This window comes from Quercus lobata, chromosome 3 (genome assembly GCF_001633185.2).
Source record: "Quercus lobata isolate SW786 chromosome 3, ValleyOak3.0 Primary Assembly, whole genome shotgun sequence".
In the NCBI taxonomy this organism is placed as follows: domain Eukaryota; kingdom Viridiplantae; phylum Streptophyta; class Magnoliopsida; order Fagales; family Fagaceae; genus Quercus; species Quercus lobata.
The window spans coordinates 37,945,684-38,017,772 of record NC_044906.1 but is presented as its reverse complement, the minus strand read 5'-3'; the positions used below and the strand labels follow the sequence as shown (position 1 = coordinate 38,017,772).

Here is a 72,089-nt window from a genome sequence, read left to right as displayed (position 1 = left end):
GCAGGCAACATCTATTACATAAAGAATTTTGGTGTTATTCCTTACCAGAATGATTACAAAATAGTCACCAATGAACATATGATCAAGTTCTATGCAACAACAATAGTTAAACCAGCAGGATCAGACCATCCTTCAATCCCAAAATATAAATTTGAATTTGTTCCATTTGAACATTTGAGTGGTCGGTGTGACAAAAGTGTCCACTTAACAGGTATTGATGATTATAAATTTTGTTATATTAACTCTATATTCATATAATCGAAAGGCTTGATTAAAGGAAAAAAATCAAGTTGTATGTCCTTGATATATTTGATCATGTAAATTATGTAGATGTTATTGAAGAATGTCAACCATTTCCCGTGTATGAGAATGACAAAAATGGAAAGCCATCGAAGAGAAGGATCATTAAGATTGAAGACAAAAGGTTCGTTTGACTCAAATGATTTTTTAATACTAATAATAGGAAATTTATCAAAAAATGAAAAAAGGCTTAAAATAACCAAAAATGCAGGAAACGTAAAATTCAGATTACATTGTGGGGAGACCTTGCAGAAAGTATCACAGAAGATGTATGCATATATGGATAGATCAAAATCAACTATTTTGATAATTACTTCAACAACTGTGAAAGCATTCATGAGTAAGAATATGTGTGTCATAATTTAGTTCGTTATGCTATTTTTTATGGTTCGGTTAATTGCTATGCTGACTTTTAACTTTTCTTTTATGTAATAAGGCCAACTTTCATTGTCTTCCACCTATGCAACAAAGGTTTACATCAACTTGGATTATCAGCAGGATTACATCCACTGGGATTCCGAAGAAGTGGAAAAAATAAGAGGTCAATATGCGAAATTATAAAATTTCTTGAGCAATCAAAATCTCAGGTAAGTTAAAACTCTAAATAAGTATTTGATTAATAAAAAAGTTACATGTATTATATACTAATAAAAAAAATTACTATAGGCCCGCCGATTTTCTATTGTATGGCTGTTGTGAAAAAAGTAAATGCTGAAAATGGATGGCATTATATTTCATGCACTGATTGTCATAAAAAGGCTAAAACAATTGGATCTACATTTTGGTGTGAAGGTTGCAAGAAAGGATTTTCTTCTCCAACAATAAGGTTAGTTCTAGTTTATGAAAAAGATTAAATATATTACATATAAAATATATATTGTGGAAACTAACACATTTGCCAAAAACTTCAGGTACAGATTAGAATTACATGTCAAGGATGAAAGTGGCAGCACAATATTTGTGGTATTTGACAAGGAAGCAGAGAAAATTGTTCGTATTCCTGCTACACAAGTCTATACTACAGAAATAAAGGTATAATATTTATAGCTTTGTAAAACTTCTTGAAGTTATGAACTTATCATGATTTTTAAGATTTCCATACATCTTTCAAATATTTGGTATTGCAAATGAATCTTTTGTGTGTGTGTGTGTGTATATAAACCCCTATGACAGGATGAGGATGATGATGAGGATGTTGTTCCAAAGCCAATAAAGAATTTACTTGGAAAAACATACATGTTCCAGATAAAAATCAATCCAAAAAACAATTTCACTACAAAACAAAATTTCACGGCCATTCATGTGTTTGAAGATCATGAGTATAAGCAGTTGCAACATGAATAGGTATACTATGTTGTGGAGCCAGAGAATTTGTGATCCCGGTCCACTTTACATTAGGGCCCAAGGCCCGACCCGAGGAAAGACGTTGCCGAGGACGTGCAACGAAAGTCCAAATGCACATCCCAAAACTTAGAAGGAAAGAATGGCACGCCATCAAAGGCAGCCCCCAAAGCGCTCCCAAAAGAAAGGACGAGTACAGTGTAGGAGCGGTTCAAGGGAAAGACTGCCAATACTGCAATTAAGTACTCTGCACCTAACAGGGCCATGCTCTTTAGCTTTTAAAATCACCCCCAACCACTTTGAGTATGGGCTAACAAGTCAAGTATCAGCTCTAAAAAGTGGAACCTACACATGGACGTTTAAGAGAGGGGAAAAGCTAGTATAAAAGGAGGAGGAAGCAGCCAAAAGAAGGGGGGCAGATTGTCTCCAGGGCCATTGAACCCTAACGTAAAAAGAATAATAAGAACATTAAGCTCCTCGGACGAGGTTCAAGAACCGGAGCCACTCAGGCCGTGCCGAGGAGAAAGTCTTCTTAGATACGCTAGGTTCACCTCTATGCGATCATCACGAACACCATGACTAACGGCTGTCCGTTCACCAAGGCCTAGCCTTTTAGCCCACTCTCTACAAATTTTATTGTTTGGGCCTTTAACGTTCGAACCTAATACACCAATTTGGGGTCGTTACAAATTGAGTCCTTACATATGTCAATAACAACTATTAATTATTGGATTTGTTTACAAGGTTATCCATTTAAATGATCATAACTACATATATTCATGTAGGAGGAGAAAAATCAGATTCTTCCCCTGAAATGAGCCATTGATGTGGATGTTGAGATTGAAAGAGAAGTTCCTAAAGCTAAAAGAAATGGAAAGTAAGTATAATTGAAAATTTTTTTGAACACATTTTTTGAAAAAAAAAAAAAAAAAACCCTAATATGATGCGAATTTGAATTTACCTAACCATCCATATCTTTTAGAGCTATGGTGGTAGTTGATATTGTGGGAGCAACTTTCCATACTAATAAGAAATGAACAGGGACGGAACCACATACAGGCAGAGGGGGGCTGTGCGCCCCCACCCCCCCCCCCCAAATTTTTTTAAAATATTAAATAGTAGGTATATATTTAAGATTTTAAAAAATAAGCCCAAGAAAAATTATATTTGCCTCCCTTGACTTCGAATCCTAGTTCCGTCCCTTATGACAATGTCGTCAGATTTTGGCAACCCCAAAGTAGACATGACAATGAAGGTTAATAAGTGCACAGAGAAAGAGGGGGAGGCTAAAATGTAGAAAGATAGTTTAGTTGAAAAAATAATGATAAGAGTGCAATGACAGAATCAATGTCTTCTCTTTTGGGAGGAAGGTATAGGAAATCATGAGTAACGCTAAGAGCAATTGGAGAACTTTGTAGATATTGTAGATTGTAGAACCTATAACAATTTCTTGTATATATTGTTTAAAAAAAATTTGACAAGAAGTTGCATGGCAACTTCCTTTTTTTGTTTTTTCCTTTTGCAAAGTTACTATAAGTGATAGTGAAGATTTGTACCCAAGATTTTCTGGCAGAGAAAACGGAATAATTCCATTGAATTATAAAGCTCAGTGCAACTTCTTAACAATTAGTATAAAGCTTCTATTTTATTTTGACAAATTAATTGGAACTTTCATAGAATTTACAAGATTACGCGGTGTAACTCTTTATTATTCATTAATAAAAAAGTAATAACTTACTTAATATTATTGCCTTTTATGTTTTGGTAATACACATAAATATATTCTAAATTGAAACTTTTGTTTTGGAATACCAGCAATCCAGCATCGTTCTTTTCTAAGTTTTGTGTGAAACCTTTAACACGTATGGGGAAGTTATAACACACCACCTTTTATTTTATTTATTTTATTTTTTATGTTGATTCGCCCTTATACTTATGTTATACTACTCCTTTTGTTTTTAGAAATAAACACACACACATAAAAGGGACAAGGAAATTGGTTTTAATACAAGCACACCACAAACTTCCCTTACATGATGCTTATTTTCCCAAAATATAGATCAAATTTTAATGGATGATTAGTAACTCATTTGATTATGAATTGTTGAATTTATCCTTTTCGAGTTTCACTCAATTCATATAATTCTATTTTTTTCAATCCAAATAATAATAATAATAATAATAGATTTATTTTTGAGAATTCTTTTCTCATTTTTTTTAGAAATATAATGACTTTGATGACCCATTTTTTTTGGTTTCTTTTGCTACATTTAGAATACTACCTAGTTCTTCAAATTCGAACATGTCTTGATATAAATTAATTTTGAACTTGAATTAAATTTGTCTAATGAGATCCAACCTAATTTATTGGCATTAAACTATTAGCTCTTGTCAATTTAAATAGACAAAATTTAACACCATTTGTAATTCTAAAAACCACACACCCATACACATATAAACGTGGAAATATATGAAATTTAAAAAGATTATGTGGTCAAAACAGGGGATATGTTCTCTTCTTCCTTTGGTCATTTAGTTAAGGATACTTTAGTGTAACTCACTTAGGTGTTTTTCTTTCTCTCACATTGTTAAGCAAGACAATGCCGTGGCACATGCCTTAACTTAGAGAGCTCTTTTTTTCTTTTTCTTTTTTTTTTCTTTTTTCCTTTACTAGCTTGAATGGAGGATGTTCCGTCTGAAATAGACTCTCTTATTCTTGCAGATTATTCAGGTTCTTAATAAAGTTTTTGCAGGCTTGGTGTTGATTCTCACAAAAAAAAAAAAAAAAAAATCCTAATGGAGTTAGTGTGCTAATTTTTATAGATTTATGGCGTGGTCCTACTTTGAGAAATTTCAATTTTCTTTTTATTAATTTATTAATGTTTTTTTTCTTATTTATTGTTAATTTTGATGTGCAATGAAAATTCCTAAGTTGTTTCCCGTCCATATGCGTCATCCAAAGGAAAGACAAGAAGGGAAATCCTTGCCAAGCTCCTCGTCCGTCTATCCTTAAAAGACAGATGAGCTTACTATCGTCCGTCTGTCCTTGAAGGACAGACGAGCTTTCTACCGTTCGTCCATCCGTAAAGGACGGACGAGCTTTCTACCGTTCGTCCATCCGTAAAGGACGGACGAGTTTACTACCGTCCCTTCGTCCTTAAAGGACGAAGGAGGCTACTACACCATGTCTCCACCTAGTGAAAGAATGTACCGTCGCTAGTCAAGTCCAACCGTTGTGAAGTACAGACTTCTAGAATAATCTAACTTCTACGTCAGTTATGGAAGTTACCTCCAAGCCTTTTGGATTCCCCAACAGTAGGAACGGTTACCAAACAGGTAACCGCTCCCCGCATACTATATAAACACACACCAATGAAAGAGTAGGGGATTCTGTTTTTCTGAGACTTTCAATTTACGAAGTCATACAAAAGGCTAACTTCGCCATCGGAGGATTCTTGGCCGGCTTCCACCGGTCTCCTCTGAGTTTTCTGTTTGTTTTCTTAGGATTCAGTCACAAATTCATCAAGGCCCGGCACGTTCAGTCCACTGATATCACAGAATTCATCAAATTTAATGTTAAAAACGTCTTAGAGTACCTTGGAGAGAGTACAGAAAAATGAACACTCAATTAGGAATGGCAATTTGCCCTGCCCCGTTTAACCTGCCCCTCCTCACTTCGCCCTGCACGGGTTTTCCCTGCCCTGCAAAGGTGGTGAGGCAGGAATGGGGCAAAATTTTAGACTCGCACCATGGGGCAGGGCAAGGATGGGATGGGTTTATACTTTTTAGACCCGCCCCGCCCGCCCCACATTGCTAAGGGTTATAATTGTAAATTTTTCATAACCTAAAGCCCTACTATTTTTACAAACGTATCAATATTAACTTATTTTATTCTACCTAATGTGATTCTCTTCCTTTATTTTGTTATAGTTATACTATGAGATTTTTTTTTTTTTTTTGGGTGATTGTCTTGTTAAATGCTTTGATATGTTATTCAATTTTTTCTAAAAATTGATTTGATTTGATGGGATAAATTTAGTTAAAATTTCAAGTATATTTTTATTAATGAAATAGGTTTCATTAAAAAAATTGTACTAGTTGTAGGGCAAATTAACAAAAAGTAAAGTATTACTGGGTAAGGTGGGGCTTCGCGGGGCCCCAAGGGTGGGAATGGGGTGAAAAAATTTTCCACGTCATGCGGGGCAGGGTGGTGATGGGGCAAGATTAAACCATACGGGGCGAGGACGAAGACCCCATCCTTCGGCCCCGTTCCACCCCATTGCCATCCCTACACCCAATAATCCTATTCCAATGATATATAGATATATATATATATATATATATTATGTATTATATATCTATATTTTAAGTAAGAAATGATATAAATATATTATAATAAGGTGCTACCCCATTAATGGGATAAAGTATCATTAATTTTTATATAGGATCCGGAATTATTGTTGAAAATATAAATTTGATGCTTCTTTCACATACAAGATACATATTGGATAATTTTCAATTTACTAGTGTTTTTTTTTTTTTTTTTTTTTTTTTGTGAATGTTCAATTTACTAGTTTTGATTCCATAATTTGTTTTTTGCGGATATATGAGATATAAATCTGATCTTATTATATTTATTTATATAAATGGAAACTAAAAAACTACCCCCTCATCGTCAATTTATTAGATTAATTTCATTATTATTTTTTCTCCACATGAATAAGATGTAAAACTAATCTTATTATATTTATGGAATAAAAATAATATTATAATATTTATTGTATATATAAATGTAAACTAATCCCTCATTTTCTTTTTTTTCTTTTATGTCCCCTTATTTTCAATTAAATAGATTACTTCCATTTTTTTTTTTAATATGAATGAGTAGTAAATTTAATCTTATTATATTTATTTTATATAAATGTAAACTAACCCTCAAAATTAAATAAGATTTTTTTCCTTTAGTATAATAGGAAAAAAAAATGCTATCGTTTGTCCACTATGTGCCAAAGATAATCGAAATTGCGTTATTTTACTTAATGTTAATATTCCATCCTAATATTAGTCATTTCGGGAAGAAAAAAAAAAGTCTAAATATCAGTCTTTTTGTCTTTTTTTAATATTAACTTATAATTTTGTTTCATATAAACTATACTCTTTTCTTTTTTTTGTTAATAATTAGATAATTATAATGGGAAGGAGAAATTTGAATCTTAAATGTTATGAATATACCAAAAAATGTCAACCAGTTTAATATTATATATATATATATATATTTTAAAATTTTTCATGTAGGGTAAACACAACACGTTATTAAAGTAAATTATTAAGGTAATTTACTTCACATGGACCTCTATTATATTGCTAATTTTTTAAATAAATTTTAAAAAAAATTCCTACATGAGACTCTATTATTAAAACTTTCACAAAATTTAATAGAAAGTTTCATTATTTTATTTTTAAAATATTTTTTTCGCTTTTTACTTTTGAAAATAATAACATATTATTCTTTCCTCATATGACTCTAGTAAAGTGTTTGAGATCCAACTTCGATGAATATTTGAAGAAGTTGAGAAGACTTTATGAGGAAGAAAAGCAGAATGATGTTTAGCATGTACGCAACACAGCTCACCAAACTACATAAGTCAAGATATCCCACGAGTGTCACTCCATTGGTCACCTTGTGTAACTCTGTAAAAAAGATTTTTTCTGTTCTGCAAGACTGCTGCAACTGTGTGGCCGTGTGAGAGAGACAAAATTTCAGATTTTCAATTTTTTTGCCGTGTACAAGTAAGCTCTAGATGTATTGGGATGAAAATTAGAATTTTTTTTTTCTCTTTTTTTTGTTGAGATAATTGTTAAAATACCTTCATTTTAAAGATGCTAAATGTGTAATTATTGTAATTTATTGACATGTATTTGTAGATTGTATTTTATTTAAATAAAAGTTGTATTTATTTTTAGACTTTATATAGTTATATTATCAGGGATGGGGGGGCCAAAATTGCAAGATTATTAAAGAATCTTCAAATTATTTAAGATATTTTTTAAAAAAATTATAAAATTTTTCAAAAAATTTGGGGGGGCCAAGGCCCCCCTCGGTCCTCAAGTGGCTCAGCCACTGATTGGTGATACAAATACAGTCCCCAAAATCCACAGTGAGAGTTATTACCTTCTTTTTCATTCTAGTTCTTTATCAGTCATGGTACCCAAATAATCCATTTTCAATATGTACTCCTAAGCCTTTCAAGTATGATGACTTGCATAATGTCCCATGGATTTTCAAAATATATATAGTTATATTAGATTCTTTAGTGGAGTTATAGTCATCAGTTATAATCAAATTTGTTGCTAAATTATGTCAATTTTTAAGATGTGTATTTGAAATTGGTTTTTCTAAAAGAGTTTGAGTGATGTATTTGAAAAGAATACTAACTACAATTTAATTAAAATTTTTTTTTTCAAATAAAATTTGACTCAAAAAAATTAGGTCATTTTTTCGTGTTGGAAAAGCAAAACATGTAAAGCTAATATTTCTCCAAATTGATTTGAAGGCTAGAAATTAAAGGAGGGGTTTCTAATTATAACAATTTTAATTGACAACTAAGTTGAAATTCCATAATTAACCTAATTTAGAAAAGTGTGTGGAAGTTGATATATATATATATATATATATACAACAAGTCTCCCCATATTCTCAATAATTCATTTGTCAATTTAAAGATGAATAGTGAACACTAATAGAGATTTTAATTTTAAATTTGGATAGACAATCTCAAGAATATGGTTAGTTCGTACAGTTTGATCCAAGAGAGTGGATGAATTTAGAGTAGGTCTTGGTTAAAGATTTGTTAAAATTGTCAAGCATATAGTTCGTCGAGAATTCTATAAGTAATGAGCAAAATTTTATGGTGTTTCATGACTATGGTTTGAACTTAAATTAATTGATTGTCGAGCAGTAATATGACGTTATTTGTAGTGTTTATGTATGTGATTCTAACCTCACATCTCTCCTCCCCCAATATCTACCAATTAAATAATAAATAAATAAAATGGTGAACTTCATAGCAGTTGCCATGTACGTGTTTCACAAAAAAGAGTTAAGGAAAGAATCAATTTTGTTGCAAGGAAAAGCATTTTATGCAAAAGCTTATGATTCCTAACGTCTTGATCAGATGGAATTAATATCTCAATTTTCCATGGTTAAAGAAATAGATTCCATATTTTATAGGTAAAGATGTAGAATGGATTAGAATAAGTAGTGAATAACTATTTGATTCAAATGGTATCAATTAAATAAACAAAATGTGCTTGGAATCAATTTTTTGTGTTTCATGCTCCCTTACAAAATTAAAAACATTCTTTATAGTTAATTCCTAAGTGTAATGCATAATGTCTTTTTACTGCCAGTGGAGAGTGATGCATGAATCACAAATTATGCATCACATTTCCTGCAATAGCATGGTTTTGGCAAGATGAAGTAACTTGCTTGAGAAAGGTAATTGCGCGGGATCTTTTATGGTCAAGTCTATGACTCTATGACTATGAGTGTCTTGCACGAGATATGGAATTTTTCTTTTCATTTTTTTTTTTTTTTTTTGGTGCTTTTTCCTTCTTTGGAGAAGTTACAAGTTATGGTACGTGCATGTAAAGTTATTCCTAGTTAGAGCCAATGAAAAAAGCATGGTTATTCACTTTGTAATTGAGTTTGGAGGAAAAGAAATGTCTTTGCTACCTTTAGGTTTGTAAACGTAACTAGTCTAGATGAGTACAAAGGTGCTTAATTAAGTTTGGTTATTCACCTTTCTAAAAAAAAAAAAAAAAAGTTTGGTTATTCACTATTTTATTGAGTTTGAGTCAAATTTGAGCTAAAGACCGGAACTCAAATTTTATGCATGCCTTTCCTTAATTTTTCAAGTGATCTTTAACTTCTTTCTCAAAAAATAAATAAAAATAACAACAACAACAACAATAATAATAATAATAAAGATGGTGATTTCTAACTTGTTCATCATTTTTGTTGAGTCAGTTAATTACATTGCTTAATACAAATTTGACTTAAGAAACCCATCTTTGTTATATTTTTCTTTATTCTTTTCTTTTTTTAATAAAAAAATTGGTACAGTTTCAGCCTTTTAACGAGACTATTTTACTATTTGTGTGGGAGGGTAGTCTCATATGATATCACCTCACCCAAAAAACAACTTCGAAACACCATAAATCAATAGTGTAATAGATTGAACATAAAACTTCGAAGTTTACGCTACATCCTAAACTAATGAACTGGCTACCCAAATATTCCTTGGGGGTTGAGAAACCCATCTTTGTAAAAAAAAAAAATCTATCATCAAGCTATATTCTACAGATTTTTTAATTAATTTATACTTTAATAGTTATGATTTTTATTAAAAAAAAAAAAAATTAAATAAATTGCATTAACGGAAACAATAATTTCCTTAAACATGTTTCTCCGTATCATACAAGCACAGACGAAACAATAATAATGCTCTCTCCGTATGCTGATTACTTTAAAAGGACTTGCAATCTATTGTTGTTGGAAAGCTGGTAATGGTAATGCTTACTATAAAATTATATGATGTGACCAGTTTTTTAAAGGAAAAAAAAAATACATGTTTTCTATGATTTTGAATTCCTTTGTACCAAATCTTATGTTTCGTCAAGGGATTCGATTTCTACTGGACTTTATTTTTGTTGAGAATCGATAGACTATTATTTCATTGAGACTCTCAATAATTAATCAAGCATATCTAGTCTAGAATTTGTAATTTAGGTGAACTGTCAAATGATGTGTTAATAGAGATAATTTTTTCTGTGTCAAAATAGTATTTGTTTTAGCACAACTAATACCGGTGCTCTAATTAATTCATACTTTAATAGTTATGGTTTTTATAAATAACTAATAAAATGCATTAACGGAAACAATAATTTTTCTTAACCATGTTTCTCCGCGTCTCACAAGCACAGACCTAACAATAATAATGCGCTCTCCGTATGCTGCTTAGTGCTTACTTTAAAAAGACTTACATTCTATAGTTGTTGAAGCTGGTACAGGTAGTGCTTACTATAAAGGATTTTACTAATGTGTGCCCTAAGGGCACACATTAGTTTCCACTTTTGCAAAAAAATTTCTCGAAAATTGAAAAAGTAATGACAGCTTTTTCAATTCTCAAAAAAATGTTTCTAAAAATAGAAAACTTAATGTGTGCCCGTAGGGCACACATTACTATAAAATAATATGATGTGACCACATTCTAAAAGGAAAAAGATATACATGTTTTCTATGATTTCACATTCCTTTATACCAAATCTTATGTTTCATCGTTGGGTTCGAATTCTACGAACGACCAATGAGATATCTTTCTTTCCCCCTAAAACAATTTTTTTTATTTTTTTGGAGAATCAATAGACTATTATTTCATTGAGAGTTCAGAAATTAATCTGGCATATCTAGTGTCTGTTTGAGATCTGCTTATTTCGCTGAAACTAAAAAACTTTTTGTTGAAAGTTGAAAGCTCGAATTTGTGTGAAAACACAAGAGCTGTTTAGACCCCCAAATTAAAAACTACAGTTTGGTTGATTTTACTCTAACTTAAAGTAAGTGCAGAATAGAGTAAATGCGAGCGAACAAACAATATAACTACTCTAAGCCATATTCATCAAATATTAACAATGAAATGAAAGTTAAAAGAGTAGGGAAGAAGAATACAAAGACAAGATAACACCCCAATGTGTTATCGAAGAGGAAACCAAAGAATCCGGCGAAAAACCTCTTCGCCGCCCTCCAAGCGGTAAATCGATCCACTAAAAAATGAGTTAGAGTACACGAATAATAAAAGACCCTCCAAACCTAGTCTACCCCATGTATTTGAGCCCTCCAAACTCCTGCTACCAACTGACTTGATGAAACCTTGTCTTCTCTAGCTCTCCAAATCACGCAATTCAACCCGATTGCATCCACCAAACAAATGACTTCTTTCAATACTTCCCAACAGCACCAAAACCCCACTTTACACTCAGGATGGGTATGGTAAGTGTTTGGGTTATCAACCTCTCAAGGGTTTGGATATGGAGAGGTAGAAGTTAAGGAAAATCACAATGGATTATGTAGAGGATTGTAGGTATGACAATCTCTAACTCTCAAGGGTTATGGCTAGGGTTTTCTCTCTAAAAAGTACTCCTCACAATATGTGAGTAATGATGGTATATATAGTGTGGGTGAAGACATAATGGAGCAGATATGCTAAAATAGCAAAACAAAATGTTTTGGAGGTATCTCGCAAAAAGACCTTACCCACGAAATACTTGCGAAAACCAGTTGTCATGACTCTTTGCATTCCTATCATGTGCTGAGCACATGGCTTCACTTTGCGGGAAGTTATCTCGCAAGCTACTCACGAAAACTCCTTTGATCTTCAATGTAGTCTTGAGTCTTCACACTCTCTCTCACACACAACCCATACAATGAAATCCACATAAAATACAGGGTACATAAGATTGAACAAAATTACAATCAAATTTGCCACGGAATTAAAGCCAACACAAAATAGTTGTAAATAACAACTTTACAATCTCCCCCTTTGGCTATTTCGTGACAAAACCCCTACAACAGACTCTAGACTTAAACGCGAGTTTAGGAACACTGGAAAAATTCACTCACACCTAATCTAGAAGCTGTGAATCACTTGCACGTATACACCTGTATCCTGAAACACTCGCACACAAACAAAACTTTCATTAAGCTTATGACAAGTTGAATATACAGTACGTATATGAGCAAGTAAAATGTGATCAAGATAATAAACAATATATAAACAATTAAGTATAACTTGATCAAACAAGACCAATCATTAAAGAATGACTACAATGATCATTTAACTAGTAAATGATCATCCAGACACGCAACGCAACTAAGACCAATGCAAAGATCAATTGCATGTCCAACACATAACCAATGCGAAACACAAGAAGTATTTTCATCAAGGATACAAAATCCAACAATGGCACAAGTGTGTAGTACTAAAGATAATGCAACAAAATCTAAAAGTACTTAAAAACGCTACAAAGCGAGGATACAAAAACAAAGTACTAAAATAAAGTGAAGTTTTAAACTAGAGTACTTTAAAAGCTTAAAAAGAAAGCAATGTAAATATCCAAGAGTTATAAAAACTATAAAGGAAAACTAACAAACTGTAAACTGGACAGTAAACTAATAAGCTGTAAACTAGACTAACCAAACAATGGTTAGACTATCCAAAAGTGTGTGTCAGATTTCTCCTTTTGAGCACACAAAACTCCCCCTTTCAATATGCATACTTCCTTTCTTGTGATGCTCTCCCCCTTTCCAAACTACATAGTTAGTTGCTCTCCCCCTTTTTGGCACGAATAGCTAAAGGCTCTCCTCTAGCTTACGTTGAATCTCATCTAACTATGTCTCAATAGTTGTTAGACGCATCTGAACCTGGTTATTGGTGGAGTAGATAGCATTAGCAAGGCCTAAAATATGCTGATGCAAACCCTTAACCAAGATAGTCAACCTATCGAAATGAGAGCTAGATGGTCTTGATTGAATGCTAGTAGACTACCGCTCAAGAGTGTGAGGAGATGTAGTCTCGGGATGCCCGGGGGTAGTGTGAACAGCTGAGTAATGACCAGAAGGAGTGGCATGTGGGAAAGATTCACTCTTTGGTGTTTTGTAGGGACTTTGCTTTTCCCGTTCAGCAAAAGAGTGACTTTGCCTCATTTGGAGAGACACCAAGGATATTGGGCGTTGACGAAGTAGGATAGTTCCATCTTTTGGTGGATGAACACCTTTAAGTACCATGATTTTCATGATAAGACTGCAGAAAAGAAGACACATTCGTGCCGCTGTCCGTCCTGCTGTTTTCCCCATAGTTTGGAAAATGTGAGTGCAAATATCAATCGGAGTTCCTGTGATGAGATCACATAAAAATTGTGCTCTTCCAAGAATGATGAATCCAGTGTTGGTCAGTGGATAAAGGTTGGAGAACATGATCAATGTGAGAATTTTCAGTTTTGGTCCAAACTTCGCAGTTCCAATGGACGTGCCTTTGGTTGAGACCTCATGATGAACTCCTAGAATGTGAAGAATATCTGTCACTGGAGGAAGTCTATCATCACATAAAGAGATGTCCACATTTGTCGGTCAATTGATGCGAAGGATCTTTGCAAGATAGTTCAAAGTGATGATAAAATCCTTTCCTCGAACCCAATACTTCAGTTCAGCTCTGGTGAACCTAGCATTCAAGTAGAACTCCTTAACCAATTCATCAACCGGATCCTCAAAGTTTCCAAATAGGTTTTCCCAATCTTTATCCGCAAAAATCTTAGGAATAAAAGTGGATCCTAGAGTGTCAAACCTTACAATCCGTTCCACTACAGTAGGTGCATTCTTAAAAATGCTAGAGAAAGTCTAAGAATCCAAGGGAATCTTGAATCTCTCACTATTGGAGTCATTGGACAAATGTTGGGTCCTCTTTGATATAGGGGATGACATAAGGTCAATCACATGGTCTTTACCGTGAGAGGAACGACGATACATCTGCAAAAGAACAATCACACAGTAAAGAAGCAAGAGCAACAACACAAAGACAAGAACACAAACTTGATTAGTACCAAGTTAGTCCATAAAATAAACACAAAAGTCCTAAAAGGAACATAAATAACGTCACAAAATCATGTTGTATGAGCTAAACATGTAAGAACATAAATCTAGCATGATTGAAATGCAAAAACATGACAAGTGAATAAGTGTGTGCATCAAGTGTGCATGTGGTGTGCATATGTGATGCATGTGCAAGGCATGACTAAGCACATTTGGGTCAAAGTGTGTAAAACACACACCCAATGATCAAAATATGATAAACATATATAATCATGGTAATCCCCAAATTTGGTACTTATTGGAGTCCAAAACAACACCAAAATGCATTTGGGCATTTTATCAAACACTTGGTGTGCACCAACACAGCTAGCATGTAAACAATGCATGAACATGTGTGCATCTTGCCTAAATACATGTTAAAAAGCCACAAGGGGCCAACACACACACAAAAAGGGACAAAAGCCCAATCAAGAAATTGAAAAAAAAAATTACAAAATTTAAAGTTTCCAACCGTTTTTCAAAAATGAACCCAACTCAAGCAAAACATAGAATTTTCCGCATAATCTAAGGAAATAAAGAAAAAAGATTGAATAAACATACCTTAGATATAATTTTGAAATGATTGCACTTGAGATTTAGTTGGGTTTTTAAGTGAAAATAGGTTTTAGATAGAGAAGGGCTCGAGGGAGGCAAAGTGAGGGAAAAACAATTGTGTTTGAAAAACTATCTACATCAGCCCTTTAAAATTGAAAACACACGTTTTTCATGGGTTAGCTTCTCATGAAGTTACTTGCGAAAAATGCCTCTGAAGCACAAAAATTTTCGCAGGTAGTCTTTACTCGCGAAATAGTCGCGAGAGTTTTTGTCTGAAATTTTGTGTTTTCATTTTTGCCTAATCCATTTTCGCGGGAAGAGCTTAGTCACGAGCTTCTCGCGAAAATGCCTCTAAGGGATTTTTTGATGAAAAACATGAGTAAATGCAATTTGAACAGAAACTCAAAACACGAAAGCATAAAAACACTTTCAAAAACATTAAAAAAAAAAAATTTTAAAACTCAAAAATCTTTTTGGGTTTGATCGACAAGAAATTGAGTATACACATCATATTTGAACATGTACAATCACACAAATAAAATAAGCATTCATTAAACAAAAGTCTTGTGTGTTGTGTGTGTATCAAATGTGGAATAGTCTTTAGTCTAAAGTGAAACTTCAATGATCAATTCAATCAAGTCATACACAATTAGAACTAAGTCAAGTGGTCTATCTCAATTATAGAAATGAACATATATGACCTCTCACAAGAAAATGATTACATATCTTGGACGCTTTACTTTTGGCTTCTTTCAACTCATAACTTTTTGATCATTTATGAACAATACATCTCATTTTGAGATCGATACCTGAAATTTTTGATATTTCAATTTTGAGAGTAGGCCTTTGGCTTTTTGGGCACCATACATTTCAATACAATTCACTTTCCTTTTTTCCTAGTCAAATACTAGTATATGCGACAGCTTTTGCAACTCATTATCTTTTTTCGAGATTTGACATTTGTTGAATTATAAAGCAAAAACATAAAGGAGTGGGAAGATATATAGGCACAATTCTATACATGTATCAAAACCATCAAGACCACTGATTAATCATACATGACAAGCTTGAAGATTGATTTACAACATTCACACATAGATGTCAAGATTTTTCTCACAAAGATAGATGTGCATACATGACAAGCTTAGCTCGAAAATGCATTACGCCATTAGTACAAAGGTACTAGGCCAAACTCACATGTGATAAACACAATACAAGCAATCAAACCTTTTAGAGATTTTTCAATTTTTATGGATTTTTGATTTTTTCAACACTCTCAAAAACAAAATATGAAAAGTAAGATCAACAAAAATAACAAGTACAAAACAAACTTGAAAAGAAACATGCTAAAATGAGAAACATAAGCAAATAACCAACCAAAGTCACATCATATAAGAAGAATTGATGCATGGACATGGTTTAATGTTTATGCATGTGTACCCTTCTTCACCCACACGGCACGTGCATTTGGGGTGATATCCCTATAGGATTGGGTACTAGAGTTGTGATTCTCAAACCTTTGGCTGAAGCTTGCCAAACAAGAAGTGATGGTATCTATTATCTTCATCATATCACTAGAACCAGAATCAGTTTCTCGCCCTTTTGATTGCTTGGCGTTCCAATTCCCCTTTCCTTATTCTCTTAGCCTTTGAGAATCCGCTTTCTTCAATGCATGAAGTTTATAGTAGTTAGGTCTTGTGTGTCCTTGAACTCCACAATGGTGGTAGAAGTGTTGAACATGAGGACCTCTTTGAGGCTTTGGGAAAGATTTCCCTTTAGCCTTGGATTTGGCCATAAATGGATTTTGAGGTTTTGTTAAAACCTTTTGAGCAATTCTGTTAGGTTCTAAGACTTTAGGAATTAATGTATTAGAACTTCACTTTGTATATGTTGGCAAACCATAATCAAAACACTTAGTCTAGGTTTAGACTTGCTCAAAGTTTGGTTAAATTAAGTTTGGAATCAAGTAATTGCAAAAAATTACTATTCAATTTTTGCAAGGCTCGATCAATCGAAAATTTGATTCAATCAATCAAAAGTCACATATCAACAAAAATTAGCAAACGTAAAAAGGCCACAACTTATCCGTTTGAAGCCCAAATCGCGATCCCTTTTTTTCTAGTATTTAAAGGACATCATAAGCTAACCCTAGGTAAGGTTTTCAAGGCTTTTCAGAGAGAGAAGAGTGTGCCCCTTTTGTATTTAGGGTTTTGTACCCAAAAAGTTCTCTCATATCTTCTACCAATGCTATTTCTTGAAGAATTTCAAGATCCGATGTTGTAAAAGTTGCTGCCTTCTCTAGTCATCAAAGGTGCTGATGATCTAAACCTTTAAGGGTGGTCTTGGAGTCACAAACAGGAGAGTTTGTACTTTTTATCACAAGTGTAGGTGCTTGTGTTGCAAAGGCCAAGGAAAGAAGTAGTCCATGGACTCAGAGCTATCATGGGGTCGTGGTAGTAAGTTTTCTACTTGAGGTAGCAATATGATGTTAGTGGTCTAAGTCTTATTGTACAAACTTCAATTCTTTCATAGTGGTTTTGCTTTTTACCTTAAGGATAGCTAGGTTAAATTCTCCCCAGGTTTTTTACCGGTTTGGTTTTCCTAGGTCATCATATCATTGTGTTCTTTATTTTTCCACTGCTTTACATGATATGATTGTTTTGTTTTAACCTAGATCTGAATAATAAACCTAAGTATTCACTTGATTAATTAATTAGGTTCAACAATCTAGTTTATAGGGATCTGAAAACGTACAAGTTCCATTTGGCTTCTTCTCCACTATTACATTCTCAACACTTGGAGTTGCTATCATTGGTTCCTTAGTTTTAACAAATTTCATCTCCTTGGACACATTGGCACTTGAACTACTCTCTCCGGAATATCCTAAGCTGCTTTTGTCAGAAAAAGACTTTTGATGTGCAAGCACTTCGTCAAGTTTCTTGGAGGCAACGCGCTCCACTTTAGCATTAGCTTGAATCACTTCAAGCTCAAGAAACTTGATCTTGGAGTAGGCCTCGGTTAGTTCTCCATTCAATGCCTTAACTTGACACTTCGTTTCTTTGTACCACACGAGTATACTCTTATAGTCTTGTTAAGCTTTCTTCATTTTTCTGATGGCTACCTTAGCCACTCTAGCATACTCTCTGGTTTTCTCAAGAAGAGAATTATAGGATTCTTGCAATTCCTTAGTTCCTTCATCTTCATCATCGGATTCTTCCCCAATTCCCATAGACTCTACTTCGGTGTGCTCACCGAGTTCTTCCACTAGAAGGCTTAAATCTTCTTATGAGTCCACGAGTGCAATGGCCATAAATGCGGAGTAATTTCCTTCTTTGTTACAACTTTCTTCCAAATCAGAATTGGAACCATTTGAGTCACTCAGGGTGGTTGTAAAGACTTTACCCTTTGCTTTCAAATACGTGGGGCATTCTTTCTTTACATGCCTATGCCCTTTGCACTCAAAGCACGTGACCATTTGAGATGGTGAGGAATCTTTTGAATCCTTCTTCTTGAAGTATTTCTTGTCCTTCTTGAAATTTGAGAATTTTCCCTTCTTAAAAGACTTTCCATCTCTCTTGAACTTTAGGAACTTATAGAAGTTCTTAGCAAGGTAAGCCACATCCTTTTCAACCTCATCCTTATCCGAGGAATCTTGAGCTTCCAATCTCTCATTGATTGTCTCGAGAGCAAGAGATTTGCTCTTCTTTTGAGATGGTAGAGATAGCTCATAGGTAATTTTAATCTCATCAAGGTTTTTGCTCTCTTCGATGGCAATGACCTTTGCACAGAAACTCTCTGGCAATGATTGTAGAATCTTCCTCACAATCTTGGAGTCCTCAGTCTTTTCTCCCAAGTTGAATTTCTCAATCAACACTTCATTTAGCTTCCCATAAAATGAGTCAAATGACTCATCTTCACTCATCTTCAACTCCTCGAAGTGTGTGGTAAGCATTTCCAACTTGGTGCCTTCATAGGTCGTCTCCAATATTTGCTATGCATCCTTGGCAATTGTAATATGAGAGATCCTGTGAAATTCGTCAGGAGAAACACCACAAAAAATAGCATTTAAAGTCTTGCTATTAGCATTAGCTGCCGCAAGAGCTGCCTTATCCCATGTGGATTTGGCGGCCTCCGGCCTAGTCCAGCCTATCTCGACAGTGTCCCAACACTATCATCAATGGAACATAGAAATGCCCTCATACGAACTTTCCAAAAAGCATAATTGCTCCCATCAAATTATGGAGGAGCATTAAGCGATTGAGATCGATCCATCTCAAAAAGGGTCTAGGATCACACTTAGGTAATGAAACCACGAGAAGTGCACCCGCTTGATACCAATTGACTTGACGAAGCCTTGTCTTCTCTAGCTCTCCGGATCACACAATTCAGCTCAATTGCATCCACTAAACAAATGACTTCTTCCAATGCTTCCTAGTAGCACCAAAACCTCACTTTACACTCAGGATGGGTGTGGTAAGTGTTTGGGCTATCAATCTCTCAAGGATTTGGATATGGAAAGGTAGGAGTTGAGGAAAACCACAATGGATTGCGTAGAGGATTGTAGGTATGATAATCTCTAACTCTCAATGGTTATGGCTAGGGTTTTCTCTCTAAAAAGCACTCCTCACAATATGTGAGTAATGATGGTATATATATAGTGTGGGTGAAGACATTGTGGAGCAGATATGCCAAAATAGCAAAACAAAATGTTTCGCAGGTATCTCGCAGGAAGGTCTTACCTGCGAAATACTCGTGAAAACCAATTGTCATGACTCTTCTCATTCCTGTCATGTGCTGAGCACATGGCTTCACTTCATAGGAAGTCTTCTTGCGAGCTTTCCGTGAAAACTTCTTTGATCCTCAATGTAGTCTTGAGTCTTCACACTCTCTCTCACACAAAACCCATACAATGAAATCTCACATAAAATATAGGGTACATAAGATTGAACAAAATTACATTTAAATTTGGCACGGAATTAAAGCCAATACAAAATAGTTGTAAATAAAAACTTTACAAAAGTAATGTAGATAACGGTAAAAGTTAGCTGAAATAGTACAGTGGGATCCATGAATAGTACCAAAAAGTGCAGTGGGGACATAAATAGTAGCAAAAATAAGTTGAATAATAAAATAAGCTAACAACTTTCATCAATGCCAAACACACACTAGTCTAGATTCCAATGGTTCTGAATGAATAAACATATATTTTCTTTTAAATCAAACTTTAGTCCATGTCAAAGGAATCTGTTAACCGGATATATAAATTGATAATATTAATTACCTTTATCAATTTTTTTATATATTTTAAAAGCACTTTCTTTCATTTTAAAGTTGACGTCTTGCTTTCAAAAGAAAATCGTGTTTTAACAAGAGAATTAATATCTTATAGATAATTTATTCTAGGAAGATGGCAAATGAGTTTGGAAATTGCTTGACAAGAATCAGAAGTGTAAAAAAAACATAGAAGGCTATTGTGTTATGAGGATATTCTTGAAGTACTAAATGGAGATACAGTATAAGTCCTTTTGATTTACTTTTTCCCTTTTCTCACAATGCAAATGTAATTAAGTTTTTCTCATTATGTTTGATTTATCGTTTTAATGTTGAAGATGATTTTGTTTTAAATTTAATAATCATATGTTCTGTTGTCTAACGTGATTCATGTGATTCTTTGTCCAATGAGGGATTAGATGAAATTCGAGGTAGAACATTGTCCTTGCCACCACCAAGAAAGATGCAATTGGGAAAGATGAAAAGTCTCAAATATTTGACAATTCGTAATGTAATTTGTGAAGACCTTAAATCTCTTCCCTATGGGTTAGTGTTACTTGATTGGAATGAATTTACTTTATCGTTCTTGCCATCCACCTTTGAACCTACAAAACTCATTGCACTTAACATGCTAGAGAGCCACATTGAATTGGACAAGCATTTCGAGGTATAATCATAGCATTTATAAATTCTTATTAGGTTTTTTTGTTAACAAGTACCTTTAGAGAATAAATTAAGGTGCATTTTTTTTTTTCTAAAACCAAACCATGCATTTTGAGGTAAAATAAAATTTCTATAACTTTTTTTAATAAATAAAATCAAATTGTGCACAAATATTTAAAAATGTACACATAACCATAAAAGAATTTATTGTGCAAATCAATGAACTATTGACAAATGTTTTTTTTTTTTTTTTGTTTTAATTTTAAAAAAAGTGTAGTGCTATAGATGTTACAAGTTTTACTACATTGAACATACAAATTGATGTATTACAAATTATAAAGAGACAATTCAAATATTCATTTATTTTAAAAGTGTGTATTATAATTCATAAACAGTAATTATTTCTTAATCTATGCTCTTTGCTTTATTATTATTTTTTTTTTTGGCCTTATTTTGTTTTCTTTCTACTAATAAATTTCAAAGAAAATTTCTTCTTCTGCAAAGGTGTCAATTCAAAACATTGAAATATATGGATTTTCCACGTTGTAAAAATATTACAAAAGTATCTGACTTATCAGTGATTCCCCCAAATATAAAAGAGTTGCAGCTTTATAAATGCATAAATTTAGTTAAGGTTCATCAGTTCGTTGGACTTCTTGAAAAGATTGAATACTAGAATCTCAATGATTGCCAAATTCTTAGAATTTTACCAAGAAAACCCCAGTTGAAATCTCTTAAAATGTTATCTCTTTGGCTATGAAAGTCTTGAGCAAGGAATGGAAAGATTAGCATTGCTTTTATCAATACGATATCTCACTCGCCTTCGTGAGTTATCAATAAGTTTAAAAAACATGAAAGATGTTCCAAGTAACATCTCTAATTTACAAAATCTTAGGAGGCTCTATATGTATGATTGTGATGAATTTCCAAAAGTCATGGATACCCCTGGTTGCTTCCCCAATTTAGAATGTCTAGATATCTTTTATAGCAACTTTACTATCCTCCCTGAAATTGCTATCATATTTCCCCAATTAAAGATTCTAGGGTTTAACTATTGCTAGAACCTTCTGAAAATTTCAAGATTTCCACATTGTACATACGATGTATATGCAATAGGGTGTAATTTGTTGAATTCACAATAAAACGAAGATTATTGAATTAGGTCTCTCTTTCTTTCTCTCAAAGTTTTAGAATTTTTTTTTAATTGAAGATTATAACTAAATTTGCTAAACTAAAGTTTCTTAATTTTGCTAATGGCAAGCAGTTTGGAGAATTTATAAGGCTCCAACAAAATATTATATGTGCAAGGGGAATATGGCATCAAGTGTGATGCCCCAATTTGATTGATTGTGTGATGTGTGTGAGTGTGTGATGAGTCCCACATCGAGTATTTACTAGGTAAATTTGGGCTTTATTAACAACTACAAAGAGCCTCAATTGTGACTAGTCCTTTTGAGGTATAGCACAGATTTGGCTAGTCCTTTAGAGGTATAGCACAGATTTGGCTAGCGTTTTGCCACGTTTCTTTGATTATATATGTTAGGATGAATTAACGTTTTCTTTGGGGTTTTATATTAAATCCTAGGTCAAGGATATTTTGGCTACTACCTTCCTCATGGCAATATGAGTTTCGATTAATGCAAGGGAATATTATTGGTTAGAATATCATTGGTTAGAGAAACTTTAATATAGTGTTAAAAGTATTATTAGTTTAGCAAAGTTTAATCCTAGTGAGTCTATTTGTATAGTTCTATAAGCTTTATATTTTGTAGAGGATATTAAGTATATTTTCATGATTGATTATAGGTCCTATTTAAGAGTGTTTTGAGGCCCTTTGGTTGTTTTTTTGGGCTGGACTTTCAGAGTGATTCAAGTGTAGTAAGTAATTATGCATAACATGCGCAAGTTTTGTTCTTTGGGTTCTTAGAAGTTAAAGATTTTCAAAAGTTATATTTTTAAGCTTACATTTTTAAAAGTTTATCAAAAAGCATTTTTACACTATTGAAAGGAAAATTTCGACTTTTAAATAAGGTTTTAAAGAAAACTTTGAATTCTAAATAACGTTTTAAACGTCTGAATCTCATTTAAAAGATGAGTTCTAAACTAAACTATTTTCATAAAATAATTGAGATTCAAAGTAAGTTTTCTAAAACGGTTCTTGTTCTTTAAATTTGCTTGTTAAAACCAAGTGATTTCAAAGTTATATTCCTATTCTCCAAATGATATTATAAAATGTTTCTTTTAGCAAATTGAACTTTCAAATTTACTCAAGAATTGTAAAATGTTTATATAATTCCTCGGTTCCTATTTGTTCCCTATGGGAGTCAAGCATCCTTTGATTCTGTTTCAATTCAATATTGTGATATATTCAATATGTCTCTATATCTGGTATAATTGTTAATATTAAGAAAATTATTCTATTTTGTATATATTTTGTTTAGTGATATTTGACTCAAAATGAGTGTTTTTTTAGAATTGATAAGATATATGTGTAAATCCGCTCACAGGATTGTATGTGAGAATATGTGTTGATACCTCACCAGCAGAGGTTAGATGTTGGTATCCGCTCACAGGATTGTATGTGAGAATATGTGATGTGTATATGTGACACTGTGCTCTGATCAATTATTTGTATGTGTTTTGGAATGACTTTAAGATTTGATTATATATGTATTAAGTGGTTCTTTATATGTTTGGAAAACAATATGTGATATTTTGAGTGAAATTGTGAAATCAAACTCATGCTTTGCTTGACTCTATTCTATTGTGTATTCTGTATAATTACTTATTAGATGTGTGGCTCACCCCATCAATTACTGTTTTCAGATTAAAGTGTGGTTAGGAGTATAGAACCTTTGGATCGCTATGTAAGGTGCAAGGTAGAGCGTGGAAGTTGTAGGCGACTTCAGTTTTACTTGAAGACTTATAAAATTTTAGTTACCTCTATTTTGTAATTCATGTTTTATATAGTAGAGATTATTTTCAATTTGTGGAGTTTAGATTTTTGTAAGAGGTTTTTTTTTAAGAGTATTGTTTTTTGGAGTTTTAATTTATTTTGGATTAATTATGTTTATGGAATTGTATAAGTTTAGCAAGTTAGTCATGCATCTAAATTTATGTTCCATGGGCCATGAATTTAGATGCATGACGAACTTGATAAACTTATATAACTCAATAAACATAATTAATCCAAAATAAATTAAAACTCCAAAGAAACAATACTCTAAAAAGAAAAATAAATAAATAAAAACCTCTTACAAAAATCTAAACTCCACAAATTGGAAATAATCTCCACTATATAAGACATGAATTACAAAATAAAGGTAACTAAAATTCTATAAGTCTTCAAGTAATATTGAAGTTGCCTACAACTTCCATGCTCTACCTTGCATCTTATAAAGTGATCCAAAGGTTCTATATTCCCAACTACACTTTAATCTGAAAACAGTAATTGATGGGGTGAGCCACGCATCTAGTAAGTAATTATACTTAATAGACAACGAAATAGAGTCAAGCAAAACACGAGTATTTTGATTTCTCACAAGCTCATTCAATGATATCAAAAATAATTATTCCAAAACATATAATGAATCACTTAATACATATGTAATCACATCTGAAAATCATTAGAAAACACATACATATAATTGATTAGAGCATAGTGTCACATATACACATCACATATTCTTACATACAATCCTCTGATCGGATATCAACATCTAACTCCTGTTGGTGAGGGATCAACACATATTCTCACATACTATCCTATGAGCGGATTTACACATTTATCTGATCAATTCTAAAAACATTCATTTTTCATTTTGAGTCACATATCACAAAACAAAACATATACAAAATAGAATAATTTTCTTAATATTAACAATTATTCCAAATATAAAGGCATAGTGAATATCACAATATCGAATTGAACATAAATCAAAGGATGCTTGACTCTCTTAGGGAATGAATAAGAACTGAAGAGTTTATATAAATATTTTTTACAATTCTTGAGTAAGTTTGAAAACCCAATTTGCTAGAAGAAACATCTTAAATACCATTTGAAAAATAAGAATATGACTTTGAAATCACTTGGTTTTAAACAAACTTAAAGAACAAGAATCTTTTTAGAAAACTTACTTTGAAACTCAATTATTTTCGAAAAATAATTTAGTTTAGAAATCATCTTTTAAATGAAATTTGGACATTCAAAACGTTATTTAAAATTTGAAGTTTCTCTTTAAAACATTGTCTAAAAGTCGAAGTTTCTCTTTCAATGATGTAAAAATAATGCTTTCGATAAATTTTAGAAAACATAAGCTTTAAAAACATAACTTTTGAAAACCTTTAATTTCTAAGAACCTAAAGAATAAAACCTGTGCATATTATACATAATTACTTATTGCACTTGAATCACTCTGAAAGTCCAACCAAAACAATGGTAGAAAGTGTTGAACCTGAATGGTTCATGGTGTTTGGACTAGTCAAAGTCTAGGCAAAGATACCAAGGCCATCAATCCATCAATCCATCAATCAGAGAAATTGGACTTTGACAAAATGTGAGCGAACTCCAGGGGATCTACATTCACTCATCTTTCTCATGGACTAAGATGGTATGCTACTTATGTCCTTAGTTACTTTGGAGTGTATGGTTCTCCAAATAAACTGGGGAAAAAGATTGGGAAAGCACTTAATGAAAAGGAAGTACGGATTTAATATATATATACCCAAAGAAAGAACGATAAAGCCATCCTATAATATATATATATTAACCACAATTGAAATTTTACAGCCGTGTTCTTGAATTATGAAATGAAATTCCATGAATCTTTGAAGAACCCGCATCATGGGCAGTGGGCCATCTAAGATTTAATAGTGTAAATAACAATTCTAGGAAAATACCCATTTTTAACAATCTACATATCACTAACTCTTTTAATTCTCTGATTTTAACAAATGAAAAATCATACCTGGAATAATTGGTTGCCTCTTCAATTAACTCCAAGGAAAAATACACCTCCTAATCTCCTTAGTGATGAAACCTTTATTATGAAAACCCTAATTTATCTTTTCCTCCACCTTATATTTTATCATATTAGAGATGTGGGCTTGGTGGGGTAGTGGGCTGGAGTTTAAAATCTACTTGAGTTTATCTCTTTAGTCTCCAATAAGCCCATAAAACATCTTCTTCTTTTATTTATTTATTTTAATTGCTGCACTAAATTGTATGCACTAAAACTTTAATTTTCTCACCTATTTGTAGCACCACAAAATTGTCTACTCCTATTTTGCCATGCACACACATATAGTACATCAACTCTATATTAAAAATGACAAGGTACTGTGATAATCATAAAAACAAAATTGGGGTATTACAGTAGATTTGGTAATTCATTTGATTAAGCATTTCTATGCTCTACTCTCCCTCCAAATCTCTCTAATTTGGAAGAATTAAAAATGAGGGGTTAGAAGTAGTTAGAATCCCTCCAAACCCCTCCTAAAACCTCCCCCTCCTCCCTTAAAAAATATTCAAATAAGGTAATTTAACTTACTTTTCCTCCCTCTACTCTACTCCTCATCCATCCAAACAAGCTATATAAGCTTCAGATATCGCACATAATATTCACTTATAGCAGATAAACCTTACCTATATTGAGCACAAAAGTTTGAAGAGAGAGAAAGAGATATACAAGTTTGACATCAAAAACTACAGTCTTCACTAACATAATTACATAAATAATATATGGTCAAAACTAACAAACCTCTAAAATACCCATATTTAGTAACTGGTGAGAATTGCACAGATCAGACATTACAATACAATTTTTGCAAGAGGCATCTCACTGATCAGGCCCTAACTTCATTCTAACAACCCTCTTTTTTTGGGTTATTTTCTGATTTTTATCATGGAGAAAAGTCCATGGATGCTCAACACAATGGCAACTTTTCTTCCGCAAGGCATGCACTAGAGTGACTAATAACATCCATTGAGGATTACTTCTCATAGAATACCACGTTTCTAATTGTCGTACTTCTTCTTTTTTTAGTTGAGTTATGAGTTAAATAGCTAATAAATTGAAAAATATGAACAGTTCTACAAATTCAAAGGGTTATCAAGCAATATATAGATATTAATCATCTTACAGAATCTGCAAGACTGTTGCAGTATTCACAGGCAATTTTCCTATTCATTGCATTAAGAAGAAGTACAAAGATTAGCTTATGGATAATGTTAACAGGCTTCACACATATAGAGAGAATATATATCTTCAAACTATTCATTCAAGTTGACAGCATAAATAATTATAACTTATAGTATTTCTAACTATTAAAAAAAAAAGCTTTTCTTTCAAATATAAAAAAAGTAAAGTCCATAATATTTTACAATAAATCATAGTAATAAATTGTTATCGGTTCCCATTTAAATTTGCTATTGAAATTATTTTTTTTATTTACTAATGACAACTTACTACTTTTTTTTGGGAGAAATAAACCTAAGAATTTGATTCAAAGAAAAATTAGCCAAAATCACCCAAAAATATATGATGCAGTTATGAAGGAATATCCTTTATTTATGCCTAATAAATACTAACATGTTTGGCTAGATGATGAACTAGTTGCCTAGCCTACGAGTACGGAAAAAGAAATAAAACCAAATGCATCCATAGAATGTTTAGCATTGGAGAGTAAATGACCAAAGAAAATAAATGAACAATCTGTCATTTATAATTTATTATGAAAGTGTTGTAAAAATATAGTCAATGTAATAAAATTTATTAAAAAAAGAAAAAAAAAAAGAAAAGAAAGGAAATAGATGACCCGTCTGATCTGAAGTGGGTCCACCATCTGATCTACCGACGTAGTACCTGCTATTCAAAGTCTCAGAAACTTCTCTCACCTCGGATTCCCCTCCAATGCAAACGCAACGACTAAATAGTTCTCTATACCTTTGCAAATAGGCGTTACTTCCATCAATTTACATTTACTCCCGCCGAAATTTCAGTCATTCTTTGCACAATTTAGCTTTTTGCAATTGGAATTTAGGAATCCGAATTGGCTGCCCTCCTTCGAGATCCACAAAATCTCAAACCCACAGCTGACACAGTGAGGGCTCAAAATTGTGGTATGTTCAAGAAACCCGCTTTAAATTCCAACACTTACTTTCGTTTTTCATCTTCAACTCTCATTTCCTTTTTATTTACTGATGATGGTTAATTAACTATACTGGTACATTTGGGAATTCCTACTCTAAATTATTGGGATGTTCTTAATAGAGTCTTTCAAATATGCTTGTAATAATTGTGGAGAAGCCACTTGGAGTTTGCTCCAACTGTTTGTGAAAATGCCTCTGTGAGTTTTAGCTTAGATCAATCATTTTGCGTTAAAATTTTGAAATTACTACTAATAAATAGGCACCCCCCCAGGCAGGTGTGTGTTTGGGGAGATCATATTTTTGGTAATATAGAGTTTAATCTAAAGTGTAATTTGGGACCTGGTACAACCACGGCTTTTAGGACCCAACTTTTATTTTATGGTAAGTATGTGATATGATTTGATTTGGGTTTGATGTAATTTGAGAAAGTTACTATAACCAATATGGGTGAATTATCTTGGTCATGATTTTTCATCTTGTTAGAGAAATGCTACAGACATAACAATTTTTTCACAGCAATTGAGGTTTCAATTTTTTACTGGTTCTCGTCTGGGCGCGCATCATTGACATCACTTTTTTTACCTAACAATAAGGAATAACAACTTGTCAACTCGGCATTTGTGAACTTTTTTTGCCTCTAGACTTATTGGTTTGATTTAATTGTTTGATAAATCCTTTATTATCTGTTCATTGTGTTGTATCTCATTCATTTTCTTCTTTTCTTCCCTTTCCCTGTCAAGGTTTATGAACTGTGGACAAAAGAATGGGGATGTCAGCTGCTACTACTGCCGCTGAAGGCATAAAATTTTGCATATTTGATTTGAGAAGGGGACAACAAGAGGGGCAGGAGCTCGACAAGATTTTGTTTTTCTTTCCTGCTGATTTGCCCTTTTCAGCACAGCTTTCTGTAATAGGGCTGAGCGAAGGACTTATCACGTTTACAAGGTTAGTACTCCCTCTGGTTTATAAAGCTAAACCTATACTTTTCTGCTTTGTCTCTGTGATAATGATGATAATTCAAGGGGGAAGTAAGCAGAGAAATCAGAATTCAATCAATATAGAGATAATGAAAATAAATGGAGAAACCGGTAGAATCTTGTGCGTGCGCGCACGTGTGCGTACGTCATTTTTTTTCCTTTGTTTTCTTTTTGATGAGAGAAGCTTGTTTTAGAGATTTTTTTTTTTTTTTTTTTACTTCCATTTTCATAATACCCTAGCAGTTTACTGCACCTACTTGAGTTTATCTACAAAGAAGCAATTACAATTTTATGATACAACTGTCTTCTAATCATTATAATTGTAAGAGACTTGTTTCTGCAAAAGGCATGATCCTACTCGAGTATATTTGCCTTCAAATCCTATTACAAGCTAAAGTAAATTGATTTGACCCCTAACACTTTCAATATGTTTCTTTTATTATTATTATTATTCTTGATGTTAATTTAAAGGTACAACGTCTCTTTTTTAATGCAGAATTTTCTCTCCTGAGGCTGCCTGTGAGGTCATAGAAGCAGAGAGGCACTCTCATGTTTTTTATGAGGCAGAACCAGATATCTGGATGGTTATGGTAAGCTATCTCCTTTTTTTGTGGCTTTTTATAAAAAAGAAAAAAGAAAAAAGATATATACATATATCTGTGTGTGTGTACTGAATAGGTTGATAAAGTAGTTACTATTATCATACTTTGATGGTAATATGCATCTTAATTTACCTATCAAAAAAATGCTTAGAAGTTAATATGTCATATTCTATGCAGATCTGTTATGGTGTTGCTCTGCGTCATTTTATTTTAACAATCTGCATCTAAAATTGTAGACTTGTCTCCCTCATTACAAAATTAATTTAAAACCTTAGCCCTTTTATTCCCCTTTAGTTGATTAATATTTTTCACTTAAATCTACGCCTTTAAACTATATATCTAGTATAAGATGTTGTCATACGGCATACCAGGAGCTGTTTGCTAGTTATGTAAAAGAGGGCTTGAGAAGTTGCTTATTCAACTGTTATTTTTCCTTTGGAGGTTTTCATTGTCAGAATGTATGTGCCATCTTTCCTCCATACATTGCTTGTGTATGTGACTCTGTAACATGAAAGATTTGCCTCTATGCTTGTGTCTTTGAGGGAATAATTCACAAGAAAGACTTTTAGTTTTTGTGAAGAACATATGGAGCTCAGTCTGTATCATCTTATTTTAATTTTTTCAGAAATATGTTTGAATGCCTGCTCATAAGCTTAGTGAAGTTTCTTAAGAGTAGTTCTAAGTTATGCTCTGTTTTATTGAAGGTAGTGGAGAAGAATGAGTCAGAAGCTATATGGCGGATTGATGCATTACGAAAGGTTCTTAAAGAAGTTCACTCTCTGTTTCTAATGTTTCATGGATCCATTAGAACATTGATTGAGAAAGAACCTGCTGGAGGATTAATTCGATCTCATTTATACCCTTTCATCATGGATTATCTAAGTGGTAAATTATCATGCAATCATAAGCCTATTAAATTAACCTATATCTACATTTCTTTAGTCTATGGTTCAAAATATTTCATTGTAAGTCACTAATTGCCAGCATGTCAAAAGCGGTCTCTATTGGATAACTGCTGCTGGGGTAATGCTGAAGTTGCTGTATCAAATGCTCTCCATTGGATTTGTGCTACCCACGTAATGCTGAAGTTGCGATATCTCATACCTTGTAACTTTTCTCTTTTGAGGCAGATTTTCTTCTTGGAAAGAAACTCCAGCTACCATCATTCCGTGACTGTTTAAAGGAGCGTGGAACTGTGCAGATGCTGACTGTAAGTCGGGAGGCTGCAATTGAAGTTCAGGTTTGTCTTTAAGAACTATGTTCATTAGTCATGTGCAACTGAAATTCCTAAGGGCATCTTTGATACACAAGAATAGATTCAAGGATAGAATAGCTATTCCTTCAAATTTGCCACTCAGTTGTTGGGTTATGTTTTATTACTGGGAATAATTATTCCTAGGATTGAAACGGAAGAATAATTATTCCTTACCAAAAATTCCACAATTGCTACTTTTTAACCCGCATATTAGCTGAAACAGACAAAACCCCAAAAAACCATTGTTGGTAACCACTCCCTAAAAGCTTTGCTGCACTCCTCTCTCTTTCTGGTGTCCGTAATAGTGCAAGACTATTTTATTTTTTTAATATAATTAAAATAAAATATTCCATTTGTAATTAATAGATATTAATTCTACAATTGTTCAATTTATACATAATAAGATGTTAAATGAGACTCACAAAGAGTGAAAAATAATTTTATACAGGCATTTTAAGAAATTTAATTGGTGTATGATTCCATTCCACCATCTTATTATGTTGTACCAAACCATGAAATACAAATTCAAAGTTCTATTCATGTGTTATTACCAAAAAAATGATAGGAATAGTTATTCCATTTTATTTTCTTATATTCCCTGTAATGCTCATCTATATTCCCAACCCAGATGTACCGTAAATATCTTCATGATTAACCTATAGTATTTTTGTTTGAAGCTGTAAGTGTGGGACTTTGCCTAGACTTTCTTTTTTTGTCTTTTTTTTATGAAGATTTGTTTTCTGGTATGCTTGGTTACTAGTTGTTTGGACTCTTTTTAAGTCAGATTTATAAGCGTGGTGGAACAATTTTCGTTCTGTTGGATCAAGGACCATTCCATTTGCAGTAATGGGTTTTGTGATCTTTTTATATAGTAATTGAAAAATCCTGGTGTTAATGGTCTTTTTATATATTCCATGTTCCTTCAGGTCATAAGTAATTTGTCTGATTGTTATTGAAATTATCATTTTTTCAAGATCATTTTTTAACTGCAGAAATTCTGTCAAAAATTATGTTTTTGACTGGTTTCCTGATTTTCCACCAAAAAATCATACTTCTCAAAACCATTCTCAAACGCAGAAATTCTGTCAAAAAAATTCTGTTTTCAACTGATTAAACTCATGTATTATTAAATCAGAACGCCTTTCAAGAACCATAGTGCTACTACTTAGACGGTTTTAAATCTCATTCTCTTGCTTAAATATAATTTGTATCTATAAAAGCCATCATTTTCTTAAAAAAGAAAAAGAAAAAGGAGTGTATTGAAGTACCACATATGGATTAAGGGAAAATGGGAATTATCTGTGGTTGATCTCGTGCAAGATTGTGTAGTTTTTTCTAGATGGGAATTCAAATATATGTTAATTTTTGGGCCATAATACCCGAGTAAATTTTTAGGTTTCTCCATCTTTGTGTAGCTTTAAGAATTTAGGTTTAACCTAGCTATAAACTACAACCATTATATATATATATATATATATATATTTCTGAAAGGTGGGTCTAAACAATTGTTAATTCATTTTCTTTAATTTCATCGAGACTGATTTATAGTGAATATTCTTATGAATTGAGTTTCATGAATTTTTATATTCACCTATTTCTAATGAGTACATCTTGTTTTGCAGTCGCTTGTCAGGATGCTAGAGTCTTTTGCTGGGAACACACAATTCTACTCGCTGATTTTATTTCAGGACCTGCTAGTGTCTACTACTCTTTCTCCTGTATGGATATTTGAATCCTATTTGATCTTTGATGCTTTTTTATTAATATTATGTACTATTTAATTCAATCCAAAAAGTTGACAAGATGCTTAGTAACCGTACAACATTCCTGTTAACAGACTTCTGATAATGAACACTGGCGAATTTCTGCTCTAACCTTCTTTATGAAATTTTTTGTCAGGTTGATACCATAAACTTATTTACATATGCTGTTCTGAGGTTGACACCGCGTGCTCTATCCTCTGGAGTTAGTTCCTGGTCCTATTTACGCAAAGGAAGTACAGCATCTAATGTTGCCACTGGCTCCATCTTGGCCCAGTCTGCTTCTGTTTCAGAACAAAATTTTCGTTCTCGGGATACCTCTCCACCTGGTGGAGTTAATAGCCATCACATTGCAAGGCCCTTACAGCCAGACAGGTGGTCCAAAGGCAAAGATGGTTTTCTTGTCACTGACATATGGGGTGCAGAAGCTAGCGGTTCAACTTTGGCCACCCCAACCATTTGGCTTCAGCAGACAGAGGAGAGAGTGTATGTCTGCGCTTATCAGTATAGGAGCCTTACCTTAATCCTTCTTGTTCCTGTTGCCTCCATTCTTAATGGGGAGCAAGGTGTTTCGGTGGTGAAGCAGCAAATTCTTGAAAATGTTAGTTTCCTACCTGTTTTTACTGAATTTTTTTTCCTCTACTGAATCCCTCTGTTTATTCTTGTCCTAAACAATTTGGTGCCTTAATTGCCACCCTAACTTATTGGAGTTGTTGTCCTCTGATAATAAAGTGATACTTTCTTATTAATAATATATATATATATATATATATGCGCGCACGTGTGTGTGTAGTGATACTTTCTTAAGTGTGCCACATTGTTGTTCCAATGAATATAATTATTTTATTGAAATATGTATAGTTTGTTTCTTTAGGATCTTTCTAGTGTCCCTTTAGAGTTTTCAACCTCCTCCCTAGCACTTTGTCTCACTGGGTCTGCTTTTGTTTTCATGGGCATTGTCTGAAGGGACAAACAATTACATTCATCATCCTTTTTCCTGTCATATTGGGGCTATTCTAGGTTGATTCAATATAAAGTTGTTAATTTTTACAGATCCCTATAAATAAGCAAATATTGTAAGTATAAACGACTGAAAGCAACACTAGTTTCCTTCTGTTTTGTATCTCTTATGAAAAACACATTGAGGAGCCATTTGGTCTGCAGAATCCTGACAAGATTCCCATCATTCTCCAGGAATTGATTGGATTTTCTTCTTTGGTTCTTTAATTACATAACACATTCCAAGAATGTCACATTCCAATGTTTCAGGGGAATATGATTACCACATGAATGATGCTAACATGAGATACCCACCGTGTGGGAAATGTGAGAGTTTTTATAAAATGACTAAAGTGCCTATATGAATAATACACATACACTCGAATGCACACACTTACATACATCCATATATACACATGTACATATGAGTAATTAGTAAACATACCATACATCTAATCATCCCATCAGTTTTGCTTGCTCATATGACATCTTGAATACATAGAGAATGATGTTGTTAAGCATTCACAAAGTAGGTTCAAAGAAAGAATGATCCTGAATTACTCAGCAGTTTAATGTAAATGCACTACATTGAGAATTGACATTTCTAGAATGAGCATTTCTTTTTTTGATAAGTAACGGAAGAAATTTAATTAAGAATAAAAAGCCAACCAAGTACACTGGAAATGTACTACAATGGCAAAAATCAAGAACCTAGATTACAATGATCAATAAGATCAAGGAGGGACAAACAAGAACAAGATGGCAAAACTAAACTCCAATCAAGGAGAGTACAGAAGGAAGACTTTATGTCGAGGATAGATTGTTCACAATCCTCAAAGCATCTAACATTCTGCTCCCACCATAAGAAAGACTTTCTGTTAACTCTTGACTCAGAATTTAAATGTTGTCACTTGCTGAGAAAGTTCTGATCATGGCGGACTCCAATTCTTTACTAACAAATTTAGGTCATGTTTTTTTGCATTACAATTTACATGGTTTTAGGTTTCATCTATGTAAACCATAATTGAGGGATTGGCAAAGCTTTGCACATAAACATAATCGAGGGAATAAGTGAATACAAGACAGAAAAGAACAGCAGTGGGGAAAGAAATGGAAAATGCTCTTAAATTAATAAGTTATACCTCTTCAAGCCTTAAACTATTCTGTGAATAGAGAATGATGTAAAGCCAAAATTCCCTTGGTGGATAGAACTATTACTCCACCTGTCCCAAAACGATTGTCCTCTTTTTTTTTTTTTTTCATTCTTTCTCTCTTTCTTTTTTCTGGCATGTCCCAAAATGAGTGTGCATTTTAAAAATTCAAAGCATCAAGTTTTCATTTCCTAATGGAAAAGAAGACTAATGTATGAGGTTGCATATGGTACTTTAAAAAAAAAGTGCATTTCCCAAGGAGTAACAAGTAATAAGGTCAATACATGCAGTGAGGTAAATGAAAAGTTCTATACTAATCCTTCAGTTGGACTTGGAGTAAGTTACCTTTCACTTTAGTTTGATGTTAGATGCTCATTTCTGGAGCTCTTTTGCTGGATGTTGATCATATTTTTTGGTTATAAGATATTGATAATTTTCTGCTTTATGCTCATATATTTTCAGCTTTCTATTGTTTGTCCTTGAGAAAGTAAACTACCATTGTACAGAGTTTTTTTTTTTTTTTGGGGGGGGGGGGGGGGGGGGCGTGGGAGTGTTAGTGTCCTGGAGGCCTTAATACACTGTTGGGCCCCTTTCATATGAGCTTAAGGTTTTGAAAAATTGGTTAACCAACATATTGCATTGAGAGACTGGAAGCTTGTCTGTGGCTAATCTTATGTTCTTTCTTGCCGAATCTGTCAGGCATCACTTAAGATGTTGAAAATTGAAGAAAAACTTTCGAAAGGATGGGCTGGTGAGAATGCTTATCATGTCAGTGGGTATCGCTATTTACTAGTAGATGGTGACAGAGATGTATCCAGAGCTTCTCCACCAGGAAAGGTTACAACCCTAACCAAGGTAAAGCATCCTAGCATAGTTTAGCTTGTTGACAGCATGCTTACTTGGTCCTCTTCTTTAGCATAAAAATTACAGTCATGTTTATTTTCCATATTTATAATTTAATTTTTACTTCTTGTGCTTTTAGGATGTTATGTCAACAACTTTACATGATTTAAGGGAGGAAAAATCCCATTATCCTTATCTGATTAGAGTTCAGTCTCATTGGATGATAATTTGTTTCTACTTTACAGTTTCGTCCATTCAAGATTTTTATTATGGGATTAATGTGAGGAGATTGATTGAAGCAATAGTGTTATCATTTTAAAGGTTTATTTATAATTATTCTAGGATCATTTGGAGAATGTTGAGGTCCTCACACTTTCTCACTTCCTTCCTGGATTATATCATTTCACATTTTATAAGGTTTGTATCTATGGGTAAAGGATTCTAGGTATGACTCAAGTAGAATATTGTGATGCTTATGTTTAATGTCTCAGAGTGAGTCACGCTTATCAAAATTTGAGGTGCATGTCCAGCTCCATTTTTTTATGGTTAAAAGGATAAATAAACTACAATTGTGAATTCGAATGGAGACTGCATAATACCTTGACCGTTATGACATTGATTTGCAATATATTCTCCTTTTGTAGCTGTAGATACCCAGAGCAAAGATTAACAAAATGAATTATTGTGGTGAAACTACTGTTACATGAGCTTGGTAACATGTTGAGGACTTCTGATCTATAAGTGATTGATCTTTTTGAGGTGCTATACTTCTTTAAAATGATTAATCTCTGCTTTGGACTGGTTATAGCTTTTGCAACTCTGTAGCAAGAGTTGGTTCATTGTTCAACCCCAGTGAAACAATCTAGATGCACTGATGCTAAACGGACAGCCCAAGCTTTCCTTGAGCAGAGGGATTATCATAAGTTGCAACACAAGAAGTTTGGGAGGTGAAAAGTCACTAGTAGAAATACTAGGAGTTGGTAGCTGATTTACATGAAATTTGGCGGCCTGAAGAGAATTGACATAGGGATTAAAAAATTCACAGCCTTATGATCCTAACCTACACCACTTTTCGGCTAGATTCCTTCATTTAAGCTTCCATATTAATAAATTTTCTATTTATGGTAATTTTTCCTTTTGTTTAAGAGTCAAATTAAGGTCCCAACGGGGGCCCCATTTCGGGACGTTTCTTAGAGTCAATAGTATTGCTTTCTGTAATTTTCTCTATTTTGTCTTTTTTTAGCAATTTTGTCTCTACTTTTTAGCCTATTTCGTGCCTGATAGAATTAAGGTTTCCTAGCCAACCTAGGGCTTCTCTAATGTTTTCCTATATAAGTGAGTGTTATAGCCTATTGCCCATCAAATTATTCAGTAGAAAGAGTTTTCTTCTCGTTTCTTTGCCTCATGGATTCAAGGTTTTCTATAGCACTCAGGTGCCTTTTATCTTTCTTGAATTATACATGTTCTACTTCTTGTGGCCATCCCACTATGTCATGCACAAAACATAAATCCAAAGGCATCCACTCAGTGGTTGTCTAGAGGTGGTAATCCCACCTTTTATGTCTCCTGAAGAACTACCCAAAGAGTTGAGAGTGCTGTCCTTTACATTTTCTTGACTCTTGTTTAACATCTCGGTTTTTCCAGAATCCTCATTTAGGCTGCGTTTGGTTCAATGTAAAATGTTTTCCAAGTGTAAAATATTTTCAGGTGAAAGTATTTTCAGAAAAAGAGAATATTTTCAGGTGTTTGGTGGCATTTTAAAAAATACTTTGATAAATATTTTTTAGTGTTTGGTTGTGTTCTTGAAAATACTATAGAAAACACATTTTCTAGTTGATTCTCACATTTTCTCATTTTCCAAACAAATATATAATATCAAACCAAACCAAAAAAATTCATCAAATCCGGTCAAATTGAGAGAAGAAGGAAGAGAGAGAGGCGACTGGGTTCGATATAGAGGTGGCAGGTCGCTCGTCGACGAGGGTCACGGTGGGTTCGATCTAGAGGCGGCGGAGGCAAGATCAGTGACATGGGTCTGATGGCGGTGAGATCGGTGGGTGGGTTTGAAGGAGGCAACGACGGCGAGATCGGTCAATGGGTCTGAAGGAGGCGACAGTGACGAGATCGGTCAATGGGTCTGAAGGAGGCGACAGTGACGAGATCGGTGGGTGGGTCTGATACTGGCGACGAGATCAGTGGGTGGGTTTGATACCGGCGACGAGATCGGTTGTCTTCTTCACTTTCCCTTCTAGCTCTCTCTCTATCTTCGGGTGTATGCTCTCACTCTCTCTCTTCGGGTGTGTTTTCCAGAAACGCTTTGAAGGTAAAATCAAAGCGTAAATGATTTTACGCTTCAAAAGTGGTTATTTTCCGGTCAAAGCGTATTTGATTTTCCGTTGACCGTATTTTCCGTAGCTACCAAACATACACAAGGGTGTAAAATGATTTCCTGAAAGTGTTTTCAGGCGAAACAAACGCAGCCTTAGTAGCTGCTGGTTTGCTGTCTTCCTTTTTTAATAAAACTAAAGGAATTTAGTGGATGCACATGTGATAGGGCCTTTGTACCCTAGCCTGGGCTGAAATTTTCCTCTTTCAAAACTTTTCTTCCATACAAATCATTTTCTCATTATATATTTTAAATTCAGAAGGCGATTTAGCCTACAGACAATTGGATTTTTAGATAATTGATTGGATATTTTTTATTATATATTTTTAGATCAAAAGGTGATGGTAGCCTACAGATAATTGGATTTTTTTTCTTCTTATTATATCTTTTTAGGTCAAAAGTAATGGCAACCTACAGAATGGTAATTGTTGTGAAATCTCTTCCTCTGTTTGGTATGTTTTGGGTCTTTCCTTAGGATAATAATATCTCTTGCTTTGAGATTTGAGCCAATGAGAAGCATTTTCGTTTGTTTTGGAACTTTTCTCCTGTGTCTTTATTACCCATGTTTGGAAGAAACATTGTTAGAGACAACCTTTAGTTGAGCTATTTGCTTCTTTAACTGAGTCGAATGAATAAAAATGATGCTCGAGAATAAATTTAGCTTATTGATTTTCTCGATAATTCCTTGGGTGTCAATTACTTTCTATCTTTTTTCTTTTCTTTTTTAACGTCACCATCATTAACATTGTCAATATAGTATAAATAGGATGATGATGATATGTGGTCTATGGTTGCTATGGATTTGTAATCTATGATTTTGGGTTTATTTGGAGTAAGTTGGGTTATGCCAAAGTCAGTTGTGGGGCTCCTAGCTTGCTAGCAAGGCCAGTTCGGTTGTCATTGAAATGGTCATATATGGATAATTATTCTCCATTGTTTAATGTGGTGTCTTTGGAGGGAAAGAAATAGTAGGTGTTTTGAAGATAATGAGAGATCCATACCAAACATCAAGTTATTTTTCTTTAGAACTTTATTGGATTGGTTGTCTGCTTTGCGAAACCAATCATTCTCTTCTTTTTCTTGATTTTCTTGATTATTGTAATTTTTGTACTTGATTTGTTGACCCCTAAACACTCCCTGTGTACTAGGGTGTCCCTTTTTTGATATCAATAAAGCTTATTACTTAATATTATTATATATTTATTTATGATGATGATGATGATGATGATGGCACTAACGTTGATTATGATAATATATAATTGCTAGATATCCATGAGTTAGCCTGAACCCTGAAGGCCAATGTTGTATATACTTGCCTGCAGTGTCATGCTGAAGTAATCATGCTGTCTGGGGACTGATGATACTGGTGGAACTGGTTGTTATTATTGTGATGTCATGTGATTGCAAGATGTTTGGGAGTAATAATAAAAGTGATACTAGGTTAATGTCAAATGTTAGTGAGTTTTAGAGCGAAAATGGAATCTGAATTGAGGCCTCCAGGGCCATGTTGGTGAGACTTACTGCTGCTGCCTAGGGACTAAAACTTGTGGTTGATGTATGAGCTTAGACAGGGTTACTTAGTGATGGGACTAATCTTATCATTTAGTGCCCATCCATAATTGCATCTAAAATTATTCATTGACAATTATACATTAGTTAAAACTCTAGGTCTCACGTATTAGTCAAACCTTTAGCTTTGCATGTGGTCTAATGTTAGGGCATTAGCGTGGAACTTGATGACATAATTTCAGATGGAGAATGCTGACTTGTCTGCTTAAACCCTATTGCTGGTCAGCTGATTTCTTGTGAGATGATTTTAAACCTTAACTAGGCTGTTTATTCAAGTGTTGTACTGTTGCAGGAATCTTTGCTTGCCTTAAGTAAGGTTAGAGAAGAAGTTGATTTGGAAAAAGGTAGAATGGAACATGATAATGCAGGTCAAGAGAAAGATTTGGAAGTTTGCATTAGAGCTAAAAACAATGCTTGGGTTATTGCTCGTATTACAAAAGGGAAGGAGCTTTATATGGTTCTAGAGAAAGCCAACGAAACAGTTCTTTATGCCTCTGATGCTGTTGAGAAGTTCAGCAACAGGTAGCCCATTTTATTATATGCTTCCCTTGGTGTTAATTATTTTCAAGGTAACTAGGAAAAATATAAGTAATAAAAAAGGCATGAATATCATGGCCTGATTTAAATTCAAGATAAGTTTCTTTCCACCTGTTTCGGTTGACAAAAAGTATCTCACAAAACTCAAATTATTGTGTTGCATAATTTTTTTTTCCAGAAAAGAGAGATTTTCTTTTCAGAAAAATCCCAAATGACAATCTTTCTATATATGTATATAATTTTTTGACTGAAATATATGGATATAATTGGAATAGGACTCTTGGTGTTCACTTTTCATTATTTCCAAATATGCCCCTACTTTTTAGCTCAAATTGATTTTATAAAAAATACAAATTTAGAACAAAAAAAGATTTAAAAAAATGATTAAAAGACAAAATTGGAAGCAGAACCCTCGTTCACACAACTTCACCACTCTCATTTATGTTATTTTTCTTCATTTGAATTTAAATGTTTCTTACCTACATGTTAAGAGTTCTTACCCAAAAAAAAGACCACCAATTCATAACCTTTTCTATTATTTTTATCTTTTTTTGGAAAAAAAAAAAAAAAAAATTCAAATGGAAACTCAATTGCCAAAACTAACCAATAAAATAATCTGAAATAACCCAATTTCTTAGGAACCCTAAAAGAAAAAAAATGATAAATTTTAATTTAAAAAAATTAAAAAGAGGTCTCTGATCACACTCCATTGTGCGCGAAGAGGCTAGTTCCATAATTGTTTTTTGTTTTTGATGAAATAGTTTCCATAATTGTTGAGTATTCTAGGTTTGAGACCTTTTTGTCTTAGAAAATTATCTTTCTCTAACAATCAATGATTAATCCTGGTTGCTGGATTGCATATCAATTCTAACAGCACTTAATCTTAATTATCAAATTTGACAGTTATTATTTATCATTCCATGTGATCTTAGATCAACAGTAATCATAATAATCATCTGTTTGTTTTTGAGTTGTGCAGGTATTGCAATGGAGCCTTTTCTTTGGATTAGGGAAAATTCGTTGGTTTCTGATATTCACGTTCTTATTATAAATAAGGGATGCACGAACATGGTTAGCAGTCTCTAACTGCCATCCTCTTTCTTCCTGACACATATTGGTGGCCTTCCACTGTAATTTTGTAACAAAGAAATTTTATAAGAAAGAAATGAAAAAAAAATATATGTACATACATATATATATATATATGTGTGTGTGTGTATCAGTTACATGAATAAGCATATTTGTTCATGTAAACATGTTGATCTATTTGTTTTTGTTCCTTTTAGGAGCTGCAATACTCTGCAAAACTGGTCACTGTATTTGCAAGTTTTGTCTACTGTAAGGTTGTGTCCTGGTGTCATACTAGAGATTAGAGAAAGTTTTATGATCTGGAGAGCTACTCTTCTATTAATTATTCTAAAGGCTTCCGTTGGAAGAAGGGGTGGGGGGTAGGAATATCTTTTAACCCAACAATGTTGTTTCCTGTATATGGTAGTTTTAATATGGGTTTTAGCCCTCCTGTTTTGTTGATTTACTCTTGGCGGAAGCGTCCCAGGCTCTTTTGTAGCCTCTGTTTTTCAATAGTCTTTTATTCAGCCAAAAAAAAAAAAAAAAAAAGAGGGGGGAGAGAATATATATATATAAAGGAAGCACTGCTATCGAATGATATGCCAATAATGCAATTATTGAAAAATTAGAAAACGAACAGCGATGAAATATTTATGTATATTTTAAAAATATTGTTAAGCATTTTTTTTTTTTTTTTTGAGAAGAATTGTTTAGCATTATTTATTTTTTGATAAGCATGCATCAATCTAAAAGTAATGATAGATAGATTCTCAAAAAAAAAAAAAGTAATGATAGATAATAAAATGAATTCATGGTTGATGATTCTCTCTTTATCAGTGGGTTGATAGGACTCGAACGTTGATCTTTAGGCTATTTCCTATAACACAAAGGACACAGAATCAGAGGGGACCGGTGGGGGACCGGCCAAAAATCCTCCGATGATCAAGTCAGTTACTTTGAACTCTCTGTAACGAAGAAATGTTCTCCCAAAAAGTAAAAGTGTCTGAATGCCTTTACCTTTCATCGAAGAAGCCTTATATAGTGTGTGTGTGTGGAACGGTTTATCTGTTTACGAACCGTTCCCAATGTCGAGGAGTCCGGCGAATTGGGAGTAACTTCCATAACCGCTGTGGAAGTTACCTAGGTCGGACGGGCCGATGAATTCGTCCATCCATAATCAGGATGGACGACACCTCCAGGATGATCTCGTCCATCTTTAGTGGAAGATGAACGAGATCATCTTGGAAGGCTTGACGTTCATAAATGATAAATAGATCTCACAAGGTATTGCTCGTCCATGTATGGACGAGGTTCGCCAGTACGCTCGCAATTTTCATTGCCTATTGTAGCTTCTTTCGTTGGACGAGACATGTGGACGAGTTATGGACTTGAGATTATTTATGACACCATCAATGGTCATTAAATGATGTTTAGAATACAAACCAAAATTCAAAACAATAAATAAAAGATAAAAGAGCTGTATCATGACCAGTATATGATGTTTTAATAAATAAATAAAAAATGATGCTTAGAATGCAAACCTATAAATGGGCCATGTCTTGGACATTTTGACACTTAAAAAACCAAAAATGACTGGGACACATGGGTAGGCGTGTTTGTGAGCAAAATGGGGTATTTGTGAGATATATCTTCTTTTTATATTAGGAGTCACAGAATTTTATATATAATTGAAGGATGGGAGAGTGTACCACATTATATGGCTATATATTAGAATTCAGAAAAAGAGGTTATTATAGATAAATCCTTTTAATTTTTAGGCAAATTATACTCCCCTCTCTTAATGTTTGAAAAAATGACACTCATCCCGAAACTTAAAAGAAAAAAAAACAATCCCTTCTCTTGAGATTTGGAAAAAATAACACTCTCCCCCCCCCCCCCCCCTCTCCCTCTATTAATATTAGTAATGAAACATTCCAACTTTTTAAAATATTATCTTTACTAAAGTTTAACTATGGTTAGTAAAAAGAGCATTCACATAAAATAAAATAAAAAATGAAAAGAGCATATTATAAATCATGTTGCTTAAGTGGATTTTTTTAGTCTCTTCTAGCACCTTTTCAATTGATATTTTTAAAGTTTGATGATCCTCTTAGATTTTTTAATCACACCTGCCACCAACGCTTTGGATCAAAATTTATGAAATAAAACAATTTGCCGAAACTTTCAAGCTTTTATTGTTTAAAAATGAGTTTGAAATTTTTAATGTCACTTATCAATATAAAAAACTCTCAGAGTTAATTTGATTGATTGGTGAAGAAACTCACAAAAGCTTATTCTTTACCAATTGATTTTTTTTTTTTTTTTTTGATTGGATTTACCAACTGATGTTAAATTAGAAAAGCAGCAAAAGGAAAATATAACGACTTTGGACAAGTATATCCTATAGCCAATAAATTTGAGAAAAATGGCTATAGCAAATTGACTTAAATCAGAGTCGTCAACAATACACCATAAAAAAAATAAAAAGGGTTCCAAAACAAGTTTGCACTCCACTTGCAAACAAAAAAAGTTGTCAAAATGTCTAACAATCAGTAGCAATTCTTGCACTCCTACAAGGTCGGTTTTCAAAACTTTTCTTCCCTTTCTTCCTCGGTCACTATCTCACTGCACCATGTGTAAATCTTTTTGCCTTGCTAGAAATGTCAGATGCCAAAGATGCTTGTATGTTTATTTGACTGGATTGTGTGCCACGTTGATCACCCCTACTTGTTTCCTTGGCACATGACATGGAAAAATTGTATAAAAAATTAAGCATAAAAGTCAAAGATGTGATAATTCAACTAATTATGAGATATAATAGTAAATTGGATGATAGTTTGTTTGACCACAAGCAATCTAAACAACTTATCAGCCTATGTTCAACTACTCTTGACCCTCCCTTATGATGTTCTTGCACATTATTTTTGCTCTAAATTAAAACACAAAGTATATTCACAAAACACTCTTCCATCAAAATTCAAATTCTAACAGCTAATTTCTTAAACCAAAGATATACCAACTTGCATTTTGTCCATTCTTCCCTTTGCTTCTACCTGCACTAACAACTGCAGCTCCCTGGCATGTCCTCTTGTTGTGACCAAACTCTTTGCAAGAAGTACACCTCACAGTGCATGACCTCCTTCCTTCTTGTAGCCCTGGTGCACATTCACCTTTCTCTCTTTTTCTCTTCTTCTTAGGTCTACCAATCAACTTTTTCCGTTTTGGAGGAAGCTGTCTTGGCCTGTTTCCATCTCACACTTAGGTAACATATCAATATCAAGCATTGGGTGAAGGATTTGGCTATAGGCTTGAATGTATATGCTTATGGAGTAGAATGGATCACAATAATCTTGAATGTCTGCCCTTTTGTATGTGATACATTTTGCTACATGCTTGCAAGGCAAGCCACTAATTTCCCAGACACCACAAGGACATTTTTTGGTCTGTAAGTTTACTGCAAAATTTCCTTTCAAGTGGCAACCATCTAGTCTTATAAAAGGCCTACAACCTTCAACAAAACCCTTCCTCATAGCTTCAAAGCACACAAAGAACCTCTTGAATGTAGGATTTTGTGTAATATGAAGCCTATCTAAATGCATCTTCACATAGCTTCTAGGATTGGGGTTTGCCTTACAAGCTAAGCATACTTGGCAAGCTTCTTATAACTATTAGAATGGTTACCTACATCCTCTCCCTTTCCTCTCTTTCTTGCTCTATACAATCTGCTTTTGTCAACCTCAACCCCATACTTTTCCATCAAAGCTTCTCCCATGCTTTCATAAGACATTTTTGGTCCAGCCTTCAATGATTTAGCTAGTTTTTGAGCTATCCATGTTGATGTGGCATTGGTATTTTTTGAACTTCTAACACAGGTTTGGTCACTAATGTACACCTTAATCTAAAATGTAATACCATTAGTAGTAGGGGAAGCAAAAACATACCGGTTGCAACTAATGTTAGCACAAATTGCACAAACCCTAGACCTCTCATTTTTCAATCTCACAATCTCAACACCTTCACCTATCACAGTCCTTCAATGTTGCTTTAAACTCATACACATCCCTGAATAGCACTCCTTTTTCAAGACTTACCTTCTCGTTTTCATTTGGGACATATTGCTTATTGTACAACCCTTTCTCAACATGACTCTTTTCAATATCTAAGTCATTCAATTCTCTATCATAGTCTTCACTATCATAGTTAGACCAGTTCCTATTATAACCATTACTAGCCTCATCATTATCTTCATCACTAAAAACTCCACTACTAAGTTTATCACTATCATCACTTGAGTCTTGAACATGGTCAATATCATCATCTTCCTCACGATACACTACATCATCAATGCTTACCATAGACCCATATGCCTCACACACAACATTAGGTGTCAAATTTTTACAATTTATGCTCACAAACTCAACATATAAATGTATTAGCACAACACCAGCATACAAATGAAACATGGTTACCATGTCAATGTCATTGGTGAATCTCTAACCTTTCATTTGTCCTTGGGATGTCATACCAAACTAATATCTTGTACCCTTAATGTTCATCACCAATTACACACTTACACATATGTGATTTAACATGTCCATATGACAATACCTATCAGGGTCCACCTCTGTAATGATAGAGAATGTATCCTTCAAGTGCACAATCAAATCATGCTTAAACTTCCCCATTGTGCCCTATAAACACAAAAATGTTGGTCAGACATGGGTAAATTGGACATAATTTACATAGGTGCATGTATATATGTTTATCAAAGTGTTGTTGTGTTACTATTTTTATTTCATTGCAATCTATTTTGTTAGACCACATTTTCATTACACAAGATATCTATTTATAGATTTATTAAGCTAGTTTTAATTATTCAAAGTACAAGAGAAACTCTAGAATTTCAAATCAATTATTTTTCTTCATGCAAGTCAGGTGAGGTGTCAATGGCTGTTGGTTTCTACTATCAATCTCATTTTTGCATTTACTTCTTTACTGCCAAGTATCCTCACTTTGGCCGAATTATTGACAAGTAGCATCCACTTATTGAATTGCAAATTACCTTTCAAGCATTATAGACACAAGGGAAATAGTTTAGGCTTTTTCCAAATACTTAAAATACTTCTCAAAAAACTAATTTTTTAGTTATATTAATTTCAATGTTTTGGTTTAGGACATTCAACGAATATAAAATCTTCGAAAAAAAATGCAGAAGAAATAAGATAATAGAGCATGAGTAAAATCCAAAGTATTGTGTAACAAACAAATCGAGCATTTTCAAACAATTCAACGGAAATGTCTTTGAACTTTGAAGTAAACCCATTAACAATAACAACAAAAATCGAGCTTTTTTCAAACAAAATTAAAGCTTTACAATTTTTTTGTGTGAATATTATACCATTTGTGCACATTACAATTTATCTACACATAAATTCCAAAAATTCATGGCTCAGTTATGCTAAAATACAAGAAATTTTGAGGGCTTTGTCAACATTTACCTGGTTATTCAGCTTTTTTCGTATTCACTATGGAATCATTGTTGGGCCATGGGATGGGAGGTTGTAGGGGACCAACTGAGGTGTATGTGTTACTATGAATTTGTAAATAAAAGTCCTTAACATCAATCTAGGTTTACAAAGAAGCGGGAAAGGATGGGCGGGAAGGCATGACTGTCGAAATTTTGGATTTTGTAAAACTTTTAAGAATAAGTGGAGGGTAATTTTGGAAATATGTTCTTAACAAAAGGATAGGTGAGTACACAACGTTTTTAATATCAATTTAATAGAATTTAGTTAAATGAATGTCAAAGGGGGAAAATGTTTTTTCCCTTTAAGTTTGGGGGTGAGTATCATTTTCCCAAACTTCAAGGGAGGGGAGTGTTATTTGCCCTTAATTTTTTATTCTTTGAGAGAATTATCACTGTTACCGAGGATTGAAAATCTGGATTAATAATATTACATATAGTTGTGAGTTTGAAAATTTAGATTTCAAACTAGGCAATAGAGCATTGATATTAGGCTAATCATTTACTATTTTGGGGTCAATTATTTATTATCTCCATTCTTTGCATTGTGTGTCAATTTGGTCCCTAAAGCTTATCAATTTATTTCATAACCTTCTAATATTGTATCAAAATGGTAGTTGCCCTTAAGTGTTAGAGGAAAAATATTGACGTGACTCACGTTTAAAGTAAAATACTATTTTCATGCAACATAGATTGCCCAAATAGTTAATATACGCTATTATTTTTAACCATATTTAATGAACCCAACCAAAAAATATCTCACAGGTTAGCAAACTAGCACAATTCACATCATGCCAAGTTTACTTCACCATTTTTTGAAAAAATTTAAGACCACAATCCATTTCACACCAATTTTCACAACCATTTGACATGACTAATTATGAGTGGTAGAAAAAAAAAAATACAGGTCTATGTAAAAGTGACAAATATCCAATTACGATATGTTGCATAGAATATTTATAAAAATTTATGTGAAATTGATTATAGTCTTAGAATAATTTTTATTACTATTCATGTTTCCAACAAAGATAAACGGTTTTCACTTTGTTATTGGATGTTTTGTTGTGGGAGGCTTAATCACAAATGAGCTCGTCTTTAAAGACCTCACATCGCTAAGATTTCCACCACGTACATTGTCGATTGGAGCATTGTCACATCTGTCTTGAACCCTGATATTGAATGATAGCCTTATCAAGGGCCACCAAAAATAGCCCTAATCAACACTTACAAATCTAACCCCTCCCCACCCCCCCCCCCCAAAAAAAAAAAAAAAACAAACAAACAAACAAACAAAGCCTCTTATAAATACAAATTAACTCATAAACCCAAAATCCAAATACACTCAATAACTCTTTCACACATAGAACAAACAAACTCTCAACATATAAAGAAGGGTAATCTTTCAACCCCAAAAAACTACCAAACTACTCTTCAAAGAAACACATTGATATTCTTCCAGGAGTCTTCTGCACTCTCCATGTACAAAGAAACTTAAGTAAAAGTCACCAAACCCATTGCAATAATACATATTTTTCTTTGATGGACAAAGAATATTCAATTACTTCTTGAACAATAATACCCATTTCTTGCCATATCAAGGAGAATCACCACACCAAAGAAAAAACTTTTCCTTTCATATCAAGGAAACACAAACTAAATCTAAGTAATAATTTAAGGCAATATTAAGCAAATCTTTTCTTCATTTACTCAAATTCCATTAAGCAATTTTCATTCTTTGTTGCAAGAACTCCATCTTAGGCTGTGTTTATTTCAGTTGTAAAAAGGTTTGGGTAAATATTTTACACCCTTAATGGTGTTTTGGTGTTTTCTGGATGCAAAATGCTGAGCTCAATGGAATTTTTGTAGAACATTCGAAAGTGTGGAGACCACACCAGTGTGTTATCTACATTAAGACATAACTCATTACAACTTCCCAATGATACTCTCCTCCATTCTAGTGCACCCAACCACAGAATTCATTCAATTCCAAAGCCTAGAGCAATCACGCGACTTGATAGAAGCACAAATTCAAAAAGGAGGGGAACGATGATCTACTATAATGAATAGTTGAAGCTAATTGTAGGCTCTCTATTAGTGAATTTGTGATCTATAGGTTGATCTTTCTCTCTCCGTTTGTCTCTCACGATGGGTGTCTTCATTCTTATGTTTTCAAGATTTGTGTTCTGTTTTGATTATTTTTTGCGGTATTTGATTATGAAATCATGGTTTCCAAATTGGGGTGGTTTTGGTTGTTTAATTGCATTTGAATTTTTGTTGTGAAACTAGGGTTTATTTTCGTGGGTTTGATTTGTTTTGGGTTTTTTGTTGCATGGTCATGAATTTTTTGGACTGAAATTGGGGATTTTTTTGGGTTATGATTTCAAGGATTTATTTACAAAATTAGGAATTTTTTGAATTGGGACTTGTCTAGTATAATTAGATTTGATTCTTAATAAACTTTCTAGCTTTTATGAAATTAGTTATGGTTTGGTTTGAGCTTTCTGTTTTGCTTTCTTCATTTCAATCCATGCATTCATTTCAATTTCAGTTCTTTACCTTTTTATATCTTTGTGTTTATTGGTTTTGGTTTATTAACGTGACTTTGGTTGTGGCATGGGTGTTATTATGGTTTGGTTTGAGCTTGTTGGCCATTCCAACTATTGGTTATTGCTTTCTAACTACTCAACAGATTGGGGAAGACGAGGAAATGGTTTGGGTGAAATTGTCTATGAAGGGATAGGAATTTGTGAGTTTTCACGCTAGTGATTGTTAGTTGGTTTTAGACAAGTAATTTTTTTTTGAGAAAATAGAGATGAAATTTGGGGTGTTTGGATTTTACACTTTGACGTTTTAGAACTTAGATTTTACCTCCTAAAATTTAGGGTTGTTTGGAATTTACACTCCCAAATTTTGAAACTTTAGGGTGTGAAATCCAAACACCTCAAAATTTTAGGGAATAAAATCCAAACACTTCTAAAATATAGGGGGTAAAATCCAAACACCCCAAACTGTAGGGGTAAAATCCAAATTTTGAAACTTTAAGGTGTAAAATCCAATCACCTCCAAACTTTAGGATTGTAATTTGCAATTTACCCTTATTTTTATTTACAAATTATTGATAAAGCAATAATTGATAAGAACAAATAAGAAGTTGTTTTTTATCTATAAATTTGTGGAAGTGTGAAGCCGAAATCTAAATCTAAAAAATAAGTAGCATTTGAAGAGAAAATCCAAAGGAAAAAAAAGGTAACTGTGTTTGAAGAGGAAATCCAATGAAAAAAAAAAATGATGTTGCTTTTTTTTTTTTAATTGTGTAGTAATATAATTTAAGTAAAAAAATAGTAAAAAATAAATTAATAATAAAAGGATTAGATTTCAAAATTCGTATGATAGTTTTAATTTTTTTTTTTTTCAATGGTAAGACTGAGAATTTTATTAAGAAACACAAGGAAAATATACATCACAGAGAAGAACTTGCTCTAGAAAGCAACTTTGTAACGTTTGACTTGTTTTGTCTATAGCTTAATAAGACTGCCATCATTTTTAATAGTAAAATAAGTATATATCTATTAGGAACCTTATATATAGCGTTTAGGGTCATAGAACTATAAAAGTCTATTTTTATAAGAAGTATTCGTAAAAAAAAAAATTAAGCAAAAAGTAGATTCATAAATTAAGTAAGAAAATAGTAAAAAATAAATTAATAATAAAATGCTTAGAATTTGGATTATTTTTAAATTAAGATTTTTATCAACTTAAAAATTATAGGAGAAGAAGGTAAAGATAATATATATATATATATATATATATATATATATATATAACCTATAAACCTAAAATTTACCATAAATAATACACAACAGAAAGGCCCACCATAGCAACGACCCATATTCCAAAATACTTTGGGCCAATATTCGTGGGCTCCCAATCAGGGTTCAACCCCCACACACACAATTCTTAGTATAAAATCTCAGCAGAATGGGGCTAGGGTTTTTGCAGTTCCGCACTATAAAAACGCTTTCATCCCTCTTACTACACTACTCAGATCTTCCTAAACCCTAAAACTATTCAGGTAAACTCCCTCTTAGTTATTTCTTTTGTAGTTTTAGATCTTGGGTTTTGTTTGTGTTTTTGTTAATCTTTAATATATATATATGTATTATGTGGGTTTGTTTATTATGTCTCTGATGATGATCTAAGTTGAAAAACTTTCGTTCTTCTGAGAAAGAAAATCCATGAGGAATATTTATGGAGACCTGAACTGAAGGGACATTTTCTGGGTCATACTCGTTTTTCCATTTTTTTTCCCATCTTTTTTGGTAATCAGTTTCTTTGTTTTCCAGTTTGATTTATTTTGTATTTATTTGATTTTGTTCTGTTTGTTTGTTGAGAAAACGAAGGGAAGTGAAATTTTTTGGCCTTACCCTTGCACATTGGGAATGTTCTTTAAGTTTGTTTCTAAGTTATGGTTGTATTAACCCTTCTTTGAGATTTAGTCAATATTAGACTTAAAAATGTTGATATTGCCTCTGATGATGAATAAACAATTACTTTCGTTCTTCCGAGATTTTATATGCGGAAAAAATTTGGAGACCTGAACTGAAGAGGCTTAACATTAACACACACACACACATTCTTTCTTTAGTTTGAGCTAGTGTTTCATGTTTTTTACTTGATTCTAGTGCACATGTGCATAGTTTTACTGGTCCTACTTGATTAAAGTGTGATTGTTTGATGGTGTTCTCCAATGTGTGATGTTTTAAAACCATGTAGCACTAAAATTTTCCTGCCAAACTAAATATGGGAACTAAAATGAAAGTTTTCCAACTCATTTTAAGGTTGTTACCAAACATAGGAAATTGGGATAGTTATCTAGAAAATGCTTTTTGGAAAATGATTCATTCTTGAGAATTTGTTAATGTCGAAACAAACAGAACATTACGGTTGTTTTTCATTAGGACAAAAAGTTTCTATGTCCAGAAAATGAATCAATTGTTTTCGGGCTTTGATGTTTTTAAACTTTCTTATTATTTTTGTGGATATTGGAGATCTTCGTTAGCCTCTAATGATGTGTACAATAAAACTTTCGTTCTCCTGAGTTTGTTAATGCTGAAAATATTTGGAGACCTGAACTGAAGAGTATGCTTAGGAGATCTTTTGATGCATTTCTTGTTTGTTTTATGTGGTGATTTTTTACTTTATCAACTTTTCTCTTTTTAGAAACTTATTTCACCCTTTTCCTACCAGGCTTTATTAGTTCTATCAAATGCTATTTGAATGGTTATGGACCCTTAGGATATTCATGAACTGTTGAATAGGTTCTATGTTTCATTGTTGGGTTATTTTCTAGGCCAAATTTTTTTGACCAATAGACCAAATTGTTCATGTAACATAGCTTGCATTTCCAATCAAGGATTTGAGGTGTACATTTTTATTTTGGCATTATATATTTTCTTTTAAAATTTCTTTTTGTATATATGTTGTTCTTTGTTATACTTGTTACTCTGTCTAATCAATTTTTTGTTGGGTGTATTCCTTTCCAGGAGGTTTATCATTGGTACTTTAAGAAAATCTCGAAAAGCTCCATTTATTTTTCAAGATGAGGTATTTTATTTCTATAACTCTCTTTTTTGTTTTTTTTTTTTTTTTGTTTAATTATCTCAATTGTTTTGCAATGTAACTTTTATTAGTTTAATCACTGACTGAATTTTTTTTTCCTTTGTTCTCTTTCCAGCAAGCCAATGGAGGAAGATGTAAGTTATTTTGATTTTTGAGCTGAATGATTTCGTGGTTTTTGAGTGCATCTTTAATTCTTTACAATTTTTTGTTTTAATAGGTTTTCATCTTTACTTTGCATATGGCGTTATTCATGTACCATATAAATATTACGGCTCCTTTATCCCCATTTTGCAAGTATCCATCAGAGAATCATCAATAATACATGATTGAAAATTTTCCTTATGTTGGTTCTTTAATTAGGTATGGAATGGTGAAACATGACATGAATTTGAGAAAAAGATGAAAATACGTACTGTTTCATGATCTTGTAATTTATATTAAGAGGCCAGCATTTTACATAGAGCCCGAAATTTTTTGTAAGACATCTTTTGAAGACAATATGTATTTCTATTACAGGAATTTTACTACTGAATTTGACTGAAGCAAGTTATGGCAATATGGCTTTTGGTTACTTGTCAGAACAAACTTTAACTCTTTGTTGCTTATCAAAACAAACTTTCAACTTTTGGTTGTCGTATTGTATAATCTTATTTTAGTGTGAACAAATTTAATGAATACTTTTTATTGGGTTTTTACAGTGAGTAAAATTTTTCTTCAATTTCTAAGAGCTTTTTATAATCATATTATTTAATGAATGTTTGAAATCTCCCCATAGAGCTAAATAATTGATACTTATTTGTTTTTTATTGCTTTTAAGATTGACCTTCAAGTTTTTGCCATTATTGGTGTGTCTTATACTGAGTTCCGTCCAATACCCTCTGTCATTTCTTCTAGAAACCTTGAATATCATTTTCTTAAATGTTTATCAAAAATTATTTTTACAGGTTGTTAAGAATGAGGAAGAGGAATTTAACACTGGACCACTTTCTGTGCTGATGATGAGTGTTAAAAACAACACACAGGTAATGTCCTTATCATTACAGGGTCCGTTTTTGCTCATTGCAGGTTTATATATTGAGTAGGTGTTAAATTGAATTGTTCTCGCCTAACAGGTCCTTATTAATTGTCGGAATAACAAAAAGCTGTTGGGTCGTGTCAGAGCATTTGATCGGCACTGCAACATGGTTCTTGAAAATGTCAGGGAAATGTGGACTGAGGTAAGATTTTCATTGAAAAACATTTTCCTCTTAATTGAAGGGCAAAACTTAGGTATAGAACCTTAGGTTCCCTATTTAAATTCAAGCACTTGGTTGCACTGTGCCATAATCTATGGATAATTTGACTGGGGAACCTAATGTGCCAGCACACTATATCTTAATAGAAATCGGGCTTCAGCCTTGCCTATAATTTTATTTACAACTCTGTCTGATTCCATATCTACAACTGACCATTTGTATTCCTCCATATAGGTACCAAAAACTGGGAAAGGAAAGAAAAAAGCCCATCCAGTTAACAAGGACAGATTCATCAGTAAGATGTTTCTTCGTGGAGACTCTGTAATCATTGTTCTTAGGAATCCTAAGTGAGGTATATCTGTACTGTTGGACTTAATCATGTATTGTGTATTCAACCCCATAATATCTCACCTGCAGCTAATTTGGTTTAAATGCCCCCTCCATCTTCAAACAATGAGGCCTAGACCCTAGTTAGTTCATGATGCGGCATCTGCCTTAGTTAAATGAGGGAAGAAGAGTTATCCTATTAGGCTATTACCCTTACCGGAGCTTTACCATGTTTGTATGGTACTGATTTGTAAATTTGATGATTTATGACAGGATTATTTTGTCATTGTCATTATTAACAGTGAGTTTTCTTTTAAATTTCAAACGATGATGAGAAATTATGAAATGAAAAAAAATTAGAGTTTACTATAAAGCCACTAATCTTCTGTTGTGCCTTTTGTTGCCAGCTCTAGAATTATCATATTGTGAACTATCAAATTTTTTATTGTATGTCTTAGTGCAATATGGATTGTTTAACTAATCTAGGATTGTACTATTTGAAGATTCTGTTCTGAATATAGAATTTATCGACTATGGCCCAAACTCGTTTTTTCTCAAATCAGAATTAGTATGCCGCACCTGGGCATCTCAGTCCAGCCTTGCACTTAATGCAAATGATCAACTAGCCCAATGACAAAATCCATGAAGGCTGTGAAGGTGCACACTGCAACTGCTGCTGGCAGTATCTACACTAGCATATATACACCCTGTAAGGCCAAGACCACAGTTTATCAAGAGTAGGATTATGATGATACACTATCTAGTGTAGGATTATAATGATTTTGTCAAAAACAATTCGTAAACCTGTTCGGGTGTTCATGGCTTGTTTGAGTCGACAGCAGAAAATGTCAGTGACCTAATTGCGTATCCAGTCATCTCTAGACCTTATTGTGAAGCAGTATTTGGCCGTAACTCTTAAATTCGTTCCTTCAACAAATGCCTTTTTTGATTCGTTGAAATAAATATGGTGTTTGTGTGTTCATTTTTCTTGTTTAAGTTGTAGCAACTCTTGTAAAATGCACGCATGTCAAGTGGTCATTTGGTGAAAATTTTAATCTTGACACTGAATTTTTCATTTAAAAATAAGTCTAGACAGGTTTCTAAGTGAGGCATTGACTCGTGTATTTTTGCAGGGGTAGTTTGCAGTGACTTCTTTCCCAGAAGTATAATTGTGTCAATTTCATCATTTAAATATTTAATTATGTTTCAATTCCATCTTTTGAATTTCAAAATTAAGTTAATTTTATTTTTGGATCTTCTCTACATAAAAATCGTTAACGAGAGATTATATGACAAGACAAACTAAGTACTTGTTAGGCACACGTTAAACCCAACTCGATTGAAATCTCTTCCATGATTGGGGAATATGAAATCTGGTATGAGTCGAATGGCACTGTACATCGCATGTTGGGGCACCGACACTCTGTGGATGCTTTCCTTGGTTCTCTTAAGATGGGGCCTTGACTCTCCCTCACTCCTATTGATTGCTCGTCCCTTGAATTTTGAGCTTGAGCTCAAACTGAACTAGTCTTTAGACCTATGCCACCCACGATGCCTAGGTTTCAGTCCATGTTCCCATAGGTTGTGTGGTGTATGCGGTCGCCAATTTTATTGATGAGCAGAGGAGGTTCGTTTCTTGGACTATCTCTTACGGTCTCCATAGCTGCTCTCGCAGATAGCTGATTCTTCTTAATTGTGCTGGTCTTGGTTAGTTTGACACTTATTAGATGGTCAAACATTAATTATCCATGAGTAATTGGTGCAATCATTTTTTAATTAAGATAATTAGGTAATGATTATCTTAATTAGGAGCCTATTAATTATGAAATTGAGGTAATTGGGATCTAATAATGCTAAATCGAAATTAATTTGAGGCCTACTATTTAATTGTGCTAGAACTATTTTCTAAAAAATGACATCTATTCACTATTTTGTGAATATATCATTTTTTTGAGTGAGGTTATTATTATTATTATTATAATTTTTTTGAAAACTAGACATTCGGGTTTCATTTTGAGCACAAGAATGAGATTATTCTTATGAGAAATGAGTGATACAAGATTTTTCAAAGTTGGCTTTTAGTGCTGTCACAGGGAGCTACGAGAAAAATCAAACTTTAAATTATTTTACTTGCTCACCACTCCCACTAACATTTAAAATTAATATACTAGCCTTTCCTAACTCTGAAATTGGGACTAGATTCATGATCTCCTCTCATCCCTTGTCAACTCAAATTAAATGTCATCGCATTCTAGAATTTGCTACCATAACTATATAAACTCCCCTTCTTCTTCATTCCAAGACACATGAAAACATCCTTTCTTCTTCCACTCTTGAGTTTTAGTGGAGTAGAGTTAGTCTTGTCATATCTTGGTTTTCATGAGACTCAAGATATTAGTGAGTCTCTCTCTCTCTCCCTCTCTCCTAGTTCTTCATTTCGTCCTTTCCTAAAATCTTAAGTGAGGAAATCTTGTTATATTTTGGTCTTTCTTAGACTCAAGGTATTGAGTGAGTTCCCCTCCTTCTTTAGGACCACATAAAAAGGCCTTATTCTCTACTGTGTGGATTTTGCATGTATGTATTATTTCATCCATAAATTTGTTTTTATATTGTTGTTATGTTAATTCAAGATTAGAGCATGTGTTCTTTACATGTTCTTGATTGTTTATCATATATTCATACATAATACTAGTTTTGATCTTAAATCTATATCCAAAATATGAAAAACATGTTAATTTCATAGTTTTCTCAAATGCTTGGATCTAGGATGTCAGTATTTACACACATTCACTAGAATTCATTTTTCAATCTAAATGTGATGATGAATAGATGGAATTAGAGTTTTATCACATGCACACGTTTAAATTCAATTGAGTAGAATGCCAATTTAAATAAAAGTAATAAACATGCAATTGATTGATAATATGTTGATTGATTGGATGATGTGACATGATCGTTGGTCACTATAGTCTAGCAAACTGGTTTCACAAGCTAGGTTGGTGTCTAATATCTTCTCATTTTGTAACATAGCCTCTGGGCTTAGATTAAGGGTTAGTAGATTAAATACTTGTCCATGTAATTTTCAATCTCTATATTGTAACCTCTCTATATTGTAACTAGGAAACAATCTAGAGATTGAAAATTACATTGATGAGCATTTGATTTGCTAACACTTGATCTAAGTTTGGATGCTAAGTTACAAGATGGGAAAGTGTTAGGCATTCACCTTGCCTGGTGAATTGGTCTTCTAGACTATGATGACCAATGATCATGTCAATTGGATCTTTATTGCTTTAATTTAAATTCCCATGTTACTTGACTAAATTTAAATGTGTGTGCATGTGATAAAACTCTAATTCCATTTATTCATCATCATATTTGGATTGAAAAATTAATTATAGTGAATGTGTGTGAATAGTGATATATTAGATCTAAGTATTTGAGAAAATTATGAAATTATCATGTTTTCTATATTTTGGACATACATTTAATATCAAACACTAGTGTATGCATGAACATTTGAGGAACATCAAAGAACAAGTGAAGAACATTCAAGAATATATGAACAACATTCAAGCATATCAAAAATATTCAAACATATTTCAAGAATTTAAAAGGCATGTTTTGATCCTAAATTAACATCACAATAACATAAAAAAACAAGTTTATGGAAGAGATTATACATGCATGCAAGATCCACATGATAGAGGAGGAGGTGAGGAGGCTTTTTATGGTGGTCCTAGGGAGTGAGGGAGGGAGTGCTCACTCAATACCTTGGGTCTAAGGAAGACCAAAGTACGACTACACTTCCTAACTTGATCAGAATTTTGGGAGAGGATAAGAAGAAGAACTAGGAGAGAGAGAGTGATGTTTACTCAATATCTTGAGTCTCAGGAAGACTAAGATATAACAAGCTAACTTTACTTCACTAGAACTCAAAAGGGGGGGGGGGGGGGGGGGGGGGGGGGGGGGGAGGAGATTATGTTTCTATGTGCCTTGGAATTAAGGACGAGGGGGGTTTATAAAGTAGTGGCGGATGATTCTAGATTAGGATGACATTTAATGTGAGTTAACAAGGAATGAGAAGAGATAATTAATCTAGATCCAACTTCAGAGTTAGGGAAGGCTAGTGCATTAATATTAGGGGTTGGTGGGAGTGGTGAGCAAGCAAAATAATTAAAAATTCGGTTTTCCTGTAGCAATTTAGAGCCAACTTTGAAAAAAATAATATCTCACTCATTTCTGAGAGATATTCATGAAATAGTTAGTAAATGTCGTTTCTTGGAAAATAGTTTCAACAATTAACATTAATAAGCCCCAAATTAACTTCCATTTAGCATTAATAGGTCCCAATTACCTCAATTTTAGAATTAATAGGCCCAAAATAATTACCTTAGCCCTCGTTTGGGAGGAGGGAATGGAATGGAATGTAAAGAAATGAAAAGAATAATTTTATAATATTCTTCTATTCTCTTGTTTGAGAGTTTTAATGGAGGGAATGGAAAGTCCATTACCTTGTGTTGAGGTCTAAAAAATCACAACACCTAGGCCCAAAGAAATAACACAAGGGGCCATAGAAAATGAAATTAAAAAGAGGTGGTAAGCCCAAAAGGCTTGAAGCCCAAAAGTCATAAAGGGACAAGCCTTAAAGCCTATGAGAAAAGAAGGAAGAAAAAGAAAAAAAAGGCCTAGATCAAAAGATTGAAGAAAGACTAGTGTAAAGAGCTGAGTCGGAATCCCCAGAGGCTGCCAAAGGCTCGGGATCCCCAAGACGTGTAGCACAGTTAAAATAGGAATAAGACAGCTCAAAGGAAACGCCAAAAAACACAAGAAATGAAGGGGAGATATGTCCTTCTCAGGCACCAGAGATGCAGTAAGAAAAGCAGAAAGCCTAGAGTAACCACTCACAATGCAAAGGAACGGTACCTCAGGGAACCAGAATGAGGAGCTATAAAAAAGGAAGTAGCAGCAAAGACCTTCGAACCAGCAGAGTTGGATTTCACTCACTTGGGAAAAATGACAAAGAGGAAGGACGACCAAAAGCTGAACCATAAGGAACGTGAAATTAGGAACAAGCGCACTCCGGAATAGAAAGTCAACCATGGGCTTTCAAAGAAACAGCACCAAAAGGAGGAAAATATGAGAAACAGGGAAATGCTCAACCTTCTGGGTGATGGGCACAAAACGGGCTCTGGTACCCAGGGAGCAAAATAAGGGAATCAATAGTTCCCCGGGACCCTAGAATAATACTATAAAAAGGGAGGAAAACAGCCAGCAAAAGGGAGGAATTTTTGAGCAAGCAATAAAAAATCTCGACAAGAAACCATTAAGAGAACTCTGTCAAATTCAAGGGAAAACAGTGAAATATCTCCTGGTATCTCAGAAACAGCCACTATAGCACATACTTGGATTCAAAATGGTTCAAATTTTACAAGTCTTAGAGGCCTGGATAGCCGTCGAAGTCTGTAATTTTTGAACTTATTTGAACCTCGTATCACGTCTTAGTGAGTGCATTGTAACCATAATTAAGAAAAACTAATGAAGTATTTCTTATTAATTTGAGGATCCCTACTAATTGTTTTGTGTATTTCCTGATTACTTTGTACTCCTTTGCTGTTTTCATTGTTGATTCAATACAAATATTCTCATTTTGCTAGTTTATATGTTTTGTAGGAAACATGTCCTGTGCGCCACTTGGTTCTTAAATTGAACCAAGCCCAGACCACCAAACTACAACTATTTGGCTCAGGATCCTTGGGCTAGTGTGCTGAAGAAAAAAGCACTCTCACACCTTGTTTGAGAGTTTAAATTGGAGGGAATAGAATGGGTAGGAGGGAACACTCATTCCTCTCTATTCCCTTAAAACCTCAAATTTTCATTCCCCTTGGAATTGGGAGGAATGATAGGGAATGAAATTAGATTTAATGAATTTTTTGCTAAAACTCCCAAAATACCCATATATATTCAACTCTTTATTTTAAAATAGGGGTCTAATAGTAATATTGTCATAAAATGATTTCATTCTATTCACTCTATGTTACTCAAGGTTACTTAATTCCATTTCATTCAATCCCATTATTTTCCATTCATTTCCCTTGCTTAAATACATTCTATTCCCTTATGATCATTCTATTCCATTCCATTTCATTCTCTTATGAACTCTCAAATGAAGCCTACTTATCTCAACTAAAAAGATGATTGTGACAATTACTCATGAATAATTAATATTTCACCATCTAATTAATCAAGTGTGCAAATCTTTCCATAACCTATAGTCCTAGCCAATTGTATTATGATATGTCATTAATTTCATACTAATTATAATTATAACCAATCAAAATTACATGTTCATAATTACATGTGGTCAGACTTAATTTGTGAGAACGCATCTTAACTATTAAAACTTGATTTCACGTAACTTTCAATCTGATAGCTTGATTGAGGTCTGTAACCAATCATTTTGATTGTTAGATTACAAGATCACATGTCCAGCTACATGCACTTCTCTATAAGTGGCTATTTGAAAACTGTCCATAATATACTACTCATAAACAAAAATAGGGCAGGTTTCATAAACAAAAACTGTCTTCTTGTGAACTTCCTTTCTTTGCTAGTTTGTTTGCTACCAATTGGCCTCAAGGTAAGCATGAAGAAGATGGACAGTGTGCTCTTGTCTGATAAGGTTCCTGCAATCATCAATTAAAGGAACAAGATGTAGTGCATATTGACCGTCTTTGGGTAACTGGTCAAGATGTAGTGCTTTCCATGGGAAAAACTGAATTTTCTTTGGACATGGGACTTTCCAAATCCATGTCCACTTTGAAACTCGGAAAATTATTAGGTACTCTTGGAGTACCATAAATGCGTACTCTCCCTTCTCACATAAATTGTGAGTCCCACCATGAATTTAATTAGTGGGATCCACCATTCATGTGAGAGGAGGGAGTACGCATTTATAGTATTCCGAAAGTACACAATAATTTCCTACTTTGAAACACGATTCTCATCTTGTGTCGGGCCAAGTAAGAACTTAGATGCTAATTGAACAGGACATATCCCATTATTCCTAGAGCAAACTAATTTATCTTGGGGAATTTGGATTTTTGCAATGGGGTGCCTTCAATAATCTTCTTAATATTGTCCGGTAATTGTAAAGATAAGATTATCCAGATTCCATGTATAGTTATGCTTCAAAGAATCCACTTTTCGAGTTTCCTCTTGAAGCTGCAAAGGTCCTTCAATTTGGTGTCTTATTAGAGGGCCTCTTGGTATCTATGAATCATACCACATTGACTTGACTTCCGTTGCCTAAAATCCAAAGCATACCCCTAAAAAGATGTCTGCTTCCCTGATGTATGGCTTTCCAAATATGTGATGCCAAAAGTGTCGATTTGCTGTCCTGCAATGAATTATGTGGAAAATATTTAGCCTTTAAAACCCTAGCCCATAAAGAATTGGGATTCCTCCATACTCTCCAAGCTTGGTTGGTAAGTATAGCCATGTTCATGTCTCTTTAGGCCTAGTAATCATATCCCAACCAATGGTATGACAGCTCTTATGATTGCTAGTGTCTCCACATAAAAAATTTCGATTCATCCTATCAATATCTTTACGTATCTTTTGTGGAATTATAGCTGTCTGCATGGCATAAATAGAAATAGCAGAAGTTGTAAATTCAATCAAAGTCGCCCTACCTGCTATTGATAAAAATTTAGATTGCCATCCTTCAATACGTCGATGAATTTTATCGATAAGATATTGATAAGATTGAACATTTCTCCTATGGGTAAAAGTAGGAGTCCCTGAATATGTGCCCAGTTGAGTAGTAGTAGGTATATTAAAAATTCCTTTAATCATATCTTTAGTACACCTTCTGGTATTTGGGGAGAAAAACATCTTAGATTTATGATCTGCCCTTGAACATGCACAAAACAAGTCTAGAATATCTTTCTATTTTTAGCATCCAAGTTGTTTAGTCTTTATAAACAACAATATATCATCTGTAAAGAATAAATGTGAACTTCTAATTTGACCCCTAAAAGTCATAAGCTAAATCTCTTTTTTCCTAGTTGCATCTTCTAACATCATGGATAATCTTTCCAGGCATAAAATAAAAATATATGGGGATAACAGGTCCCCTTGTTTTATGGCCCCACTAGGTGCAAATTCTTGCAATTTAGTTCCATTCCAAAGGATTTTAAAAGTGGTATTAGTGATCATATCCATAATGAGAATTCTTAGATTTACATGAACATTAAAAAACTCAAGCGTATCTCTAATAAAATTTCATTCCAAACGATCTTAAGAAATTATCGAGATCTAATTTTAAAGGTGACCAGCTGCACTTCTTTTTTTCAAAGATCAAATAATTTCTTGAACAATTATAATATTATCACTCATTCTATACGACCTGGAACAAACCCTGCTTGACAAGGATTTATCAAGTTAATTAGCAATGTAAGGTTTCAATTTGTCCAGGATAATCCTTGATATCAATTTGTATAAAGTATTATATAAACTAATAGGCAGAAATTGGGTTAAAGTCTCTGGGTCGCCAATCTTTGTAATCAGGACAATATTAGTAGCAGCCTATTCCTTTGGAATTATTCTATTCTCAAAGATTTCTTGGATAACAGTAATAATACTGTCACCTAATATATTCCAATTTTGCTGGAAAAAGAATAGCATGAAAACCATCTAGGCCAGGAGCTTTCAGGGAAGGGGAGGTTCATCAAATTCTCAAAAATTTCATCACCATTTGGAATACAGTTTAAAACCTCTCGGTCACAAATAAGCGAGTTGTTATGATGCTGAAAAAAGGCAGAAGAAATGTTTTCAGGAGATCCATGAGAGGTTGTCGTAAAAAGTTGAGTGAAGAACCGAATTATATAATCTTGCATAGAGTTGTTAGTTAACCATATTCCATTGGCATCTTTAAGAGTAAGGATACGATTTTGACTCCTTTTTTGCATGGTTGTTATATGAAAGTACTTCGTATTAGCGTCAACTTGGTTAAACCAAGTAATGTGAGATTTAAGTTGCCAGAATAAGAATTCTTGGTGTATAATTCTATTATATTCGAGGTTAACTTGTTTTTCTAAATGAAAATGATAAGCATTCGGCCTTCTGGCTTGAGCAATCCCGATACCTTGAAGTTCAGCACGTGCAATTTTTTCTTTGAAAAATATTTCCAAACTGGGAATGATAGCAAAAATGGGCTTTTGCCCCTTTTGCTTAAAAGATGTAGCAAAATGTCCCTGTTTTGAAACTATTTAGCAAAATACATTTGTTTTGAAACTTGATTTTCTAAAAATTGAGTTTTACATTAAAACTCGATTTTTGGAAAATTTATGGAACTCGAGTTCCACGTGAATTTTTCCAAATAACTCGATTTTCATCAAATCGAGTTTTATATTGAAACTCGATTTTCTAAAAATCGAGTTTCAGAATAGGGGCATTTTGCTACATCTTTTGGGGAAAAGGGACAAATGCCCATTTTGGCCTAGGAACGATTCCAATCAATAAATTTGGATGCTAAATGCTTCATACGACGTTGGAACGTTGGACCAAAAGCGGAAGAGGAAGGATGATTAGTCGATTCTTGCCCCCATTAATGCGATATAATAGAATGAAAAGTATCATCAGAGAGTCACATTTTTTCAAACTTGAAATGTTTCTTTATTTTCCTAATTTCAGGATTGGTAGTTATGAACAAAGGACAATTTTTCGATTTAGTATGAGGTAGATGAAGGACAATAGCATGGAGAAATTTAGTTCTCCATTTGGCATTGCTCAATCCACGATCTAGACATTCCTTAATATTACTTCTCTACTTGGGATGCTTTTTGGCTGTGAAAACCTAAGTACATAAGAGTAACTGCATCAGTGGTTGCAAAAGTTTGCAAAACAAAAAAAAGTGCTTAATTTTACACATTTTAACTAAAAAAACACTCACATTAGTGTTTGCAAAAACGTGTAAACATATAAAACTGTTACAGTAACCATGCATATATGCATGGTTATTGTTCATGTGCAAATGATTTTTTTATTCTTTTTTTTCTCTCTTCCCCTTCATCTTGATTTTCTCCTTTGTCTTCTTCTCACAAAAAAACCACAAAATCACCCCTGCCCCAGCCTCAACCACCGATCTCTATCTTCTTCCAACAACAAAATAACAAAACCACCCCTGCCTAGCCTCAACCACAAATCAAGGTGGTACCACCCAAATACAAAAACCCAAAAACTAAAATTAGCAATAACCCATCATAATACAAAAACCCAAAAACTAAAACTAGCAATAACCCATCATAGAACCAGCAAGAACCAGATGAAATCAAACTCTAAAATTAACCAAAACCAAGATGAAGTCAAGTGGGGACTGTGCAGTAGATCAAGATCGGAGGTGGTAGTGGTGGGTCGTTGCAATTGGGGCTGACTTGGGTTGTTGGCAGCAGTGTCATGATGGCGGCGGTGAGGTTGGTTTGAGTTTGAGAAATTTGTTGAAGAAAAAGAAAGAATAAAGAGAAGAAGGAAGAAGGAAAAGGAAAACAAGAAAGATGGAGATGGTTCATAGAAAAAATATGTATTTTTTTTTGCAAAATAGACAGGAATTTTGCACGGACTGATGCGGTTGCTCTAAGTCCACAATTATCTAGGCAATTTCTAAAAGCTAATACGAGTGGGGTTGATAAGGAGACCTCCAAGTTTTTTGTCCTCAGATAACATATCATTAAAATCTCCTAACAGAACCAACGGTCGATTTGTAGTAGCAACAAAATCTTCTAAATATTGCCACATATATTTTCTTTTATTAAACTGAGGGGAAGCATAAACAACAGTTAAAACAAAAAGGCTAGAGTCAGAATTTACCTTAATCAAAGCACGAATGCTCTTATCATAAGACGTCAGGATCTCCAAAGTAAAACCATGCACGTTCCATAAAGTCCAAATTCCACCTGAAAACCCATTGAATCCACCCTATTGGATTTAGCATAAGGCATTTGTTGAATGACTTGGATAGCACGTAACGGTTCACTAGATATCCTAGGTTCCACTATGATACAAGCGATGCAGCTCTTGAACATGTGACTGAAAAACCTCATTCCCCGCTAGCTCCCTAACAATTCCAAGCCACAAGCTTCATGGAAGTAGTATGGGAATTCAGGTAGTCATTGGGAGTCCTTGTTAGATCCCATGGAGTCATCTGTGATCTTCTTCTGCTGTAGCAGGATGGTGTCGTCATCACATTAAATATGTACGTATAAGGGCACCCAATTTCTGAGCGTTTGACAAAATGTGGTGGTTCCGATGGATGGAAGGCTTTGCCGATGTCCCGTTCTCCTCCTTTGGTGTTCAGGAGCGGAGCTGCACTCAGCAATGGGGGGCCATGGTCCACCCAAATTTTTTTAAAAACTTCATAGTGTATGTATATTTTGCAATTGTTTAATATATTAGACCTTAAAATCAATATTTGGCCCCTCCAAAGAATAAGAGCTGGCCCCTGAAAAAAAGAATTGAACAACTAATTATTGGGTTCCAAAAAATAGTTGTTAAGAACAACAAACTATCCACCTTATAATATAAATAGTTGTTACTTTCAAATTTTTAGTTTTTTCCTCTCTTAATTGGTAAGTTTTGTTTGTTGAGTTCAAATAGTAAGTTTTTAATAAAATAAATTTCTCTTAGAGTTATTTTATTTGGGACTAAGTCTTTTTGTTGTTTTTGTAAAGTTTCAAATTGTTTGTCAATACTTAATTAGTTAGTCACAAAGCATCAAATGAAAAAAAACTACACTGAGGATATGTAATGTTAGGGAGTGAAAATACTTAAAAAACAATCTTCTCGTGGACACACACACAGACATATAATTTTTATATTTAATTTTCAATTTGGGACTAAGTCTTTTATTGTTATTGTTGTTGTTAACTTTCCAATTGTTTTTCAATGCTTGATCTAGACTAAACATGTTGAATGAAAAAAAAATAGAGGATAATTTAATATTAGGGGGTAAAAATGTAGCTGTGTAAATGTATGTATGAATATGTAATTCGGCCCCCCAAACTAAAAATCCTAGCTACGCCCCTGTTGGTGTCGATGCCTCAGAGATGTGTTCACTAGAGGCAGATTGGTCGTCCTCATCTGAAGATTTCATGAGAGTATCAGTTTTGGATGGATTAGGATTCGAACGTATATATGTGGTCAAGTCCTGATTGTTGCTTTTCTCTACTGTCATTTGAGCAAATAGACGATTGGTGGTTGTTAAAACTGTTTGCTGAAAGAGCGTCAATGATGTCTCTCTTGGAACATATGAGGGGGACTGATTGAGAGGAGTGTCTGAGAGATAAAGGTTGGGGTCGGTGGGAATTGGTGACCGTTGAGCTATGGTCTAATGAAGGTGCCATGGTTTAGGTTTGTGTTGTTTTTGGCTTGTGAACTTGTATGATGAGTAGAAGGTTTAGTAGATTTATGTGAGTCACTTCCCTCGCTCCTAGCATGTATCAGATGAAATTTTATTTGTCATTTGTGTGAAATTGCATGTGTGCTTCTCGTGAAAAAAGTTGACGCGTGGGCTTAGGTGAGTTTAGTAATTAGTTTGTCCACCTTAGGTTCTCTATTAGTAATAGCTCTTGATTGCCTATTCTTATTTGATTCAAATGTGTCTAATTCTGCTAGATTCACCGCTAGGAGAGGTTGAAAGCCATTAGAGGATAAGATGATAGGATTAGATATGTTTATCTTAGGTGGGGAACTTATCTTGGTAGGACCTGGCTTAGAATTGGACTCTTTAGTCATGCCACCACGTGGTCTAGTTTTTTTTGTTGACACCCTTTTCCAGGGAGTGTTCCAACCATCGGGTTCCGCCACCAACAGTGAATTTCCCATTAAATTGATGTTTGATTCTCCGATATGGCATTTTCTGAACACTGCATATCTTTATGGCCTAGTCTCCCACAAACAAAGTAAAACGTTGGGATATTCTCGTAAACAATGTCTTGCCAAAAGTGATCCATTTTAATCCTTTTAAGAAGAGGCTTTTGTATTCCCAGTTGGACACATAGACGTGCGAAATGAAATCTAGATGCATTGTTTGTAATAGCATCCATTCTAAGAAGTTTTCCCAACTTATTACCAACTTTGTTTTTTAGGAATTCAGGATGATAATACTCTATTGGAAGTTGTTCTAATCTAATCCAAACATCCATAGATGTGATCTTAGCTGTATCTGGATGGAAATTGGCCTCTCATGCTTGAACATGGAGGTATTGCTTCACTACCAACCATGGCCCATCCTCAAGGGCATGATGATAATCAGATATAACAATAAATTTGGAAATATAATAGCAATATCCGATATCAATTAATTGAAAGTTACTCATTGGCCTCCAAATATACCCGCTAACCTGTTTTGCATGACTTTGTAGCCCACCGACTTCCTTATCATTTTGATAATGATACTAGTTCTCTAGGGTTCATTTAATTTTTGTTTGAGATCTGGTTGTAGGATTTCCCATGATGCTCTATCCATGTTCTCCTCATCAAATGGAACATCATCCAAAACTACAAGAAAATTGAGCTATTGCGGCAGGTTTTTTGCGGTGGTTGTGAAAAGTGCCGCTATATGTCACGTATTGCGGCACTTTTTTGGCCTGCCGCTGTAGATGAGATATATTGCAGCATTTCATTGGACTACCACAATAGATGTAGCCTTTTGCGGTGTATTACAGCGGCGCTATATAAACCGCCGCAATATACGTGTTTTAGTGGCGTTAGACTTAACTATAGTAGCACTCCATAAACCCGTTGCAATAAATATATCCTTTTGTGGCATACTACAACGGCGGTGTATAAAACCACCACAATATATATAGCTTTAGCGGCATTTTGTTACTTATAGTGGCGGGTTAGATGACCGTTGCAATAGATACTTTTTTGCGGCGCTGTTTCATAGTTATAGCGGCGGTTTGGACCACTACAATAGACCTTTTAATTGGCTGCGTCTGGTCCAATGTATCCCTCTGCTGTTTTAGCCTAAGTGCCATTTTGCCTTTTCATTTCACTCCTTTTTCATTTTCCAATACTCTCTCTCTCTCTCTCTCTTTTTGTTGTTAGCTCTAAGAAAAAACCCACACATTATGTCCTTCACCGACCGTCATCAGCTGCCATCACCACTATTGGTAGTAACCAAAAATATAAATTGCCAAAAAACCCAACAAATTTGATGGATTCATGAAACCCACCGCCGGTAGGTACCAAATTTTACAAGACCAACAAGGTGCGATTGCAACGGTGCGGCATTGATGAATTCAGCCCTTTCTTCCCTTGACAAGATAAGTTAAGAGGTTAAGTTACAGTATTTTATTTAACATTTTTATTTCTATTTTCTAATATCTTGCCAAGTTTAAAATTTTCCCACTAGCCAAATAGGGAAATAGAGAACACAAACATTAAAATTTTCCCACATTTTCTCACTAGCCAAACATTTTCTCGCTTGTATTAACACTAATGAAAGTAGAACATAATAATCAACCAAAAAAAAAAAAAAAAGCAACATAATCCAAAAAAAATTTTAATATAAAAAAATAAATAATACTCAAAACCTAAATTAATACTCATACCCAGGTGTATTTCTTAATCACCTTAATCACCACAAGGTGTATTTTTTTTTTCCATTAATATTATGGTTTCTGTATATTTGTTATCAGATTTGTTTTTGGGCTTTATATGCCTTTATATTTTGTTTGGTCATTGAGAAAATGTGGAAAAGAAAGAAAATTTAGTTCTATTGGAAAATGTGTTTTATATTGCTGCAATTTTGTTACATCAAAATTGTTCCTCCTAATCTTATACAACATGCCTTCTTGTTGCCTTTTGCATTTAGGTTTTGATGACAAGGCCATTATTTATGGTGTAATTATTTTGTTGTACTATTTTTTCGGTTGTTGCCAATCTTATCCCACTGAGCTTTGGGTTTTCTTCTCTAACCACTTGATGCATACTACTTCATGGTGTCAGTTGTTCCTTAATATACTTGGTGCCTTAACCATGATACAAACATAGAAATATTGCTTTGTGGTCTCTGATACTGTTGCATTTTGTTAAAATCAAAATTGTTCTCCTTAACTTACACAACATGCCTTCTTGTTGCCTTTTGCATTGAGGTTTTGATGACAAGGTCATTTATGGTGTTATTGTTTTGTTGTACTTCTGTTTTGCCATTGAGCTATGGGTTTTCAGTGTGACGAATTTTGTTTCTTCTTGCAGTGTTGGAAGAACTCCCAAAAGAGCTAATCTTGGTGATGTATTTTTCTAGTATGTGTTGCTTCATAGGCAAATAATATTTTAAATTTGCAAAGAAGAAATGTCTTTTATTTGAAGTTTTAAAAGATGAGTTTATTCTCATTTAAATTGATTGACTAATGACAATACCCCCAAACATCGCATTTGAAGGCCTGCCAGTTTGTTGTAGAAGATCATACAACCCAATTATGTCTCCGAGTTGTTCAATGGTTTGAAGATTTGGCTTCCAAAACACTTGACTTAAAAAGTAAGGTGATCGGTTTTATATCACTTCATGCTTAGAATGTTCAAGTGTGTTATTGTTAATTTTTTCGTTAGTGGTCTTGCTTGTTTATCCACAGGCCCTTTGATAGACAGTATTAATTTTCTTTCTTATTGGCTGAATAATTTATCCTCGTTTCTTTTTACAAGCACTTTGCTGTTATTCTTAATGTTATTATCATCTCCCCCCCCCCCCCCCTCCCCATTTGCTTCTTCTGGCCTGCTTCTGTTGCATATCAAGATATTGCTATATTGCACGCGGCATCTCTTGTATATCACCATTATTGAAAGACTTTTAAGTTAGAGTATAGATCACAGGACAAAATCCATTGGTTCCCAATCATGATTCTAGTTTACTGATTTCATGAAAGAAGTTCTAGTGTTAAAAGAAGTTGGAGCTATTGTATGTGTAATTACTTGTCATTGTGCTTATATACTTGTTTATTTTAGACTTGGACAGTTGAAATGGCAAGGCAAAAGGCAAATATGCGCACGTGTTCTAAGAGTGTAACATTGGAAAGAGTCACAAAATGCAGATGAAGTGGGGGACCAAGAAATGCACGGAGCTTCTACACAATGTATGGGCTTTTTACTCAGTAGTTTACCATTCATAAACTATTCAGTAAAATTACTTAAAAAAAACTTTTAGGTAAAATTAGACGAAACTCTTAATTTGATGAATTGGTATGTAGTGTGTAGTGATTGGTGTTAATAAAGTGGTATGAATGGTAAGACCATATAAAAGATTGCCAAAAGAAATTCTTGGGGAATGGGATGCTCTTACTTGAGAATCTGGTATGACTGGCAAACGTATCTAAAATTTTTCTGCCTTTTCTAAGAATATTAAGATTTTGATCCTCACAGTTATGGAATGCTCTTACAATTTCAAATTACCCATTGTCCTGGTTGTCCAAATCTTTCTAGGTTCTATTGATCTAGCCTCTTGATTTTAGATTAAGTTCATGATTGACTGATCACTGCCTTTCCTTAATGTAATAAAAAAAAAATTGGATATGGATATGTACATCTATATCTATATAATACTAAAAGCTGAAGCATATCATTTAATGTTGTTGCGCTCACGTTGAGCCACATCAGTAGTCATGTCATTTCCATCCTCTTTTATATAGAGTTTAAAATAGTTTTTGACAATTTTAAAATACTAAAAAATATAAAATATTTTTCAGCCCTATTTCCATCTTAAAGCCCACTTCTTATAAGTGTAATTCCACCATAAAGCCCAAACCCAAAGCCTTTTCAACTAAAACCCTTTCTGAAACTCTGTTTTCATGGTTACAACTTTCTATATCTCTTTTCCTTTTTTCTGCACAGTTTTAGATTCCTCTCTCCCACGTTCTGTTTCAGTTTCATCATTTCATATTTTGTTCCTTCCCCTTCCCCCCACCTTCTGTTTAACGGTTTCACACTTATTTAACACCTTTGTCTTACTCTCTTCATAGTATATAAATATTGACAGAACCTAGATGATTGAGTTGAGGTATCTCTAAATCCCAGTTTCTTTTATGCTTTGTTCTTTTGCTTGATTTTTTTTTTCCTTTTTACTTTCCAAATCATTTTTCTTAGGGTGTTGAATTTTTTATTGGTGGATTTTTTAATTGGAGCTCTACCTCTTTTTGGTTTGTTCATTTTGAGTTTTTTGATTGGGTCATAAAGTGCATCTATTTTTGGTAAAAAATTGAAGCTGGAAGAGGAAAGCATGGTGGAGAAAAGAAATCGGATTGCTTTTATCCATGACTGATTAAAAGAAGGAACAAATATGGAGGTGATAAATATGTTCACAACCTGTGAAATTTTGACCTTTTTAATTTCCTCTCAAATGTTTTTTTTTTTTTTTTTTCCTTTTATGATTTGATAGATAACAGTAACTTAGCAAAGATTGGTATATTGTTGAGTTCGTGTTGACTGGTATATTACTTATTACTATTTTTTAATGAGAAAGGGGCTACTAATTGTTGTTTGAAATTTTCTTTGTGGTTTTATATTTTCGAAAGTGATCTACCTATAGGTTCCCACTCTATCCTCTACTTAATTGATCTTATATTTTCTCCTGTATTGATTGGTTCTTGTGATTGATTTAATACTATTATAGAGTGAATTGGGGAATTGAACATTTACTTAGCATAACAATGCTTTTGTTAGATTTTTATTCAATGGGTCAACCAACTGTCTTCATAGATAATTTATAATAAATTTGCTTCAATGGAACTCCAAAAGTTGCTTACAAATTTAGATGTTATTTAAAGTAGAATTAAAAGTTCATATGCTTGATGCAACGTGTCCTGCACTGTCATCTATTACTTCATGTGTGTGTTTTTTTTTTTTTTTTTTCATTCTTATAACATTGTTCCCAATATTAAAACCACACAAAGAGATTATTTTTAAAAGTCCAAGTTCATTCATTATTTATGATGTTTGTAGGTTTTAGGGGAAGCATATCAAGTTTTAAGTGATCCACTGCATTTTTTTCAAAAAAAAAAAAAAAAAAAAACTTCTTTGCATCATCAGGTGCTCATATTTTGATGTTCTTTTGGAATTTCACAATTCAATGCAACGTTAGGCTTGGAGATAAGAAAACAATAAGCAATAAGTGCTTCAAAAGCAATGACTAGGCTTATTATCATCCAGTCATAAACTTTCTGGAAACCCAACTCTGAAGGACAAAACAACATGCTTGAAAAGTGTTTGGAGGGAGAGGA

General features: G+C 33.6%; 3 protein-coding genes and 3 non-coding genes across 7 annotated transcripts; all 6 read left to right on the top strand.

The window, feature by feature from the left end:
- The first annotated feature begins 978 nt into the window (after window positions 1–978).
- LOC115980850 (replication protein A 70 kDa DNA-binding subunit D-like) lies at window positions 979–1,644 on the top strand. The gene is made up of 3 exons (XM_031103059.1): window positions 979–1,126; window positions 1,212–1,332; window positions 1,474–1,644. Exons 1-3 carry the CDS (start codon window positions 987–989, stop codon window positions 1,642–1,644), a joined length of 432 nt encoding a protein of 143 aa, XP_030958919.1. The 5' UTR covers window positions 979–986.
- A 25,982-nt stretch (window positions 1,645–27,626) lies between these two features.
- On the top strand, window positions 27,627–41,575 carry LOC115981640 (vacuolar fusion protein CCZ1 homolog B-like). 2 transcript variants are annotated; one of them, XM_031103922.1, is made up of 11 exons: window positions 27,627–27,932; window positions 28,703–28,907; window positions 29,436–29,529; window positions 30,246–30,426; window positions 30,526–30,564; window positions 30,672–30,781; window positions 32,419–32,514; window positions 32,696–33,157; window positions 35,406–35,561; window positions 39,797–40,026; window positions 41,021–41,575. In XM_031103922.1, the coding sequence occupies exons 2-11, from the start codon at window positions 28,726–28,728 to the stop codon at window positions 41,049–41,051; spliced, it is 1,581 nt and encodes a 526-aa protein (XP_030959782.1). In that variant the 5' UTR covers window positions 27,627–27,932; window positions 28,703–28,725; the 3' UTR covers window positions 41,052–41,575. The 2 variants fall into 2 exon arrangements, with proteins under 2 accessions (XP_030959782.1, XP_030959783.1); XM_031103923.1 differs by lacking the exon at window positions 30,526–30,564 and having other exon boundaries at window positions 27,654–27,932.
- Window positions 41,576–50,599: 9,024 nt separating this feature from the next.
- Window positions 50,600–54,709, top strand: LOC115982389 (small nuclear ribonucleoprotein Sm D2-like). The gene is made up of 6 exons (XM_031104973.1): window positions 50,600–50,705; window positions 52,177–52,237; window positions 52,368–52,386; window positions 53,197–53,274; window positions 53,365–53,469; window positions 53,722–54,709. Exons 2-6 carry the CDS (start codon window positions 52,233–52,235, stop codon window positions 53,836–53,838), a joined length of 324 nt encoding a protein of 107 aa, XP_030960833.1. The 5' UTR covers window positions 50,600–50,705; window positions 52,177–52,232; the 3' UTR covers window positions 53,839–54,709.
- On the top strand, window positions 50,814–50,904 carry LOC115983011. Its single transcript, XR_004089828.1, has one exon. It is a non-coding gene; the product is annotated as a small nucleolar RNA Z159/U59 (small nucleolar RNA).
- LOC115983009 lies at window positions 51,159–51,242 on the top strand. The gene has a single exon (XR_004089826.1). It is a non-coding gene; the product is annotated as a small nucleolar RNA Z159/U59 (small nucleolar RNA).
- On the top strand, window positions 51,692–51,775 carry LOC115983010. Its single transcript, XR_004089827.1, has one exon. It is a non-coding gene; the product is annotated as a small nucleolar RNA Z159/U59 (small nucleolar RNA).
- Window positions 54,710–72,089: the final 17,380 nt, after the last annotated feature.

What these genes read in the sequence shown, in the direction of transcription:
- LOC115982389 (XM_031104973.1), top strand. An exon ending in GTGTTAAAAACAACACACAG is followed by an intron (nt 53,275 to 53,364) that starts GTAATGTCCTTA and finishes CTCGCCTAACAG; the next exon opens with GTCCTTATTAATTGTCGGAA. An exon ending in TCAGGGAAATGTGGACTGAG is followed by an intron (nt 53,470 to 53,721) that starts GTAAGATTTTCA and finishes TCCTCCATATAG; the next exon opens with GTACCAAAAACTGGGAAAGG.
- LOC115981640 (XM_031103922.1), top strand. Translation starts at nt 28,726, where the DNA reads ATGGGGATGTCAGCTGCTACTACTGCCGCTGAAGGCATAAAATTTTGC. An exon ending in CATCATGGATTATCTAAGTG is followed by an intron (nt 30,427 to 30,525) that starts GTAAATTATCAT and finishes ACTAATTGCCAG; the next exon opens with CATGTCAAAAGCGGTCTCTA. An exon ending in ATTGGATAACTGCTGCTGGG is followed by an intron (nt 30,565 to 30,671) that starts GTAATGCTGAAG and finishes CTTTTGAGGCAG; the next exon opens with ATTTTCTTCTTGGAAAGAAA.
- LOC115980850 (XM_031103059.1), top strand. Translation starts at nt 987, where the DNA reads ATGGCTGTTGTGAAAAAAGTAAATGCTGAAAATGGATGGCATTATATT. An exon ending in TTTTCTTCTCCAACAATAAG is followed by an intron (nt 1,127 to 1,211) that starts GTTAGTTCTAGT and finishes CAAAAACTTCAG; the next exon opens with GTACAGATTAGAATTACATG. An exon ending in TCTATACTACAGAAATAAAG is followed by an intron (nt 1,333 to 1,473) that starts GTATAATATTTA and finishes CCCCTATGACAG; the next exon opens with GATGAGGATGATGATGAGGA.